Raw genomic sequence first — 60,948 nt, forward strand, 5'->3', positions numbered from 1 at the left:
GGGAGAAGCAGGGTCCGCACTGAGCAGGGAGCCTGATGCGGGGCTGGATCCCAGGACCCTGAGATCATGACCTGAGGCTTAACCCACCAAGCCACCCAGGCACCGCAATAATGCTTACTCTTGATGTGCCCTGAGAAAACTTAGTAAAAATCAACCTAAACTCTAAGTAACATCTCCAACGTGTTAAAACAAAATTCAACTATTTTTTTAAAGAAGACAACAAAATCCAGGAACTCAACCACTCAAGATTACAATGCCAATTGAAATCATGCCAGATATGCCAAGTAGCAGGAAAATGTGACCTATAACCAGAATACAAGTCAATCAGTAAAAACAGTGCCCCAAGATGGCAGTGATAATATAATTAGCATGTAAGGACATATTCAGTTACTGATGCTGCCTGCCTAGGCTGTGTAGGCCTGATCAGCCACATCGTTTCACTGAATCTTATCTCAGTATGGACTTTTCCAAAGAATGTTCATATGAGATATAAGAATGTCCTATCTGGCTTCACCAAAGGCTTTCCAGAGCCCACAGCCTCATAGAGATAAGTCTTTGATATACCCAGTCAGTCTTCACTCAGGTACCCAGATAGTTATGCTGCTGGTCATGGCTCAAGAGTCAATAAAAATAAAACACACGGGCGCCTGGGTGGCTCAGTGGGTTAAGCCGCTGCCTTCGGCTCAGGTCATGATCTCAGGGTCCTGGGATCAAGTCCCGCATCAGGCTCTCTGCTCAGCAGGAAGCCTGCTTCCTCCTCTCTCTCTCTGCCTGCCTCTCTGCCTACTTGTGATCTCTCTGTCAAATAAATAAATAAAATCTTTAAAAAAAATAAAATAAAACACACCTGGCCCTTAAGAGTATTGTCTATAGCAACAAAGGGTGCTTTCAAGTTAGGCCATTGTGCTGACCTGACCTTATCACATTCAGTGTTCCATAATCGTCTTTGGTCTAGCCAGTTGCTGCCACCCCCCAGTAGGACCATTAGCTTTTCATTTGTCTCAACCCTCAGAAAACCAACTGCTCTTTGCCAGAGGCTCAAATCAGCATTATTATCAGTACTGGTACCTCTACTGCAAGGACATCCTGGGGTTCATGAGCCCCAAGAGTAGGGCTGCTGAAACAGCCTATTATTCTGCTTCTTTTTCTGCTGCTGCTCAAATCTCCAGCTAAATTTAGCATATTTTCATGTTGTCTTATCTATTGGGATGAACAAAATGCCTAAACAAGGCAACATTTTCTCCAACCCAAATAATCAAATAAGGAACTGGACTCCATTTTGGTAGTGGGGGCCAGAGGGTAGATAACCTTTTCTTTACTCTCTCAGAAGTCACAATTTGAGCCTCATAGCACATTGCTCCCAAGAATTTGGCTGTTTTCTGTGTTTTATCAAAATTAACTCCTGTGCTCTCGTGTGAGTTAGTATATGCTCTAAGGTCATTGCCACCTGTTCTTTATGAGGTCTGTGGTTTGCTAACTCTAAGAAGGCCTCCAACAAACCCTGCCTCCTGGCATTCATGCCTTTGTATGATCCAGCTTTTCAGTAACTTGCTCCTAAATCAATAGAATACCTCAGGATTGAGGGGTTGCCACTTTGTAATTAAATTATGTAAACTTATGTGATGTCCACCTTTCTAGCATCAATACGAAGTATACATTTCCCATGAAAACAACAATAGCAGTGCTTAACAGTGATTTCAGCAGCCCAATCCAGATGACTACAGTTCTCTTCCACATTTCACTCCTTTTTTTCAAATCTGGTCAATTGAATATGTGGCTCTCACTGCTCCAAAGAACCTGGTAAAAGGTTAGCTTCTACCATGGCATACACTGGCCAGGGCCAAAAAGTACAGAACTTGATGGTACAGCTCATCAACCTCATCTTCAGATACTTACAAAATAAATCTCAGATTCAGGTGTGGCTTTATGAGCAAGTGAACATGCAAATAGAGGGCTGTATCACTGGTTTTGGTGAGTACATGAACCTTGTATTAGATGATGCAGAAGAGGTTCATTCTAAAACAATGTCAAGAAAACAACTGGGTCGGATCATGCCAGAAGGAGATAATATTATCCGGCTCCAAATTGTCTCCAACTAGAAATGATCAATGAAGTGAGAAGTTCTTGAGAAGGCCATGTAGTTTGTTTGTTTTTAGATGTCCTTTGTTGGAAGTGTAGTTCTAAAACATTTGTTCATATTGTTTTGATTACCTTTATGTTATTACCAGAGGACAGTAAATGCTGCGGGATTGTTTCCATTAAAAAAAAAAACAAAAAGCTTGATAAGATAATCATGTGAACAATGGTAGCCAAAAAAACCCTTAAAAGTTTGCGCCCCCAACCCTTCCAACCCATGCCATTGTACCCTCAATGGAGTGTAAGATCTTTAGTTCTTTCTAGGGTCAGAGAGTTTCTTCTAGGTCCAGTTCCTTTTTGGTCCCACCCTTAATCTGTCTTTTCCTTACAGGCTGTAAATCTGGACATAAGAATATAAGGTTAGAAATCTCCCTGATATAGATTAACAGGGGTTTCCCAAGAAGAGATGGATGGAGTGAGCACTGGAGAAATCTGGTTTATAATCAACTGGGGACGGTGAGATCCAAGAGGCAGCTGTCCACCCAGGTAAAACAGAAAGTGCCTCTTTAGAACTAGATTCCTCTATGGTGATCAACCTCCAGCTACCAGAGGACATCTCTGGTAGTGCTCACTCAATCCATCTCTTCTTTGGGAAACCCCAGTTAATCTATATCAAAATGGCCTTGTTGCTGGGTTCCTTTGAAGGGGTATCATTTTTATTCCCATTTTTCGTTTTGTTTCAGACTGCGGAGACATCGCTTATTTTGGGGGGACAGGAAGGTATCTACTCTGGGCAATCATCACAGACTCCTGCACAGGGCCTCCAGGTACCAACAACAAAATTCATAGAGTTCCCCACTTTGAAGGTCAGATTTTAAGAACTCATCAGTCATTTTCTGGGTATGGGACTCATTTTGGGGCTTGCCATTTTTTCCATTGTTCTAAGCAGTTTGAAGAAGCTACACCCTCACGCTTTGGATAGCTTATCCCATGGTATTGCTTGCAACTTTTTATCATGCTGGAAAAATTCTCCATGGGTTGGCCATGTTACAACCATTGAAACAGAAATCCAAAGACTTTCTATAGAGCATGATTCCTGACACACCTGCCAAGTCTCTAAGAGTCTCTGCTGGAAATGTCTCCTTTAGATTCTGCTCAAAAATTCAATAATTTCTTCTCCAGTTCATCTCTATCTATGGATACTTTTTCATATATAGCTGAAAGAAAACCACTGATACTTTTTTAACACTGCATGGCAATCCCTTAGCCAAACTGTGTTAAAAGTATGACTCTGTTATTTACCAGCTGTGTGATATTGGGAAAAGATCTCCTCTAGTTTGAATTTCCTCACCTTGGTAATAGGGATATCAATGCCATCCTTGCAAAGTTGCTGTGCGGCTATAGAGCGCAAATCTCTGGCCATAGATCCATCAGATATATTTGCTATTTTCCATTCTATCAACTTTCTGCCAAGCTTTTGGTCATGGGTAACACAGGTCATCTTTTCTCCAACCTTCAATGACAATTTCTACTCCATCCTTCCAGGCCTCACTTATAGTCTCCTTGAGTCCCTTCCAGCTTCTACCCACCCCAAAGCCAAAGCCAAACCCATATGTTGCAAATTTTGTGATAGATCTCTCATGAGGTTATAATCAGAAGGGGATGAGACTGAATCTTTTGAAGCTTCCCTCAGACACTGGCATGGATCCATCTTTCTCTTCATGTAGTGTCATGTGGTCTCTCCAATAGGGCAGCCAGATTTTTTATATGGCCAATCAGGGCTCCCAAAAATGTAAAACCAGAAGCTTCTAGACCTTGTTAAGGCTTACACCCACTTAGGTAAGTGTCACTTAACACTGTCTTTTGTTGGTTAAATAGTCACAGGGTAGGGAAGATCCTTAGGAGATATAAAGTCTACCTCCCAATCAGAGGCATGATAAAGAAACTGTGGCCATTTGTTATGACTTTAATAACTTATTTAGGCTTGTTGGAGACATATTTTAAGAAGTATTTCCTCCCAGGTATACATATAACTTGGCATATAACTTGGTTATACATATAACTTGGTGGTAAAGGTTCTAGCTGTGGTCATCTGTGATAATCATCTGACCTCTTTGCTCAGCTCTAGACTCTTGGTAGAACCATGCATTTCATTAAGAACAGCTTTTGCTACAGCTATTTGATGAGGACATATTTTTCACTGACTCATTTCCTGGGATTACATTCTTAGCTATCAAGAAGAATAGATCTTTAATTTATTCTTGGTTGGGGGAGGGGGAGGTTTAAAGCAGAGATTAAAAACAGAAGACAAAAAAAAAAAAAGACAGTTCCAAACAATTAAATATAAAAGAATAAAAATATTAGGAAAGTTTAAAATAGATACATATCTAATGTTGAAATAGGGGTGGAATTTCAAAACACGGAAGCAGTGGAAGTAGTCACAAAGGAAAAAATTAAAACACTTCATCAAATTAAAAAGGAAAAGAGAGGATAAAATAACACATCTCTCGCTGCTGATAAAAAAACAAAGTGTCAAAAGAGATGGAAAGTTAAAACCAAGAACACTTCCAGCTTTTGTTGTTGGAAGGAGGAGACAGGCTGCACTGAATTTTTATAGGGTTTATTTCTGACTTGCATTTTGCTCACCTGGATGTATCACCTTCTCACATTAATGCAGTACCAACTTCCAGAAGCACCTTCTAAACAAGTGAACTCTGCCAGTAGCATTTATATCTTTATGGAACAATCAAGTTGATAAGATTTTTGCCATATCTACATGCTTCTCAAGAAGCAGAAGAAAATGTTTGATTATACCTCATTAAACAAAATGACATAAAATTAGGTGCCTGGGAATATTATCAGAGTTGGGCACAAATCATGGATTAATTCATTCATTCAAAATTTTGTGTTGCCAAGACTCTGCTACGGGATAAATACTGCTCATGATTTCAGAATAAAATATAAGAGAAAGCAATATGGGAGAAGTGACTTTAAAAAGGGAGAGCTCATAAGAGGGAGGAACACTGTTAAAATTATAAACCACCCACTATCTCTGATGCAGGCTATTGATGTCCTCAGGAACAGATAAAAACTCATCCAATCAGCAGTATAGAAAATACCTATGCAGTTGGTTTGAGAGTGCCAAGTCTTCACTGTGAATTTTCCATAACTGTGTTTGTCCTAATATGGTGCGTTGGGGTCATCATTAGACTCACCTTCTAGGGAAGTCATTAGAGGACCACTGGAAACATGTCAGCCTTTGGTATGAGTCATAATCAAGACTGTTCATTCAAACTGTTAGCTGAGAGTATAGCTTGAAGTGAATGAGACATAATTCAGGTACAATTTGATACAAAGGTCTAGAGAATGATATCATACCACAGAAGAAAAACCTAGTGTATAATGCATTACTGCATTTCTTCAACAAAGTATCAAGGCTATAAGAATAGGGAAAACAATCTTCATCCTCAGAAAAAACACCTATTGGGACACCTGGGTGGCTCAGTTGGTTAAGCCGCTGCCTTTGGCTCAGGTCACCCCAGGGTTCAGGGGTCGAGTCCCACATCAGCCTCCTTGCTCAGTGGGGAGCCTGCTTCTCTCTCTGCCTCTGCCTGCCACTCTGCCTGCTTGTGCTCTTTCTCTCTCTCTCTCTGACAAATAAATAAATAAAATCTTAAGAACAAAAAACACCTATTACCTCTTGTCGACCATCTCCATCTCCCTGTCATCATGCTCTTGCATAAGTTTACCTGCCCCAATAACTATCTTGCAATATGGTGTCAATGTTCCCAGTCTTTCAGTGAAGAAACTCAGGCTAAAGGAGGTTCAATATCTTGCCCAATATAATATCATTTTTCCCCAGATATGCCTGACATCAAAGTCTCTGCTGGTTCTACCCCATAAAGCAGTCCCAAGGAGAGAAGAGGACTACTGGAACACCATCTAAATCAGACCAAGGAGTTACAAAAGGTTTCAGGGTAACACTGATGCTGGGATTCGATCTTGGGAGATAATAGATTTATTTATTTAAATTTAAATTATTTTATTTATTATAAGCTCTAAGCTCTGTATATCTAAAGATGTAAGACAAAGAGCAAGATCTCTCCTCTTTCTGCCCTCATACCCAGCAAGTCCAGCACCATAGTTCAGAATTAGCCATTGTTAGGAATGTCTTGCGTGTATTTCTGGAACTTAATCTATAAAATCCCTCAAACAATTGCTTTACATTTAAATTATGTGTAAAAATTCTATGTAAATCTTCTATTTCAATTATGTGTTCGATTTTAAAACTCATGATACAGATCACTCAAATCATATGTGACATGAGTTTTTTAATTTAAAATACACCAACGTCTCTCCACATAAGCATTCGAGGCTGTAGACTGCTTCGTTGTAAGGAATTCCACAGTTTATTTTTGAGACAAATGGACTTGTTTCCATTTCTTAATTATTTGCTATCACAAATAATACTACAAGGAGCATCCCTACATCCCCACATATTTCATGCCCAGAGGGAGAAAATCCTAGAAGAAGAATTCAAAGATTATGGGCTTGGAGTGGGAGGGTACACTGAGGCTGAGGATCCACTTAGGAGGCACCAGGACAGTCGTTCGTGTCGGAAAGCCAAAGCATCAAGAGCAGAAGTAGATCATAAACACAGATGTGACCTAAAGAAGATTGTGAGAAAGCCGAAGCAAACTTTTTGCCCACCCATTTCACCCCCATCCACCACATACTACACACATGCGTGAACGCACAAAGCAACCCTAGTCCCAGGTGTCACGGTCCTCCATTCTAATGAGAGTTTTTCATCCAGTGCTGTAAATTTTAACCCTTCCACGTCTCCTATGCCATCCCATATAACTGAAGCCAGGCAGAGCGATAGGGATCATACAAGCAATCCCTGGAAAGACTTTTGAAACCCAACAGAGGCCCCAGGAAGTCAGACAAAAACACCGTGTGGGACAACGACCTTCAAATCAGCTGACCTTCACGACCCAGATTCATAGTAAGCAGACTCGTTTCTAAAACTGCCACCATAAAATTATCATTATTTTATAGCTCAACCACTTTTATAGAAATTCTAGGCATGGTAAGGGCGAGCCATAGAAATAAAAAAGCTTCATTTTTTTGCAATCCCCCAAACTGCATATACATCCTTCGATATGATAAAAGTTTTCTTGCATATTTCTATTGAGATGAGAAAGCCTTAAGTCAAAATATTATAGTTTAAAGAAAAACAAAAAAACCTCAACCAGGGCAATGGGAAAGTGTAATCAAACCTCAATAGCTCCCTCTGCTGTCATTTTGGATAATTCCAAAAATATTTTTATCTTTGTTTTATTTTGTAATTATTCACTTTGGAACCCCTTTAAACTGGGTAGGCTCAGAGTCAGTCGATAAAATCCTTACCACTTTGTCTACAGTTGAAACCATCCCTCCTGTGCCATGAATAATGATCATTGCATGACCCAACCTCTTCTAAATGGTAGAGGGGTTAGTGTCACCAAAAGAAGTGTTTACATTTCTGAAGTGAAAAGCGATATATATGCTTCCATAACACGGAAACACCCATCTCTAAAAATCAGACTAATTTTTAACAATGCAATGTTTAATGTTTCACTTGGGCGGGCAATTTTTGGTCAAGTGGAAGCTGAAGAGGCTTTGAAGAAGATCTACAGCTGGATGCAAAGAAGGAAAGAGACAGTAACCGAATTAGGAGAAGAACATGATCTTCCACATGTGGGCAGGCAGGACCGCAGGAGGGAGAAGGAGGAGGGAAGAGGAAAAGCCTGAAAAGTCGCGGGCTTCAAGATGCCATGCACTGGGCCTCTCCATTTCATTCTCCAACAAATCTGAGTGAGAATATTTCTCATTTTACAAGTAAGAAAATGGACAGCTGAATTTAATTGGTCAGTCAACTAAGTGAACTATGTGAAAGGTTTGGGCCCAGATTTAGAAGTGTTTGGCTTTGAAGTGGAAATGAGAAACTCTGGGCTTGAAGTCCTAGTTGTCTCACTCTCTGGGATCTTAGAAAAATCAGAGCCTTCCAGCCCGTTCCTTCATCTGTAAACTGTGATTGAATCGTCTCCCAGGTCCCTTCCAGCAGTCTGAATGATCTCAGATAAATCACTGGATTCCCACACCTTATCCGACCCAGAGAAAACCCAGTTTAAATTAGAATTGAAAGCAATATTGGATAAAAAGGAAGGAAAGAGGGAAGGGAGGGAGGAAGGGAGGGAGGGAGGAAAGGAAGCAGTTCTCCAAAGCAGTTAGAGAGAATGCTGAAGGTAAATGGGGATATTATCAAGCAGTCAGCTTGCTCCTTGATAAGGAAATGAATGTCACATAGCTTTTTTCCAAGCAGTAATTAACAGCACCAACTTTCTCCTACTCTGTGCATCCCCAGATCGGAGGCTGACTTCCCGGTTCCCAGGCAATGAAGGCCACCACTGCAGCAGTGATGGCGACCAGCGCCTTCCTCAATCTAAGAACAGGCTTGGAGCTGTGAATGACTCATCAGCCAATAGCTCATGAGCACTTTCTGTGCTGGGCAGGGTTTAGGGCTATAAAGAAGACTAAGTCCCTTAACCTTGTGAATGTCACGCTTTACAGAACAAAGACCATACACAGAAAAATTTAGATAAGTTCTAGGAAGAAAATGGGAGGTAAGACAATAGTATAACAGAGTAACTACTTCTGATAGGGCGATGCGGGACTTACTATCTGAAAGTTCTTGCAGCAGAGAAGAGAGCAAATACCCAATACAGGCAGGGAACAGAAGGACTTGAAGGTAGCAATGCATCTTGGGTTTGTGGGGGGACAAAAAGCCAGTGTGGCTGGAGCAGAGTGACAGGGCAGAAAGAAGGCAGGGACCCCAGCGGGGATCCAGGCTGCCTAACAACAGGAATGGAGACACAGCTGAGGAAAGTGGAGACAGCAATCACTGATTACTTAACAATTTCTCTGGCTCTAAATCAGTGAAACGGGGAGCAGAGCAGAGGCCAAGCACAGTGAGAAAATGCTGACTACATGGGAAGGGAGGGTTTAGGACAAACAAGTAAGGAAGACCCCGGATGAAAACAAACATTTCCCTTCAGACACAAGTATCCTCATAAAAACTCCTTATGCATACATATCAATACTAATTTCATGGCAGAAATCAGAACTAATTTTTGGTTAAACCATTCCTATTCTTATTTTCCTAGGCAATAAAGTATCAGATAAGGCAAGGAAATACGATGTTTAAAAAAGTGCAGTGGGGCTACCTGGCTAGCTCAGTTGTTAACCATCTGCCTTGGGCTCAGATCATGATTCCAGGGTCCTAGGATCAAGCCCCACATCGGACTCCCTGCTCAGCGGGAAGCCTGCCTCTCCCTCTCCCACTCCCCCTGCTTGTGTTCCGTCCTTCCCTGTGTCTCTGTCAAATAAATTTTTAAAAAAATGTTTTTTAAGTGCAGCGATGACTAAAAGCTGATGATGCATCAATAGGCCCCTTGTAATGAATCTGCTGAGATGTGTTTTTGACTTTATGTTCATAGATCAAAAAGGAAAAAAACTGGTATGCACCTGCAGGAAGGTAAGGGGCCCTGGGAGTGTGTATAGTGGGGAGTTGCCAAGACAGAACTCAAGAAGTGATTTGACAGATCTTGTTAAGGATACCCATCCACTCAGTGGAGTATGAACACCCCCAGTCCTTCAACAAAGTGTGCCTCAGAGGAGTGGTGTCCCAAGGGTCTGCCCAAATATATTCATAATCACACTAAGACTTTTCCTCTCTCATTCTCTCAGGAGGGAACAAGTCCAGTTTTCCAGATTACATGGGAAGTGATACTTCAAAGACTGAACACAAGAAGTGTTTGGGTTTTAACTTTCAGTATGATGAATATCAAGATACAAGCCACATGAACAAAAGCTCTTTGGATTCCTCAATAATTTGGGTGTAATGGGGTCTTGAGACTAAAGTGTTTTGAGTACTGCTACCCAACCTGTTAATAGATTTGACATTATTAATATTACATATTGTGAATATTGTATATGACAAATGGGACATTTATTGGTGGTAGATTTATTATTAATAAAATTACTGTAGAGTCCAGTAAGTACTGGGAAGTAGATTCACTCTAAGGTAGTAAATAATCTGTGTGTCTACTGTGAGCTTGTGCAAAGTTCCTGAATTGTGTAAAAAAAAAAAAAAAAGATGCACAATAATAAAACATCTGAGATTTTCCTTGAAACTAGCTAAGACCTCACTGTGAATGGAAGGGTTTCCTCAAAGAACTATAAACATGAACTAAAGAAGATGGGTAACTACATGTAAATAAAACTTGGTATTGATGGATCTTTTAAAAATTTGAACCTTTGAGAGAAAGCTGTTCAAATGGTCTTTTGTAAAATCATTTAATCCAGTCAAAAATAAATACTAATGTGAATAGTTTATTTCATTTATATGCTATAGGAAAGCACTCTATCAGTTTTTCGTTTATCAACAAGCAAAATCAAAATGAAAAAAAAAATAAACCTATATGGAAAGCCAAAGCTACATAATTCCAAAATAACTACTTAATGCTGACTTTTTCTTCGTTTTTTTCTTTTTAAAAGGGAGTAATGGGGTGAACCATCAGTTTATATAAGCTCTTAGAAAGGAAACAAGTGCCTTTCTTCCCAAAAGAGAAGTGGTTTACTCAAGGCAACTTCCAAAACTTGACAAGAGTTCTATGGCTGTCAATGTAGATACCAGTAATTGTTACTGGGTGTATGTCTTCTCTCCAGCATTTCAGACTTTAAAAGAATAATTTAGGTTAAAAATCTTAAAAATGAACAGTGTTAAATAATGAAACTGGTGTTAGTTAAGGAATGGATTCATAAGAAAGTGATACAAAAAAACTTGAAGCATTGTAACTTAAAAGAGACATATACTTTAATTCACCAATTATTGGATATATGTCCAAGACTTTTTCTTTGAATAGGAATCTGGTGATGCAAGTTCCCTGATGTCTTTCTTCTATACCATGCCTCTCCAGCATTTCATACAGACAACATTTCTTACACTTTAGGTATTTGAAATAAATATGTAAGTGCTAGCCCATTCCATTTTCTAAGTGATATGAATACTTCTTTCTCTTTATTAAATTTATTTGCAAAGATATCATAACAGCTTATCATTACACATGTACATAAGCAGCCGCATGCAGAAAACGGTTAACCTGTTTAATGCAGAGGCAAAAAAGTTTTCAGACTTTAAAAGAATAATTTAGGTTAAAAATCTTAAAAATGAACAGTGTTAAATAATGAAACTGGTGTTAGTTAAGGAATGGATTCATAAGAAAGTGATACAAAAAAACTTGAAGCATTGTAACTTAAAAGAGACATATACTTTAATTCACCAATTATTGGATATATGTCCAAGACTTTTTCTTTGAATAGGAATCTGGTGATGCAAGTTCCCTGATGTCTTTCTTCTATACCATGCCTCACCTTTAATGCATCACCTAAGATTTCCCATGGGAGTGAGAACTGAAGATACACTTGTACACTGTGTGTAAACTTGCACATTTTTCTGACTTTACTGACAAGTGCTTACAGTTTTCTGATCTACACCTAATTAGACAACTCACCTCTATCAGGTATTTCCAAAGCTGCCAATTTATGTTTTCATAGAAACAACTCATTCAGTCACATTTTATCAGTTTACATATTTAAATTTCACAATAAAATAAACAAGTACAACTGGAATCAGTGAGTTTAGACAAAAGCCCAGATGACCCTTGGGCAGCTTACACACATGGACAAACTACAGAATAGCCATGAGATGCACGAACCGAGTGTGCTCCAGGCACCAGGTGCTTCACAGAGGGGGATGCAAGTCAGTTCATACAGCAAGCCCAAGCACAAATAACACACTTAGTATCTTAGCAGGAGATCATAGCTTCAATATTAGCATGCAATGATATCGTGTTAAAGTTCTACCTGTAAAGTTTTTACCTCAAGATAGCTTTCTTTCACATACATACTAGAAGGGTTAAAACTGCCATCTTGTTTCGTGGATGTCAAACACCTCTTGCTTCTAAATTGCATAGTATAGCTGATGAAACAAGGAGGTAACACATACACATTAGTGTTTTCATTCTAAATTGTTACCATTCATGATGAAGCCCTTACTATTTATTAATGATAGTTGATATGTATTTTGGCACCCACAAAATGGAGGCTGCCCCAGTGGCCAGGCTGTGAGGAAACTGAACCCAAGTCGGCCTGCACTTACACCTGAGACACCTGTCAAGGAAACCACACACACACCAATCACAGTCCTCCAACTCAACCTAGCTAGCTCACCTTACCCTAGAAAAAAGGACCTGCTGACCAGTCATGACCTGTTTCCCTCCTGCTTCTTCCAGCATTCTGTAAAACTGGCACTTGCCCAAAATCCTTCAGGAAGCGCGCTCTGCTGCTTGGGAGGCACTGTACTGCCTAATTCATGGATTATTTTCCCTTGAATAAAAGGCATCAAACTCATTACTACATTGTTTTAGCTTTGTCAATGGATACTAACACACTTAAATGGTATCAATATCAAGGAGTGTCTGTAACAAAGCAAAAAAAAACTTCTTCTTAGGATCTAATTTTCATCTTTGACTTCAGTGTTCTTCTATTGTTTATAGGTTTTCTTATGTTATTCCCCCATATTTGCTTTCCTTTTGGTCTAATTTGCCTTTGGTTCTGCCATCTGCTTTGCTCTAGCCAGATAGAAACTAATTTTATGTTGTTACATTTTACTTATTTAGAAAAAGTATGGCTGACAGTCAGTTAAAACTCTGGAAACCAAAAGTTGGCAAGACAAAGATAAATGGTAATTTAAGCTTTATTCAGGAAGTGACTGTTCTCAGGATCTCAGTAATAGAACATTATGAATTCAAAGTTATCAGTTTTCTACAACGTCTAAACTGCATGTTAGTGAAAGTTTACCCTGAGAAATCTTCAATGGCAATCAATAAATTCTTAATTCTCCTAATTCTCTAAATTCTGAATAAAAAAGAACAGTTAATATTTGAAGATTTGCCACAGGTCCAGGGATTGTGCTAATAAGCACTTTCTGAGTGTTACCGCATTTAATCCTTCTGAAAAAGGGATCTATTTTCATTCTTTTATTTTTAATTTTTTTAATTGATGAGGAAATCTAGGCTCGGATCTAGCTTAATAGACCTAGAATTTAAGGACAAGTCTGTAGGCCTCCAAAGTCCATGCTCTTTGCCAGAATATTATGCAGCAGACTCAGAAGTTATTTCAAAAGAATTCCATCAAAAGACAGATGCCAAGCTATTTAAATCACCCTTTCTTTTTAATGGAAAGAAGCACTGTAACCTAACTATTTAGCTCTGAACTCGGGGCTTTCAACCCAGCCAAATCTGAATTTGTTCAGATTTGACCATCTGTTCTTACTTACACATAAGATCAAGATATTTTGCCTTTATCTAAATCCCCTTTATTAAGATTTATTTAAGGGGCACCTGGGTGGCTCGGTGGGTTAGGCCTCTGCCTTCGGTTCAGGTCACGATCTCAGGGTCCTAGGGATCGAGCCCCACATCGGGCTCTCTGCTCAATGGGGAGCCTGCTTCTCCCTCTCTCTTTGCCTGCCTACTTGTGATCTCTGTCAAATAAACAAAATCTTAAAAAAAAAAAACTATTTAATAGATCTTCAATCCCTTTGTTAAAATCATCATTCTATACACAGATTTAGAACTCAGGGAGTAGGTATGAATTAGAATTTCCTCCATCGTAATTCCTCCAATATACAACTGTTCTACTGAAAAAAGGAGAAAGGGAAAGTTCTAAAATGATACAAGCAAAAAGGAAAATGCATTGACACAGCCTGCTGGGATGAGACTAAGTAGTAATAAAATATATTCTTATATTCTTCTTCAAAAATACGAGGATAAGGGGGAACACAACTGCCCACAGAAGTGTAGACTGATTCTTCAGGAGCACAGTTCAGCAAGGAGAAAGAGTGACTTTACAATGGAGAAACACCACCTCGGCCAGGTGACCAAGGTCAACATCAACGAGCATATGCCGGGGCTATGCATCTTCGCTACGATGTGATGGAAATGGCAATTTCCCTATGGGGTATTCCCCCTCCCAAAATTCATAACCTCAGTCAAATCCTAAGAAAATTGTGAGATAAAATTCCAGAGAGGCATTCTACAAAATATCTGACCAGTACTCAGTACTGTCAAGATCTTCAAAAATAAGTCCGAGAAACCACCATAGCCAAGAGGAACCTAACAAGACATGGCCTACTAAAGGTAATGTGCTAGCCTCGATGGCAACCCAGACTAGAAAATGGACATGAGGTAAAACTTAAAAATCTCAAGCGAAGTATGATAATGTACTATCAAAACTGGTCTAGTAATTGTAACAAACATACCATATTAATGTAAGATGTTAATAAGGAAAGCTGGGTGCAAGGTTTATCGGAGCTCTGTCCTGTCTCCCCTACTTTTTTGTAAAACTATTCTTAAAAAAACTGTACTAAAAAAATCCATAAGGATAATGTAAAATGGCAGTAAAATGAAAACAAAAAACAAAAAACTTTGGATTTTTTGGGAACACATTCCCTTGTCTCTTTTTAGCAATACTATGGAAAAGATGGAGATTTTGTACCACTGAAATTCAAAATTCACTGAAGGGAAGCAGTGGTCATATTCCCATCAAATAAAATGAATAAAATCTAATTTGGGGTCTTCATTACTTATATTCTGAAAATAAAGGAGGACTATTAAAAATTATATTGGTTTCCAAACTTTTCAAGACCTAACATTCAACACTGCTAGAATAAGTCACAGTGTACAAAGCTATTGAAATCATAAATTATAGAGGTGGGTGGGTGGCTCAGGTCATGGTCTCAGGGGTCCCAGGACTGAGCCCCACACCAGGCTCCCTGCTCAGCGGAGAGTCTGCCTCTCCCTCTGCTCTTCCTTGTGCTCTGTCTCAAATAAATAAATAAAATCTTTTTAAAAATCCGAAATTATAAAACTTCAGAACTTGGAGGCATTCTACACTAATCTCTTGGTAAGTGCACTGAAACAAAGGAAATTTGCTCAGTATTGACCCACCAGTTAGAAGTAACTCAAAGTCTGGTCTTTCAACTTTCAATTCTAAGATCTTCAGCTATAGGATAATTCCATTCTGATTACAGACATGTCAGACAGAGCCAATAATGTTTCTAAACAAACTTCAAATATCTACATCCATAAGCGTGTTCTATGTAAGGGGTATTCTTTTGACGTGCAAGTGGGGTGGCAGGAAGGGATGAGGAACCGGTCAGTGTTATGAACTGCACTTATATCTTGCATTCTAAGTTTTACATTCTTGTATTCTAAGTTTTACAAAAATAGTATTTCACTTAGTTCATTACATTTAGTCCCAATGCTGCACAGGCAACTCAAATTAGAGAGCAAATTCTGAACTTAGTGCAGTATTTTAAAAATAAACTGTATCTAAACTGCTACTACCACGTGTAGGTGATACATAGTTCTACTTTTCACTAGTACACCAAAAGGAATGAGAAAAGAGTACACCTCAAGATCATGCAATTACAAGTACTGTAATTTAGAAAGCCTTGAGTTAGCCTGTTAACTTCGGACTACAATAATATTTTAGTTCCTAGACTAGACTTACTAAACCTAGCACCACTAATCAAGATAAAGCCAGGCAGGTAAGAATTAGGGTCCCAACAACAAATGAGTAGCCTTGAATATAAATATGCCGATGAGATACAAACCCTCCCTTTAGGAAATGACCAGTAAAAAGGAGGTTTCTGATGATGCCAGTGTGGGACACCTGGGGTGAATCTGTTAAACTGTGCCCCCATCACATACCATCAGTGTTCTACAAATCTAAGTTGTGACAGCACAGAACTCTTTAGTTTCTTCCCCCATCAGAACAAGTACCTTAGAGCCCAGCCAATAATCAATGCAGCAGCCAGACTCATCACGATCTACATAAGCTCTATCTATCCCAAAGGATAACATACAGACTGTTAGAAAAGCATTCCCTGGTACCAAGAATGGGGGATTAGGGTTATTAGACAGCTGGTACCACCACTTCTTCCTATTACATGAAAACAAATAGGCCTCTTACTCTTTTGCTCTAAGTTTAGTATTAAGAGCATGTAATTGAATAGGCTCACTGGAGCAGATAAAGATTAGGATAAACTGTTATCCCCCTCTCTTTAATTTCCCCAGTTAATTTAAATGGCCAACTAAAACAAGCGATACAATCTATTTGTACTCGAGAGAACCATCAATCAGGAAATCCATAATAGGGCAGGCAATACATATTTTTGAAGATAAAATGGAAAAAACACAGATATGAGTGAACAATTTTTATTGAAACCCTCAAAGATTAAAGAGGACCAAATGGTGAGTTTGGGTACCATAACAGAAAATCTCACCTAACTGTACCATCATTCACAGGAATGAACAAACCCAAACACGACAAAATTCAATTTCTCATGTAATTGCTACAAGTGAATGTAAATGAACTAATCATTTTATCATAACCTTTCTTTAATCATACGAAAAAGAAGGGAATTTACATGGCATAACAAAAGATATGCAAAACTTAATGAAAACACAATTCTCTTAAGTTTTTCAAACTTATTTTTATAGGATGCAGAATGCACTTGAAATGATTAAATGATTTAAGCTGATTCTTTTTTATTGCAAACTGTTTTAACATCAGCTTAACCCCCATGCATGGTATTCAAAAAGAACACAGCTTTTTAATTAGAAAGATCACTCGAGTTAAAATGAGGAATTAAGTACTAAAAATTAGGAAAAGGCTGGGGTTTCTTCTGAAAGGAATCTTCAAGTACCAGTATGTATAGAGAAAGAATACTAATTTTGGTTACATTTTCCCCCTTACTGTTAAATATACAAACTATAATACCTTTCAAAATAAAATACCCACATACGATAACTTTAATTAGAAACAGTCAAACCAGATCTTGGAAAAGTATTAAGCAAGAAATTTGCTGGGCCAGTAATGTCTTAATTTGTGATTATTCCAACATTTGATGATGTGTCTCCTGCTGTAGAGCTCAGGTTCTCTTCCTTTTGGTCCCTACAGTTAAGAAATATTTAGTTAGTTGTGCTATTGAGACAATCTGTAATAATTTCGCTTAGAGAAAAAAACTTTTTTGCCATACACTGACAGACCAAAGAGGAAGAGAAGGCAGGTGCTCTGAAGAAAACTTAAATGAGAAAAAAAAAAATACCAATTTTGAAAAAAGTTTTTTTGTTTTGTTATTTTGTCCCCCCCACCCAAAGGAATGCTGCACCCATTTCACTTAATATTAGAAATCCAGGTAAAAGGCACTGGGATGTATTCCTCACCATGAATAGACTACTCAACTACATCTGACATCAGAGTCTGCTACTGCAATCAGCCTGCTTGCTGAGTGAGTGACACTTCTTACATAGAAACTTAATGTAAATTAAACAAGTTTGAATCCACTTATAATGTAACTAGTTTTATAAAAATATTCAGAGTCACTAATAAAGCACCAAGAAAAAGAGAACCTCAGAGAGAGGACTCAGACCCTTCCTACAAGGTCACCCCTTTACAGTTTTGTCTAATAGGACCTCCAGAGTGACGACAGTCATCTTTGACATGTCCTACCTATATAATCTTAGGGATGTAGACCATTGCTATGGTGACTATACCCAAATGCCAATTTTCATGATAAATAGTTAAGAGACATGTTACAAGATTTCATGGCTTACTCTTAAAAAGGTAAAATAGGTGCAATTTTCCTTTAAGAAAGACTTTATTCTGTAATACACCATTAACATTTTGATGTTCCCTTCAGTAAACACTGATAAAACTACACTGGGACTACCAAAAAACTGTGAAGTAGCTAAAATTATTACAAATACTGTATTTTTTTCCACTTGAATACAGTATTTGTACTTTTTAAGAAAACATTGTACAAAAAAATTATATAAATGAAAGCCTCAAAGAAGTATCTGTCACTAAATTTTTGAAGTGACCAAAGACTATAGTAAATGAAAACATATCTAAACATGATGTAAACATAAATGGAGTAATGCAAAACATCAAGGTATTCATCTACTATATTGCTATTTTCACCCTTAATGTATCTTTCTACATAGTTTTCTCCTTTTGGAACAGTAATATAAGGGGCGGTACATTATCTTCATAACCTTATGCCACCAAATCAGTTAATACAGATGCTTGACACATTTAATTATACAAAATCAATTTGTTTCAAGTTACAAAATTAATGTTGATATGTAATTAATGAAAAAAAATAAGATGTTAAAAAGATAACTATAAGAATACCCAGATATATGCTGTATTCCCATTTATATAGATCTGATCAATAAAACATCAACACATTCACTTAGATACTGATTTAATCCATGAATCAAGGCCATATTTTCAAAGTATTTTAAGGATGCCAGGACACTGCAAAAGCTGGAGAAAAGAGTTGAGGAACAGTATATGCTTGCTAAACAAGAACTATGTTTATTTAGCTAGTGAATACCTAGAGTAATAAATTTTTACTTCATGATAGCAATCAGGCTCGCAAACACCCAGAAATAGGAATTAAGGGTTTTAAATGTAGTTATAAAGGTCATAAAAAGTCTGATTAGACTGAGGTACATTTACTCAAAATTTTGAGATTCATTAAGTGGTAGCAAACAAAATTAATTCCTCAGACAAATGCACATTTTTCAGTATACATATTATTGGGGGAAGGAGGGGAGAAGAATGTGCATTAATTGGTGAAATCCACCAAGCTGCATATCAATATTCTGTTACACCAAACAGTTTGAAGACAAGGGAAATGTTCTAATATAATTTCAGATTATGTTTCATTTGGCTAAAATAGAGCTTAAGGTTGCTTTGCCATATTAAAAGTTTACTACAATAATTTTTCACATAAACATTTAGACTTGAACTCCAGGACTAAATATGGCATGATTATTTTGCTTTTCATCTGTCAAGTAGCTAAAAATTGACAATTTAAAAACTACAACAAAGAAAAAGTTGAAGCAGTGTGACTCTTACATCATTGAACCACTTCTAATGGTTAACTGTTAGTATTTAACAAATTCAAAGAGTTAATGAATCCTTGCATTCATTCAGTCTTCTGTGCCTTAGCTAGGATGCATAATTACAAAAGACAGCAGATACTGGTAAAAGCTTCAGGACAGAAAGTGCTTGACGAAGTTACAGTTCTCAAGTGTGTTTGGTGAGAGTATAAGGGCAGATGCGCTGATGAAAACCATTACAAGAAGAGTCAATTCTGTGTTAGAGTTCAAAGATGTCACCTTAAGCAGAAAAAAAGCTTTAATAATGTCTTCTTTGACTTATTAGGCATTTCCAGAGTCTACATCATTAGTGTTGTAATTCTAACAGGACATCTTCATATGGTTATTGTTTGTTTCTATTTCTCTCCTGAAAGAAAAACACAAAGAATTTTAATAAAATACCACCATTATTTAAAAATTTAAATTATTTGTACTATAATGCAAACCATCTTCATAAAAACTTCTTCAAATACTAATTGGAGTAAGTAAAAATGATTTACCTGCACACAAACATAGAGGGCTGATTACCATGAAACATTTCAAAATTAAGCAATCCAAACAAAAGACCTATTTCAGGAGAGTATGGCCCCCTCCACAACCCTATCTTCCCAAGAAATTTTAAGGAGAGAATATGAAATGTGTTTTTAGGCCTTTCAATGAGTTTTTAATGGTGAGGTATCAAAACAGACAAAAAGGCCTCTGAAACAATATGAAAACTTTTGGCTAGGCAGAGTTAGGAGGAAAGGAAGAGTTGCATTAAACTGCATTCAAGTTGTATTACGTTAAGATTCTAGTAGTAACTAAAAAATACCGTGAATCACAAACTTCCTCTATATCACATTCTCACATTCATCATATTGTAACTTTTCCCTATCAAGAAACATGATTACTTATTATTTCCTTTAAGTGGAAATCCCTTGAACAAAAATTAAACTGAGTGATATTTTCTCAATGTTTATTAACCAAGTATTTGTCTATAGTACTTCTGCCTGTGAAAAAAGGATGACCAGCGTTGTGCATGTCTATCAAGTGAACGCATCATACAGTCTGTTTGTACCATCTTGTTTTATTATTTTTCAAGATTTTATTTATTTGACAGAGAGAGAGTCACAAGCAGGGGGAGAAGGAGGGAGAGGAATAAGCAGGCTCCACACCAAGCAGGAAGCCAGATGTGAAGATGTATCCCAGGACCCTGGGATCATGATCCAGTCAAAGGCAGATGCTTCACCAACTGAGCCATCCAGGTGCCCCTGTAAGTTTTTACTTTAAACAAGTTCACAGGTGATCCAGACACTGCTGGTCCAGAGAACACACTCTGAAAATCATCTGTGTTTAAACAAATTGTAAGACTCACTCTGTTTTCACTACTCCCATTTTATATTTCCAAGAGCATTACATGTTCTATAATAAATATGAATGCACTTTGCAACTGGTCAAAATAAGTTCCCATCCTGTGACAGCATCAGAAAACTGTATTTTGGGGCGCCTGGCTGGCTCAGTGGGTTAAAGCCTCTGCCCTCGGCTCAGGTCATGATCTCAGAGTCCTGGGATGGAGCCCCGCATAGGGCTCTCTGCTCAGCAGGGAGCTTGCTTCCTCTGTTCTCTCTCTCTGCCTGCCTCTCTGCCTACTTGTGATCTCTGTCTGTCAAATAAATAAATAAAATCTTAAAAAAAAAAAAAAAGAAAGAAAACTGTATTTTACATTCCAAAGAGAACTTTTTAAGTTCTTTGTTACTAAATTCCTTTCTTTTTTATTTTAATTTACTCCTAGAACTTGAAGAATAGTACTTTATACAGAAAGCTAATCAAATAAATGCCCTACCACAACAGCTACAAATCATTTTATACACACATTATCAGTGAAAGACTCTGAAATTAAATAAAACAAAATGAAAGCAGACACAAAGCTACCTAATTAATCACATTTCAAAGGGATAAAAAAAATTCAACAACATAAAAAAAAAAAAAAGATAATTTGGTACTGGGGAGCTACAGTTTAATTTTACAAAGGCCCTAAGTGCTTAGAAGAAAACAGCCTAAACATAAAATCCAGTTTTAAATGGAAGGAAACAGATAAATTTGTATGAAAATTTTTGAAACCTGCTTTAATTAGCCAGATATAAAAATCTAGAGAAAATCATCAACTCCATGAAGAGCCCCAAAAGTACAGACAAAAAAAAAAAAAATGGCACTATTTAAGGATATGTAAGACAAAGAGAAATTTAACTCAAGGAAGATGATCAGCTGTATCAATGAGGATCATGTATTACTTAAATAGAAGTTAGAGATGCTATTTCAGTTTGAACAATAATCAACTATGCACTTTAACTGGATCAAATTTAAAATATGTAAAATTACACTTACTATAATAAATCTATGTGTGTAATGCATAACTTCCAACTCAGTGGACAGAAAAAGAGGGAAAAAAAACCAATCCAATAGAACAGATGGGTCGGGGGCGGGGGGCTTGAATGATCTACATTTAATTAGAAAGTACAAAATAAGACAGCAAAAATACACATTTATATCAAGCATCAAAAAAATGTATGTTCATCAATGAAAACAATTCAGACGCTTCAAAAATCCAGTTATACATCATTACAAGAAAATAACCTAAAACATAATGACACAAAGTTAAAAGTAATGAAAAGATCTAAGACAACACAAACCAACTAAAGACTGATAGAATTATATTAATACCAGACAAAACTGATTTAAAGGCAAAAACCATTGATGGGAGATAAAATGGTCACTACATACTAAATAACAGACATTTTAAAAATAAGCTATGACACAATATTAAACTAAAAAAACTTTACATACATTAGAAGTTGTTAGAATTATAAAGAAAATTTTACAGGCTTCTCATTACAGCAGGAGAATTTAACACATTTCTCTGTAATTGGTAAAATGGAAATATTAATAAAAAGGTAGGCTGCATATACATAGACAGAGAACCGAGGCAATTACAGGGTTCACAATGAACCACCACAAACGGTGACTATATGTCAGACTGGAAAGCAAATCTCAATAAATACTGGAGTCCACACCATACAACATCACATTTTCTGACATCAGTTTTAGAAGCAAAACAGGTAAACAACAACAAAACTTACCTTACCAACATTTGGAAATTCTAAAAACATACTCCTAAGTCTCCCCAAAAATCATAATGGAAATTCAAAAATTTTTACATCAGTACAATGAAAATGCTTTGTCTATGGCCCACCAAACACTTAGGGATGTACATGTGCAACACTGAAAAGAATAAAAAAGTGTTCAAAAATAATGAGCTATCATCCAACTCAGTATGTTAGGAAATGAGTAATAAGTCCCCAAAAGTAGAAGGCATGAAATCAGATTGCAGCAGAAAATAATGAAACAGAAAACAAGAATAAATAGAACCAAAGAGAATAAAAATTGGTGTTTGCAGGGAAGAGCTAGTGTCTGGAGAGGGAAAAAAAAACCTAGCAACAGAAAAATCTCTGGAAAGACTGATTTAAAACGAAGATACATTTTAGTATCATGAAGACTGATACAATTAAAAAATAAAAATACTATTCATGCCAATATGAAAAAAACCTTAAAACAACTTCCTAAAAATGAAATTTACCTACATACAATTTACCAAACTAAATTCAAGAATAAACAGAAAACCTGCAGAAGAGACTTCTAATAACTAAAGAACATAAATCAATGATTAAAAACTACCCCACACAAAAACCCATCAGGCTCGTTTTTTGTTTTTTTTTTTAAGATTTTATTTATTTATTTGACAGAGATCACAAGTAGGCAGAGAGGCAGAGAGAGAGGAGGAAGAAGGCTCCCTGCCGAGCAGAGAGCCCGATGCAGGGCTTGATCCCAGGACCCTGAGATCATGACCTGAGCCGAAGGCAGAGGCATTAACCCACTGAGTCACCCAGGTGCCCCCGTGTTTTTATTTGTTATGTACCTATGTAAGTATGTATGCATGCACGTATGTAACCTCTACACCTAACGGTGGGGCTCAAACCCAAGACCCTGAGATCAAGAGCCAGCCAAGAGCCCCCAGATTCACATGGTTTTAGATGTATATCTAATTAATTGTCCTAGAACTGATCATTCTAAACTAACACCAACTATTCCAGAGACTAGATAAAGGGGGAGCATCTCCTGAGTATTTTGAGTGTAGCAATACTTTGATACTAACAGTGTCAAGAGAAGAATGAGAATGTACCAGTTTAGTCTCACTTGTCACAAAACGATCTCTTCTAAGGCTGTTTTGCTGGTAATAGTGTAGAGAAGCAAAGGTGAGAATGGGAAGGCCAGTAAAACTAGCAGTTAATAATCCAGTACAATAATAACAGCCCTTAGATGGTAATGAAAGATGCAGAGCTTGGTTTTGAGATACATTCTGAAAGCAGAATCAACAAGACTGACTTACTGATGTATCAACTGATTAGAGACAGAGTTTATGAAAGAAAGAGTCAAGAATGAGTCCCCTTAACTGGAAGAGCAGTGGTGCCCTGTACATAGAGAAGGTTTGCGGCAGGCAAAGAAAGAGGGGAGTTAGATTTCAGACACTTATTAGGCAGCTGTGAGAAGATATCAAATAGGCTGTTCGACATATCAATCTGGAGACAGGAGGAAAGGCCTGGGGGGGGGGTGCGCAGGAGGCGGTTTATACATATTTGGAAGTCCTTAGCATTATAAATGTCCATCAACAAAACTCAGGTCTTCCTGAATATGGTCAATACCTTGGCTTTAAGACAACAAAACTCATATTTATATTAACAAGATCTAGAACTGAGCCTGACACTGTTAACATTAAATAAGTACTTAAATATAATGAGAGATCTATGGGCATGCTATTGACTACAGACCACTAGAAATATGAGATTAAGCAATATGGAGCTATCAGTGATAACTTCTTGTGCTATTCTAAAATGACATACATATTACACAACTGCCATCATAAATAACATGTACTGGTGTGTTACTGGGAAGTAATACAGGAAGAAAAAAACCTGAATTATACAAAAGGAGCATGGTCCAGTACACCTTAAGAGCTATGTCTTTAGCGATAGTTCAGAAGAAGGCACTTTAAACACACACTCTTTATGACACAAACTTTCCAAAGTGACTCACAGAATTTTCACTTTTAACAATGACTGACAACTCAAAAAACAATTTGCAGAGATCCCTCCTTCTCTCATTTAGCATTAATAATACAGCTAGGCCTCAACAAGTCAGATTTGGAGATTTGAGGGCTTTTCAGTCTCTGGTATAGGGTTTCTTCCCCATTTTGAGCTGAGTAGACACTGGAGACCAATGTATGAACCTAAGGCCCAGAAACAGAACTTGGCCAGTGGAGAAGAGCTCCAGGAGGAAGTTTACTTGCTAACCCATGTCTTTTTGACAGAGCATAATGGATGAGCTAAGACTTCCTACCTAGGAAACAGCTGGAAAACAAAATTTTCTTCAGTGTCCTCCAAAGAGCCAAAAACTTGCCCTTAACATTACAAATAGATAACTTACTTCCTTTTAATCACTGGTAGGTTTATCACTATTAATGATATTTCAGTAACCAGAACTAAGATTACATAAACCACAAAGGAAAAAGCAACTGTGTATCTAAGAAGTCTCACCATTGGAAAAGAAAATGAGAATAAGCACAAGGAATATAAGTACAACGAAAGAGAACTGCGGAAAGAGCCAGTGAATACCTGGTGGCAGGGGGAGAGAGGGTGGAAAAAGAGAGACAGAAAGAGAGAAAGCAGGCAGGCAGTCACTCGAGACCCAAATGCAACAAACACCTTTTGTCTAGCTTGGAAATCTGACTTTCAAATTGAAAATTTCAGTAGATGAATAAAAGGGCTTCAAAATGGTCATTGCCTTATTTAAGGAGTAGAATATTAAGTCCAAAAATTACCTCAAATTACAAAGCAGAAAAAGAGAGCTAGAAATCACAAAGAGAAAAAAAAAAATAAGAGAACCGTAGGTTAGATCTAAGACAAAACGAATATTCTAGAAGTAGGAAAAAGAACAAACACAAGAGCCAAATAAATAACAACTAAGTAACAAAAATTTTCACAAATTCTTTTACTATTCTTTCCTGCATGAGGTAGGGCTTGCTTTTCCTCCTCTAAAGTGTGGGGCTGGACATTCTGACTTGCTTCTAAGAACACAGTATGCAAAGGCAGGAAAAAAATACTTATATTAGAGAAGTCTAACAGATACAACCTAAACCAAGTAATCAAAATTAGTATCACTGAGTATTAAGTTACCTATAATTAGGTTGAGAAAGACACACCAGTTATGCGTATTCTTCCCATAAACTCAGTCTGATTATGAGAAAGCATTAGGTAAACTGACACTGAAAGCCACCTTAAAAAACATGTGCCCTGTAGTCTTCAAAAGTGTTAAAGCCATGAGAGACAAGGAAAAACAAAGAATTGTCTGTCATAGCTTAGGGAAGACTAAGGAGACATAAAAACTAAATATAAAATGGTTTTCCAGATCTTCAACAGAAATAGACATTAGTGGGAAAAGTGGAAAAATCTGGAAAAAAATCTGTAGTTGATAGTACTATACCAATGTTAATTTCTTAGTTTGGATAAACATACTAACATTATGTAACATATCAGTATTAGGAGAAACTAGACATACAGAAACATCCAGTATTATCGCTGTAACATTTCTGTAAATCTAAAAATTATTCAAAATGAAGTTTAAAAAAAGCATAATAAAAAGATAGAAAAATACAAATCCCAAATATATTAAATATCATATTGCCGGGGCGCCTGGGTGGCTCAGTGGGTTAAGCCGCTGCCTTCAGCTCAGGTCTTGATCTCAGGAGCCTGGGATCGAGTCCCACATCGGGCTCTCTGCACCGCAAAGAGCCTGCTTCTTCCTCTCTCTCTCTGCCTACTTGTAATCTCTCTCTGTCAAATAAATAAATAAAATCTTAAAAAAAAAATATCATATTGCCATAGAAATATGAAATGCATAGATGTTCTTCAGGGTATTGTTAATTTAATGGCTTCCCTGCTTCTTTTTATTGTTTATAGGCAAAAGTGTTAAAATTACATCCCAAAGTTAAAACAAGTAAATTATCAGACTTCATTTTTAAATTAAAAAAAAAAAAAAAAAAAAAAAGAGCTGGGGGGGTGGCCGGGGTGGGAGAATAGGCATGTTTCAAGAAAAGACAAAATTATAGACAAAGAATGACTACAGTTAAAATATAACAGATTCAATTCTTCAGGAAAATTAATTACTTACCAGGAATAAAATCTACTCAGATTGGCTTACTGACTGAAAAATTTCACACTAGAGAGCAAAACAAGGGCAGTAACAGATGGATAAAACCCCCAGCTGTTCAAAAGCCTGTACATTTGTCCAGATCCATTAAAGTGTTTTAATACTGAGATAAGCTTCTGACCTGCACTATCCCAAAAACATGATCAATCATTTGGCATTAAGAAAGCAAAAGACAAAGCATATAAAGGAAACAGATCAGTTCTATACTGTAAAATAAATTCAAAATTTAAAAAAAAATCATCAAGGGAAAGGATAATGATTATGCTTTGAAGACTCTGTTTTGGGAAGCCAATTCTTCAATTTTTTTAAACTTACATTTCTATGTAAGTGAGAAGGAACATTCTTGATCCTCTGCATGACCACACTATAATAAAGAAACTGCTTTAAAAGATTCCTGTGCTCAAGTCTGCATTTACACAATAAAGAAGTATTTCAGGTTTGGGTAAGTATATGCAGTCTGGTAATTTATAAACAATTCATCTGTACCAACCAAAGATCAAGTAATCTCAAAGTGTACTATAAAATGGAAGAGTTAAGAGTAAGTTCGAATAGTGAAAAATGGTGGAGAACAGCTACAATATGAGTTAGTTTAGGTTCAAATGAGTAACAACATGATTCTAAGAAGTCCTAGAATTAGGACTAACTCATGTTTAGAGCTGTGATTTAGTTTCAACAAAATAGTATCATTCATCACACTAAATTAACTTTTTTGTGGATGTGTAGGCTTATTTTGGTTTTATAGTTTTCACTTAATTTCACATTCAAGACACACTGTATTAAAAAATAAAATCATATATAAAATGAAACATAAAGGTCAAACTAAATAAAATGGTCTCTATTTACAATGTGACTCCTGGGCAGAACATCCTAAGGATATTCTATTAGAACTAAGAGAACTGATAGGTGAATTTACAAAAGTCACAGGATACAAAATATTTCTACAAACCAGCAATGAAAAACCGAAAAAAATGAAATTATAATTACATTTACAAATATAAAACAGTAAATAAAAATTAAAAATTAAAAAATACATATATAAAATACTTAGAATAAATTCATCAAGAGACATGTGCAGGTCCCCAACAACAACAAATGTAAAATTTCACTGAGAGAAATTAAATGTCTGTCTGTCCAAGCAGATTGAATTCCACAAAGAAAGGGCTCTTTATCATTAGCAGCTCACTGGTAACCTTTAATATTTATCTGTTGACTGAGTAAGGAACCACACTTAAGAACATACAGGATCAAAATATATGGTGATAAAGGCTGACCAGAATACAAGATGTGTGCTAGTTCTCTCATATAAAAAGGATGGTCTGGGGCGCCTGGGTGGCTCGGTGGGTTAAGCCTCTGCCTTCGACTCAGGTCATGATCTCAGGGTCCTGGGATCGAGTCCCGCATCGGGCTCTCTGCTTGGCAGGGAGCCTGCTTCTTCTTCCTCTCTCTCTTCCTGCCTCTCTGCCTACTTGTGATCTCACTCTGTCAAGTAAGTAAATAAAATCTTTAAAAAAAAAAAAAAAAAAAAGGATGGTCTGTGATCCCAGAGTCCTGGGATCGAGCCTCACATCAGGCTCTCTGCTCAGCAGGGAGCCTATTTCCTCCTCCCTCTCTCCCTACTTGTGATCTCTGTCAAATGAATAAATAAAATCTTAAAAAAAAAAAAAAGCGGGGGTGGGGGCACACCTGGGTGGCTCAGTGGGTTAAAAAGGATGGTCTGAGGACCCAAGAACAGAGGCTCTGAGAGCCAAACAAAGGAATTCATATCCAATTCCATTTTGGATCAGATTTTAGTCTACTTAACAATAAAATGAAAGTAATAAAATAATTACATTTCAGACTTTCATTCACAAGTGGAACTGTTCACTAGTAGCTTTTTTATATCTTCGTTCTTTTATTATATATCCTATAATATTTTTTATTCCCTTATGTTACTTCAAATACAAAAAACATCAGTATTCAATGTGTAAGAATTGAAATACCTTTCAATAAATTCAAAGTTTTCTGCCAAGAAACAGTCAAGTCAATTTCACTCAGTAATTATACAGTGCGATATAAGTAAATTTCTAAAGAAACTGCACATCAAAATTTTAAAATAAACTTATTAGAAGTAAACAGGAAAGATAATTCAATAATTTGAGTTACTTCCTGAAACCTAAAAAAGATAACTTAGATATGTTCCTGCAGTTAACTATGTATTTGCTGCTCAAGAAAAATAACTGAAATACCATTAAAATTTAATGACTGTTCATACCATTACAGGTATGAAAGTGGTATCTCCGAAGGATATGTAATTAATCCAGTAAATACCAACAGTTCATTTAACTGAAACTCCGAAAATTCTTTATCAGCACTGGAACAAAATACAGCCACTAACTCTCCTATGGGGTAAAAATATTTATCCAAGAAAAAAACAAATCAGTATTATAAAATGTTAAATCAAAGCACCTCTTTTCTCACCTCTGGCCTACAAAGAATATTTATCAAGTTCAAAACAAGAGTCTACGACAATTAAAACTGTATCATCTTTTTTTTAACTGTATCATCTTGAATACACAACATGTCACTCAATGTTTTATCAGAGAATTTGTCACTTAAATATGCAATATAAAAAAGTTTATGGTATCCGGGCACCTGCTGGTTCAGTCAGTAGAGTACGTGAAATCTTAAGAGTCATGAATTCAAGCCCCATGTTGGATGTGGAGCTTACTTTAGGAAAAAAAAAAAAAAAAGTTTATGGTATCCAGGTGCCAAAATCTACTTTCCAAAGAAATATTCTCCAAATTTTACTGTAAAGATCAAAGGAAAAGCAAGATTTTATGTACTGAATTTGTTACTATTAATCATAATCAACTCACTTCATAAAAAAGAAAGTCCATCCATAAAAAAAAATTTACCAAAAGGTGGTTGAGCACAGACTTCAGCTCATTCTTGATCCTAAGAACTATAATTTGATTAATGGGAAAGCATTAAACCAAGTGTTCTACTTGAGAAAAAGAAATCTAGAACTGTCAGGGAAATGCTTACTGTTATCACAGGAATAATTCTGTTGAAGTGACTTCTGTATATTAACAAAGATTTGGTTACTCTTGAGACAGACTTAACACCTCAGAATCAAAATTATTCCCATCACAAAAAATACTGTATGAGGTACTAAAACTTACTCTAGCCTAAAAATACCTAACAATATAATACAGTATACATGAATAAAATACACAGAAGATTCTAGAAATTCAAACCACTTAATAACAAATTTATTATAATTATGTCTTACTTTATTCTACATAAACTGCAGGTTTTCATCTCTTTCTGTACGAACAGGTAAATGCTGTATTTTGGAAATTCATCTCAAAGTTACAGGCAACTGAAAAGTCTAATTTCTAAATTAAGTTTCCTGGTCAATAAGGATTTATAAGAATGAAAGAAACTAGTAGGATCTAAATGACTCACGGTCAAGTACAACAAAAGTAAAATTTCAATAAAAGGATTATCTAAACAGTCAAAAGTAAATTCTGCTGTGCAGACTACTTGAATTTATTTTATCTGTACAAATACACCCAGAACATTATTGGTTCTTTGTTTTCTTTCATTTTTCTAATTAAACTAGCTTTATTATTAGAAGTAATACATACAAAGAGCAAGTTAAAGTAAAAAGCAAGCTCCTCAATCCACCTCGAACCCTTTCTATTTTAAGTTCCTCCTAATGGGTTGCCACTATTTAAGTAGCATTAGTATATATACTAATATATATTTGTGTGTGTGTGTGTGTATATATATATATTTCTTGTTTTCTCAATGCAGACACTATCCATTCCCACTGAATATAACAGGTAATTTATCAGAGTGGATGGGTATGTTACATTCTCCTTCTCTCCTCCCTCCTTACACTAGAAGCCACACTATTTTTAGTTTTAGTGATTGTCTTTATGACTCTAAATAATATGCCAGGCACAACTGCTTCATATATCATCTTCAAACAATTAATTATGTTACCTTTAGAAAGATGAGAAAAATACTTCATTTATTTACCCTTCTTCAAATCTTTCCTTCCCATTCCATCTTATAACATTTTGCTCTAACTATAATTAAATCTTTTATATGCTAGAGTCCATTTCTACAGATGGAAAAAACAAAAAGCAGCATTCATTATGTAACTTGAATGACCAAGTACATAGTTCCTAAATAAAAAAAGTGCAGCGATTTAAACCAATAAATAAAAATTCATTCAAGCTTTCAAACTTTACAAAAGGAAAAGAGATTCTTCAAAGTATCTACTCAGTTAACAAACAGTTAATCATCTGCTTATTTGCCAATCATTAGGTGCTAGGGATTCACCAGAGAAAAAAGCAAGCCCTGCTCTCACAGAGCTTATGTTCAAATGAGAACATGATTGCCTAGAAATGTTATTTTCTTTTTAGCTTCCTTCACTTCTCCAAGGTCACTGGTTCCCCACTGAGGGCTCATTTCATTTGTCAGGCTTCAAAGACCACAGCGCCAATTTAACAGACTGAGTGGAGATGCACAGAGTCCTGAGTCCTACATACAACGAACACCTATCAGATGCATAGTCCCTGTTGAGAAAGACTTATTCTAGTATAACCAGTTAACAGGTGTTACCTTTCTTGAATTCCTTTTTCTGTTGAAAAATCTCTTCAGTTTACTTTCTCATGAAGCCTATGTGACTACTCCTGCACACCTGGAATTTTCATTTTCCATTTCCCCTTCAATGATTTAATGTGACATCTTTAAGATACATCTTTAAGAACATAATTCTATATACCCTCTTCCCCTCCATTCTGAAATAAGATTTTCTGTACGAGTATCCAGAGTTGTAGATGGAAAAATTCTGATGATAATCTGATTCTCCTTCATCTGCAGTAGGTAATCTGTCTTTTGCTCAGGAAGCTTAAGATTTTCCCTTTATCCTGCCTTTAGTTCTTTCCAATTTGAAAAAAGCCTGAGCCCATTCCTTCTGAAAACATAAATCTTTTGTCTTTGGGCATTTTTCTCCAATCATTCTTCCTTTGGTTTTTTCCTTACTTTTTCAAAACTCCTTTAGAAAGACTGTGGGCCTCTCCCCTCTTTCCCCTCTTTCCATCACTTCTTTCACCTTTTATATGTATTTTTCATCTCTATTACTCCACATTTGGAAATTTCTTTGATTTGAAATTTCAGATCAACTGGACTTAAAACATGAACATTTTATTATCTGCTGCTCACTAACTTTTATTTGCACATTCACGTTTCTCATTTCCAAGAACATTTTCTAGTTTTCTTTTTACATATGAATCCAAACTAACAACAAATTAGTTTTATTTTTTTAAATTATTTTCTGCTCCCTAAATTCTTTTAGTTGAGTTGTCTTGGCTGTTCCTGTCATTAAGCTTGATTTTAATCAAATATATCAAAAATATGTGTTCAAATCTAAGAATAAAGAAGTAGGCAAATACTATGATAACTAGCATGGATTTCTCTTCCAGTTTTAAGTTTCACCAATACCCCTTACTCTAAAAGACAGAGCATGACTTTCTAAGTATTATATAACCTGACAGGACGTCTAGCAAACTCTTCCACTGAGTGCTTTGATGGCAAGGGAACCTGGAGACTTACTCCATTGTCAGAATAACCAGAAGAAAAAAACAAACCAAAAAAGTCAATCAAAGACCCAGTGATGAGAAGATGGAATTAGCTTCTTAAAGTCCTTGTCTTCTACCACAAGTAGGCCTAAGAACTTCATGAAAAACATGAACACACAAGGAGAGAAATGAAAGAAAGTTACAGTAACCACAGACCCAAATCTAAAATTTAAAACTAAAAACTCTATGAAAAACCATAGGAAAAAATCTTCCCAAACCTTTGCCTTTGGAAGGCAAAGATTTGGGGTCAGATTAGTATAAGCCTTCTAAAATTGTTTTTACTATTTAAAACTGTTTGGCTATTCTAGGTACTCTACCTGATCTTAGCCCAGGTCTTACACTAGAAAAAAGGCATAAAGAACACTGTAGATCAACAGATAAGAATACCGTGGTTATCGAAGAGAATATCCTTATCCTTAGGAAATACATACTATACGTTTTGGGGAGGGGGGGTAAAGAACCATGACATATGAAACTTATTCTACAATTGTTAAAAAAATGAACACACACATAAAGCAAACAGGGAAGAATGTTAATAGGTAAATCTGGATAAAAGGCATATGAGTGTTTCAAGTATTATTCTTGTTCTTCCAAATAAATTGAAAATTATTTCCAAACAAACTAATGAAGGAAAAAAGATTCATGTATGTTGTTGCATTCTCAATCTGTACTACTGTACTACTAAGGCACCAATGTATTTTGGCTATTTTTTCCTGCTGATGAGCATTTAGGTTTCTACCAGTCCTTTTACTTCATTCTATTTACTTCATTCTTGTGTGTCTTCTCGGGTATTTGGGAAGTTTCTCTTAGGTATAATCCTTCCTAGGAAAACTGCTGAATTCAAAGGTATATGAAATTTCAGCTTTTATGTAAGAGAATGCAAAACTACTTCCTCACATAGCTATTATCAATGCTCCTCTCTGCAATTGCAGAAGAGATTTTGTTGATCTAGTTTCTCCAGTACCTTTTATCATCAAATTTCTTAATTTTGCCAAAAGAATGGATATAAACTATTTTCTTATTATAGTCCTAATTTGCATTTCCCTAGTTATTAATAAGACTGAATATCTTTTTACATATTTATTAGCCATATCTGTTTCCTCTTTAATGAAATGACTATTCATCTTTTGCCCATTTTTCAATTGGGTTCATCTTTTTCTTAAACTGATTCACAGGAGCTCTTTACATATTCTTGATACTAATTTTTGGTCAGCTACATCCAACATTTCTGCAGTGCCTAACATGTCTTTCCAGTTTCATTAAAGCATCTTTTGGTGAACAGATTTTTTTTTTTCAAGTAAGCTCCACATGCCCAACATCGTGTTGGAACTCACAACACAAGAGTCACATGCTCTACTGACTGAGCCAAGTAAGCGCCCCTTGACGAACAAATTTCAATTTGGTCAAATTTCATCAATCTTTTCTTTTATAATTAGTGCTATTGTGTCTCTTAAGAAATCCTACTTTACCCAAAGACTGAAGAATTATGCACTTGGGAAAATATGACCTCCAAATATCAAGGTTTGAAGAATTTCAGCAAAATACCAGAGGGGTCATACTAAACAATGACTTGCAAATCCTTTTATGTCAAAAAGAAAAAAGGAATAGCAAGTAAAAAAAAAAAAAAAATTCTACCAACACACCACTGATTTATCCTCCTTAGCCAAGGAGGACGGATAACAGACAGGGAACAAACACATCCTTCATAACTGGGATGTCAGGAGTATTTAAAAGCAGTTATGCCAGAAAGCTAAAGTGTAAGCACAAGCTTATCTAAGAGAAAATCTACAAATAAAAGTCTACACATTCTTCCTGGACAAGGGATGACAGCGCCAGAAAGAAAACTGGACAAGGATACATGGTACCACAAATGCTAAACAATTAACAAACAGGGAAAACTGTTACCTTATATGGTAATTTCAAACTTTAAAGCAAAGTTAAATTACACTTACTAGTACTGGTACTGGTTCTCCCTTCTCATTCTCACAGACTGATGAAACACTACACTGATGAAGTCAACAATGAACATCATTCTCTCATCTCCATTATGTGCAGCAGGAAGAGAACATGCAACTAACACTAAGCGTTGAAAAGAAGAAAGAAAAGAACAACCCTGTTTTGGAGCAAATACCTGACCTGAATGAATTTCTTCCAGGTTTAATGATCACAGAAAATAAGTCAAAATGAGTCTTAAAATACCATTTCACAAGAAGTGATACTAATCAAACTATAATGAATCAAACTAAAAAGCTTCTGTATAGTGAAGGAAGCCATCAACAAAATTAAAAGGCAGTCTACTGAATGGGAGAAGATACTTAAAATACAAATGACATATCCAATCAGAGGTTAAAGACCCGGACATTTTTCCAAAGAAGACAGAGGGTCAACAGACACAAGTAAAGATGCTCAACACCACTAACCATTAGGGAATGCAAACACAATGAGTTCTCACCTCACACCTGTCAGAATGGCTAGTATCAAAATGACAAGAGTTAACAAGTATTGGTGAGGATGTGGAGAAAAAGAAACCCTCGTGTAGTGTTTGTCAGAATATAAATTGGTGCAGCCACTGTGGAAAACAGTATGAAGGTACCTCAAAAAATTAAAAATAGAAATAACATACAATCCAGTATGGCACTTCTGGGTATTTATCCAAAGAAAACAACATGATTCTGAAAATATGTATACATCCCTATGTTTATTGCTGCAGTATTTATAAACAGCCAAAATATGCAAGCAACCCAAGTGCCCATCAATAGGTGAATGACTAAAAAAGATGGGGCACACACAAACACACACAACAGAACATTACTTGGCCATTAAAAAAAAAAAAAAAAAAAAATGAAATCTTGCCATATGTAACATGGATGAACCTAGAAGTTATTCTACAGTAAGTGAAATAAGTTGAAGACAATACAATGATTTTGCTCACTTATATGTGGAACCTAAAAAACAACAGAACAGAAACAGACTCATAAATACAGAAAAAGGTACAGAAGTTTGGGGAGGGGGTGAGGATGTGTAAAATAAGTAAAGAGGAGGAAGAGATTAAGAGGTACAAACTTCCAGTAATAAAATGTCAGAGACCAAATGTACAGAACAGGAAATATTCAATACTGTTAATTATTGTAGTTACCTTCGTATGGCGACAGATAGTAATTATACTTATTGTGGTGAAAGTGTTGAATCACTAAGTTGTACACCTGAAACTAACAGTGTCAATTATAAACATATATATATATATATATATATATATATATATTCCAAATCATGGCTGCCAAAGGTGAGACATGGAGGAAGAATACAATACAAAGGGATAGTACAAGACAGTTTTCCAGGGATGATGAAACTATTCTGCATCCTGATTATGGTGGTCGTTACACAAATTTACAAATGTGTTAAAACTCATTTATTGCCCACTCCAATAAAGTGAATTATACTGCATGATTTAAAAAAAAAAAAAAAAAACTTTTAAAAAAGATATGTACATGAATTTATAGGAGCTTCATTCACATTCTCCAAAAACTGGAAGCCACCCAGAAATCCTTCAGAGGCTGGATGGATAAACTGTGGTAAAGTCACACAATGGAATGATGTTTTGTAATTAAAAGTAACAAAGAACTGATATATAAAACAACACTGATACATTGCAAAGATATCATGCTAAGTCAAAGAAGCTAGTCTTAAAAGATTACACACTGTGTAATTGTTTATATGACATTACGGAAAATGCCTTACAGAGACAGAGAACAGATTAATCCAAAGGGGGAAGGAAGCATCTGACTACAAAGAGGCAAAAAAAGGGAATTTACAATTTTACTGTATGTAAATTTAAAAAAAGAAACAAGTTAAAAACCATATGAAAGAGGAAGAAGTTTCAAAAACGATAAATACAGGAAACAGAAATAAGCTTTAGGCAGTCAGCTTTGTGCTCAATGAACAAGATGGACTCTGGATCAAATACAAAAAAGAAAATCAACAGATGTAAGTGGGAACTAGATGTAATATTGTAAGCAAACTAACATGGTCACTGAAGAATTCAAAACTTGACAGATCACAAAACCAACACAAAGCAAACCAAAATAATGACATGGAAATTCAAATTTTAGTCTCCAAATACAGAGAAAAATGATAAAGAACCAATAGCACCCAAGGACAAAGATGCACTATATTTTTTGACATAACCAGAAAAAAGAAAATATAAATTAAAAGGAATAAGGACAAAGGATTAAGGAAAATTATAATAGAGGTCCATATTAAACACATTCCAAATACATGTTCATATTTTAAGAATCTTTTGTAGTACACAGAAATAGCTATTTCCAAAGAAAGAAAATTTAGGCTGGCCTCAGACTTCTGATATAAAACTATAAATAATGTAATATAAATATAAAACTATAAATCTAAGCCTGAATGAAAAACTTGTAGCCTAAGAATTTTATATCCAGGTAAACTGCTGTTCACATATCATGGCCAAAGAAAGACATTTTCTGAATCTAGAAGGATTTAACAAATGTATTATATTTATATTATAGATAATCAACAATTATATATACCAAATTAATTTTCCTAAAAAAAAAATAGTAAGTTACATAAGAGTCAATAAAAAAAAAAAAGATTCAAGATAAACATGTCAAAGGTGGGTCAGACATCATCAAGACTGGCAGTAAACCATGAAACAATTTAAATGTACAATTTTAAAGTTAAAAAATTATTAACTTTAAATCACTGTGTTGACGTAAAACGATATGTAACTGTCATAAACAATTCCTGAGACAATTATATAAATAAAACTAGGACTAAATTTTCAGACTGGGTAGGGAAGAAATGTAGAAGACATACAAGGGTGACCTTCCCTAAGTGGTGGAAGGGAAAAAAAAAGAGTTGAGAAATAATTCCTTGCCGAGCATCTTTTTCCATGAGCAATCTCATCCCACTTTCACAGAAACAACTATTTAAGAACAGAAAGCTCCCAAATCTGACTCCCACATCTAACCGCTTAATCAGAGATTTCACTGTATTTCTCAAAAGCATCTTACAATCAGCACATCCTAAAAGGAAAACCTGCAACCCACTTTTCATATCCCAAATTCATTCTCCTGATCCACTATTTGTAATGGCTGTTCAGTCTGACCATTTACTCAACCGCTAAGCTCAAAAATTCAGGAGATACTTTTGATCCCTTCTTCCTCATTCTCCCACATTTAACTGCAATCACTAGCACCAGAATCACCTAGGTGAGCTTCTTAAAAATGTACACCACGACGTCCCTTACCAAATACAGCTGACCCTTGAACAACATGGGTAAGAATTGTGTAGGCCCACTTATATACAGATTTTTTTCTGTCAAATACTGTAAAATACAGTACTTTCTCTTCCTGGTGATTTTCTTAATACCATTTTTTCTCTAGCTTACTTTATTGTAAGACTACAGTATACAATTCATGTAACATACAGAATATGAGTTAGTCAACTGTGTTATCAGCAAGGCTTCCTGTAAACAGGAGGCTATTAATGGTTAAATTTGGGGAGAGGCAGAAGTTATACACAAATTCCAAACTAGGAATTTGGCACCCCTAACCTGCACATTATTCAAAGACCAACTGTATATCAGATTTTCCTACAGTGGGTCTCAAGAACGTGTATTTCCAAGAAGCATCTCAATAATTTAAGTGCCCTAAGGTTTACAAACAGCTGCTCTAGAATCATTATTTCAATTATTATTCACCAGTGACGAATGTTCACCAAAATAATTTCCTTGTCTGCACAGACCAAGAAGCCGTAAGACATGTAAGTTCATACACAGAAACAAAATTACTGACATTTTATAGAGTTAAGTTTCTGCTTTACCTTAATTTCTACATAAGAGCTCTCGATAGTAACCAACATAATTTATTTAAAAAGCTTCTAACTTTATCCCTGCTGCATTTGAAAAGAAACTTAAATGTACTCTCTATGGAAAAAAGTCTGCTAGTTGTCTACTCCATCCTTCCTTTCTTTTCCTCTTAAAAACAGGACCCCAGTTTTTTTTCATGGTTTGGAACAAAAAAAAATTCCCCAGCATGTGTTGCTCTGAGCGCCCCATGATCAAATTCTGGCCTATATGAATCAAGCAGAAACTGTGTATAACTTCAGGAAAGTCTCCCTTAAGAGTCCCACAAAAGGTCAATAACAGACTAAGAAATCAAACTCTGCTGTCCAAATCTAAAAGCCCATGCCTTCCCAACTCTAAGTTGTCTTCCTAACGTCAAATCCTTACTATACTTTGGACAAGTGCTTTAAGTGTACAAATTACAAAATGGTTCAGAAAAGAATTTCAGGGAAAAAGTCTGTTTTACTTCTCATAAACAGGAAATAAATAATACTAAAACATTTATAAAAGCGGTTTCAAATACCTAACACATTTTTGCATAAAATTAATTTTAGTATTAGTATTAGAGCCCCTCACCAGTTCCTGAATCTGCTTGGTTATAAATGCAGAACTTATGGAACTTTGATGAACACAACTCAATGACTTTTATCACCTGAGTATGAAGAACAAGCAAATTCAGAGTAAGGACGACCCTTGGGAAGAGAAAATGCCCATGTGCCACGAGAGGCCCTGAAGGGAGTTTGCAGGGTTCTGTTTTTTAAGCTAAGTAGTTGGTCTCCTTTAGAGTAAAGCTCCTAAACTCAGAATGTAACATTAAAGAAGACCCATCCATACAACCACCCGAATAAAAAGACCCTACACAAAAAATTACTATACTCTTACCCTACGCATGGCTTCCTCCTCTTCTTGACGCTTTTCATAATGTGCAAAGTCATCAAAGATTGAGGTGGTATGCTTGAAAGTAGCAATTATTTTAAGCACTTGCTTAGCTTTTTCTAGGGGTACCTCTTGAGTGTCCCTTGAATTGGTAACTGGTTTGTTGTCATTATTTTCTAAGCGAATATGCCGTAACTGGTTATTGGGAACATCTTTGACAAAGATCCACTTAACTTCAAATTTGCCCTTCCACTTATCCTGAGACCAGACACCAGCATATGCATTATAGTCCACAACAGACTTCATTTCAGCCACTCCACAAAAATGTCCACTGCCATTCACACTGAAGAGTAAATAGAGTGGGCCTTTCCCATTCAGGGAACGGTAAGCTGCATCCAAACGCTTATTACCATGCTCAGTACTACACCAGATAGAGTACTTAATTGAACGGTGTATGTCATCCTCAGAATAGCTTTTAATTATAAACACACGTCCATTCTTCAGGTTCCAGTCAAAGTCTTTGGGATTATAATTGTTTATGGCCTTTAGCTTCTCCAGCACTGGATGCACTTCTACACTAGAAGGTGAAGCACTGACAGGAACAACACCTAAACCAAAGTTTTCACCGCCCACTCCATTGTTCTGGTTGAATCCAGCTCCCCTATTCCGAGGAGCTACCCAGCGATTCTGCAGCTGCTGCTGTTGGGGCTGCACTTGGTGAGGCTGGGCCTGTGGCTGAGGTCCTTGTTGCTGCTGTGGTTGTGGTGGCTGAGGCTGCTGTTGAGGCAGTTGGCTTTGCACCAATGGTGGTGGTTGAATTAATGGCTGAGGCTGCTGGATTATAGTTTGAGGAGGCAGAACTGGTTGGGTTGGCGGAGCCTTTACCACTGACCCCTTTTCATCCCAAGTTCCAATATTCATGTTGTGTTTTATAGGAGGTGGTGGTACAGCAGAACCCCCAATTCCCACATTGCCCTTGGGTTTAAGTTTCGGTTGAGGTTTGGCAGGCTTTCTGGCAATGGCCGCCCAGGAGGTCGGTTTAGGCGCTGCACTGCTAACTGGGGGCACACTATTGGTTGCAATGCTAGTCATACCACTGCTGCTCAAGGCTGTACCTACAGTTTTTGTCACTGCAGCTGTCAGGTCACCACCAATTTTCAGTCCGGTCATGCCTTGCTCAATACTGCTAATGCCAGGCACCTTACTCAAAGTATCACTGCCAAATCCAGCCTGTCCATCTGTAATAGCTCTCCCAAGAGAACTAGGTGGATAGCCATAACTGCTACTATAAGCAGAACTTTGTGTTGATTGTCCCTGAGATCCACTTGTCCCCCATGTAGAGAAATCAGCATTACCAGGAAAAAAGTTAAATCCATGTTGACCAAGAAATGGAGGGGTATTTCCTAATGCCCCAGGTTGACTAAACACACCATCTGGTATATAATGATGTTCTCCATTACTCATTTGTCCATAGGTTGTCAGATACGGCATAGGTTGGTCTCCAGCCGTGGACCATGCTGCTTCCCCAAGAGAATATGGAAATCCAATGGATGGAGCATAGTAACTAGGCATATATGGATCTGACATTGGTGGATAGCTGTTACTCTGGAAGACAAAAGATCATAATCAGGAGCGAAATATCCTCTGAAGAGCAAGGGAAAAAAAGACTCTGAAAAATTAAAATCAAGTAGTTTTAAATAAATGAAAAAGATGCACCCTATTCCAGATAAAATTAAAAGTTCAAATCCAATTTTATCAAGGCAAAAATTTGCTGGTATTTTAATTTTAAAATATTTGTTATAAAACTGCAGGGGTTTTTTGGGAGGGGCGGAGATGGGTAGGATGGGATAATTTTTAAGAGTCAGATCTTCTGGCACATTTTAAAAATACCATCATTTCTACAAAAATCTGAATTATAAACTCGCAGACACAAATTGATCATTTACAGCCAAATTTATTTTAAGCAGCTGATGTATCCAAAAATTTATATGCAAAGATTAAACAAATCTGGAAGCTATGCCAAACAGAGGAACTATAGTATACCTATCTATATAGTGGAATCCAATTCAGCAATTAAATTTTGTACTTTTATTAAAATTCTCACACTGAGAAGAAAGTAACGATTCAAGATTATACCTATGGCATCATCTAAATTTGCTTGTTTTGTTTTGTCTTGCTCATTTTAAAAAACAACCAAAATCCTTACTATGGTTTTTTAATGGTGGGCTAACAGGTGCCTCTTTTCTTTGTACTCAAATTTCCAAATTTTACCCAATAAAATCACTTTCCTCTTCAGAGTTTTAATTTGGAAACTGTTAGTTCCTGTATTTTCCCCAAAATTACTGCAATTAAATTGTTTGTCCTGAATACAAACTAATCATTCATTTAGTAATCTGCCAAAAATGAAGGCACCAAATTCTACTTAAAGAAGAAAAAAAAAAAAAAAACCTCCAACTTTGTTACTAGCCAATGTAAAAAAACAAGATATTTTAAGGGTATTCTGAAATGGACTTCTTGGACCAAAAACATGTCTGCGTATAGATTTTCACTCTGGTTTAGTTGTAATTTTTAAAACATTGGACAGACCTTTAGAATGTATAAAATTAAGCAAAATTTAAAAATTAAGAAAATATTCAGTCAGGACAACTGGTACTCCCCCTATAAGGGTGGACCATTCTGAAGGCTGATTATTTATTTAATTTATATAGGCATTCTTATTCTAAGTTCCCTGGAGAAAAGTATTTAACTTTTTCTTTTTCCTGTTACTCTCTTAGAACTATGATGCCACTACTTTCCCACCCAAGAAAGTGTATCAATATAAATATGTAACAGTAACATTACAGATACTACCTGGAACTCGTTTGAAATTCCCTTTAAAGGCCTATCCTTGAACACTGAGATATTATCACTACTGTTACTTCGACACACCTCACAACTGTTGAAACTGTCCACTGTCTATGAGAAAGTTAATATTTTGTCCTTTGAAATAATTCTGATATAACTGATATAAAAATGACTTATGAGAATCAAATAAAGGTTACACTTATATTAATAATTCTGACATAGATTTCCTGGGTATTTCCAGCAACACCTGGACTTAAAAATAAAAACAACAATTACTTAGTATTATTTAAAGAAAAGAATGACTTTTTAAATATATTTAATACATTTTACGATATTCAAAATGGGAATAAATGTGTTACTGTTTACTAATTTGACCGAATATATTCTTTAACTGTAATACATAATTACTAACTACATTTAAAAATATATTCAAAGAATGCTCACAATATTAGTATGAAGGAAATTGATGAACATTTTTGGAACCACAATAGTATTGGCATCATCACACAGACCAACACTGGAAATACTAACTATCATATTTAATACAAGAGAAGCCTGAAGAAAGCTCACAATCACCAGCAATGGTTTTCAAAGAAAAAAATCTTGAAGAAATTAGTAATGATTAAACTTTACTACCCATGAAGTTCAAACACACACACACACACACACACACTCACTCTCTCTCACACACGTGTGTAATCTGATCACTAAATTATCTGCTGAAAATAAAAGTACTCATAGGGCTTCAGACTGACAAGGTCTCTGTGATATAAAACTCTTAAAAGACTTAATAAAAATGAATAGGTCAGCCAGTATAACATATATAATAGATTGACATTTTTTTTAAAGATTTTATTCATTTGAGAGAGCGCACGCCAGACAGCACACAGCAGAAGGGGCAGAGGGAGAGAGAGAAGCAGACTCCCCACGGAGCAGAGAAGCTGATGCAGAACTTGATCCCAGGACCCTGACTGAGATCCCGACCCAAGCTGAAGGCAGATGCTTAACCAACTGAGCCACCCAGGTGCTCATGATTAACGTATTTTTTAAATTATCTTTTTCTGGAAGTTGCTAAAAAGATCCTCATATTACTTTATTATTTATATCAAACAAATACTTACTGAATGCCTACATTGTGAAAAATACCGATTCATTCATTCTAAAAGAACACCTACAGTCAGAGACACAAAACAGGGAAGTGAACAGGGGAAGAGCAAGAGAGCTGTGCTGAATAGGGAGGTAATCGGTTTCAAACTTTCAACTTAGAATGCTGGCACTGAAATCTGGACTTCAGTACGTCCTTACCTGGATGTGAGAGTGGAAAATCAGACCAGGCAGAAAGCTTTATTTATTTATTTATTTATCTATCTGAGAGAGAGAGAGACAGACAGAGCACAAGCAAGAGAGGCAGAAGGAAAGTGAGAAGGAGAAGCAGACTCCCCACTAAGCTGGGAGTCTGACATGAGACCTAAATGAGCCACCCAGGCACCCAGAGGTAGAAAGTTTTTAAAGTTCATTCCTCATAATCAAGTTTTTGCAAAAATTACACTCCTAACTTACACTGAATATTCTTATTTCACCATCACAAATGTTGAATTTTGCAGTTACCTTCCAAGTTCCTAATTTATCTACCTCCATAATAATTCACACACTAGCAAACTAAAAGTCAAAGAGTAAATATTTCAATCTTTGCAAGACAAATAATATCTAGTTGCTGTCAGTCTTTTTTTTTTTCTTTTTTCTTTTTTAAACAACCCTTTAAAAAACTTCGAGCTTAGGGTTTTTTTTTTTAAAGAAAACAGGGCACAAACTATGATCCCTGGGCTACAGTTTATCCACCCTGTTTTAACTGATTATCTAATCTGTACTAATTCCTAAAAAAAGAAAGCCCATATTCTCTGGGGAATGGGAAAACAAATTCTGCCAACTCTGTGACCTATAGGGCTGGACCAGGCCCAAACTCTTGGGTATGAGGACTTTTATTAGATATCTTTTCAAATATTTTTTTCAAATTTTTTTTAAATCATAATTTTTACTACTTCACATGTAAATTACTGATTCTTACCAAAATAATTTAAGTTACTTAAAATGTGTTCCATTAGTCACAACTGCTATCAAACAGATAGCTCTGGCTAATAAGCAGATGTACACTGCTGTCCCTGTCTTACTACAGAGCTGTCCAGTGTTACTGCGACCACCTGTATTTCTTGAGTATCCTGGGTAAGTGGCTAGCTTTCTGCAGTTTATCAAACAACACTAACCATTTACTTTTCCAGTTTTTTCAGTAGTTTCAGCTGAATGAGATGTTTTTTTTCTTAGCTCCATCAAAGTACTTAACCAGTTTCTAAAGGCAAGGCTTCATTTTGAGTTCCAGTAAGAACAAAGCTACAGGAAATTTCCAGTTTCAAAGTAAAATATGGTCAACACATTTTGAGTTAGTAGAGCTTCAACTGTAACTGGAAATATTTAAAAATATGTTCTGTTAATTTCTGCTAGCTATGTGGAATATCAATCGGAGGAATCTACCTTGGTAGTGAAGAGGAACAAAAGTTCCACTTACTGATGATGGAAAATAACAACTGAAAACTTACTTTCACTTTTACTTCAAACCTAGTGATAATGAGACATAATCAATGTAACAGTTTATGTTCAAATAACTGCTTTAATAGTTGACTCTTAATTTGGAAACTGGTCAACTATAGTGAAATTTTACTATATTCTTTAAAGATATGCAACCTTTAAACCAAATGATGTGTAATGTTTGATGTTTCCCTCACAGTCAAAGAACTATTTGAAAGGGAAAAAATAACATCAATTTATATAAGTATATAAATTGATTTCAAAAATCACTGAATATAATGAAACATACTTGTAACAACAGATCCACAAACCCTTTACCTACAGCATAAACTTAGAAACACAATCTGGGTAGGGCATTTAACACAAGGTTGAAGTGAAGCCATGAGGTACCTAAACTTCAATTCCATCCCAGGTACTTATCAGCTATATGAAAGCAGCCAAGTAAAAGAAAATAAAGATACACTGCCTAAGATACATTAAATATTCAATCAACAAGTTATATTTAATACAACTTAACTTGCCCCTTTAAAATGTAAATTAATAACCAAACACATGATATAATTTCAGACTTACTCCAGATCTTAATGAGTATAAACTCTCAGTGTGATGTAGTAGTCCAGGATATGGACTCAATACTTTAATCTTTTACTTTCTATGTCAGTGATCTAATCAGATCATGTAATTTCTCTAACCCTGAATCTGTTGGTTAAAATAGGGATAATACCTGCTGGTCTTACCAACTGTAAAGACTTTTAAAAATCTACTGTGCTAACTACAAAGTGCTACATGGAAGTGTAGGAGTAAGGCCTTTTACCTTTAGGGTTTGTTTGTTTTTTTTTTTTTTAAATTTTATTTATTTATTTGTCAGAGAGATAGAGCGAGTGACGGTGTACATGCACAAGCAGGGAGGGTGGCAGACTGAGGGAGAAGCAGACTCCCCGCTGAGCAGGAATTCCTATGTGGAACTCAATCCCAGAACCCTAGGATCGTGACCTGTGCGGTAGGCAGATGTTTAATTAATTGACTGAACCACCCAGGCATCCTTTTTTTTTTTTTTAATTTGAAAATACAGAACAAATAAAAAAAAAAAAGATCTTCCTCAAAATTTTAATATCACTTATAATTATTTCTTAGCCTTATGATATAGATTGTTTCTCTAATATCTCAAAGAAAACTTGAACAAGAAGTTCATGATTACTGCTCTGACTTGAGACATTCTAATACAACTCAACCATAGTTAGTCTTTCACAAAGAAAGTTAAGATCCATTTTTACTTTCTTTCCAAGAAAGGAGACACTATAAATATCCCAGAAGTTCAATTATAAAGGAAAAGGCATAATTCACCAATAAAAGCACTTTTGTACAGAGAAAAATGTTTTCCATTAAGGACATGAAAACTTCAAACTCCAGAACTCACTTCTGAATTAAAGTGAGGTTTAGAATATTTTTAATGCTTATGTGGATTTTCTTCTAAAACTTTAAAAAAAAATTATTGTACTTTTCACAAAGTATACTCAACCCATATCTAATCACAAGGATGTCACCAAAAAATGTATTATACATGGTACCCAGTTAACCTAAATATTTCATCAACTGTAATTCTTTGTTCCCTAATTCTAGCAGATATCCCAATTCATTATTCAATGCTTAATAAATGCCTACTATGTGCCAGATACAGTGCCAGTCACTGGAGACAAAAAGATGAAAAACATGGACTCTGACCTGGAACACTTCCCAGGTCTAGTGGGGAAGACACATATCCCCTACAATTTGATAGGTACTGTAATGGAAGTACAAACAAAGCAAAACAAGCATTCTAGAACAAAAAGCAGGGAAGCAAGTAACTGGAGGAATCTAAAGAGTGTTCATCAAGGGATAGATACAGGAGTCTGTGTGTGTACAGATCATAAATACAAATACAAAAAGTGAGATCATGAAAGAAAAATATTTTCCAAATATTTATATTCCTAGAAAATAGTCCTATTCCCTTACAAATTGGAGAAAGCTGACCAAAGACAAGGCAGGGAGGGAAATGGAGCAATTTTAAGGACCCTCATATAACAAATGTATCCACTCTTGTGAAGTTGTGGGAACTCTTTATAACATGACGGTGGCACAGACTTGGATTTTAAGAAGATTGCTGACAGAACAGAATTACTAGTTAGAAAATCACTCCAACAGGCAGAAAAAAATGAAACCCTTAACTAAGGGCAGTGATGGCCGGGACAATAAATAACAAAAATCAAAATATTTTTCCTTTCTTTGTTCTCTATACCACTTCTCTGACAAACATGACTAGGAATTATTTCCCCATATAGACGACAAACTCAAACTTAATTTTTCCAAGTTGTTGTTCAAATTTATATGCACAAATTACATGGTATCTTTAACAGTACTATTTAAACCTGAACTTTCCAATCAACTTAATTATCTGATTATTCTGAGGAACTTTAGAGAACTAAATTTAAGACCCGAAGGATAAACATTTACTTTTCAAGTGATTACAAAAGTTATCTGCTTTAAGAAACTGAGCACTAGAAAATATAATACACTACCACAGAAGGCCAACAACCTGTTTTAAAGTATCCCTGGATTTGATCTGAATTAGATCTAAGTATACAAAACAATTTGAATCATTAGCTAAAAACTGAAACATTTTTCCAGACAAAAGATTCATTTTTCTTATTCATAATATGAAAATCAGATGGAGTTTAATTTTAAAGACATAATATACATTCAGTTGAAAATTTTTTAATTAAACATTTCAGCTAGATCAGAACAAGGAACTATAAATGCTTGTGTAATTTTAATATGTAAGTCATTACTTGAGATATTTCACCAATAATTTTTAATTTTCACTGACCTGCTTTAAAGGGTCAATTTTTAAAAATTTTCTCTTTTACCTAGGTGTTATTACGGTAACTTAAATTCTCATACAAATCATCTCTAAGATTTCAAGTAATTTTCCATTTTTCTCTCCAATAAACCCAGTTTCCAACAAGCTATAGTGTGAGGACTCTTTCAAAGGTAAGTATGTGCCCTGGTTACAGATATTATTTTTAGTATTACAGAAAGCTAATTGCTAAAAACCTATTCCTTAGTACTGACAAGGAGAGTGAGGACAGAACAGCCGTAGTGGCATCAAATTTTAAAACTTCTCTTTAAATAGCACATGAATATACAAATACTATAAAAAAACAATTAATAGAAATATTAAGATTTTCTTTTTAAACATCACATTAAGACAAATCTTTTACAGATTTTTTTGTCCCAACATAAGGAAACTTTAGTGTGATAATTTAAAAATTGGGTTCACTAAATAAATCTCTTCCACAGTTAAAAAAATAATAGTTTTCTGACACTTTCAAAGTTTTATTTACAAGTGCAATCTTACGCAGAATTCCAATATATAAAACAGATAAAAAGCAGAGGACAGCTCTGATTGCTGCAGAAGTGGGATCAAGAGTACCCTCCCCTAGTTTTCCCTAGGCAGGCCTGAACCACCTCTGTAGAATGCCAAACAACAACAACAACAAAAAATCTTCTAAGCCCCTCTGAAGTATTATATAATACTTGTTACCAAGTAAAACAAAAGGATTCTTACTGGTTACAATTCTCAAACATTTATATTCCATTAAAATTCCCTGAAGACAGGGGTTGAACAAATAAGTCAAGAGGATCTTCACAACTATATCCTTGTCTTTAGAAAATCATCTTACATTCTAACACATAAAGTATGAAATCAAGTAGCAAAAAAACCCAATTACTTAATATTTAAAACAATTTCCCAAACTTATCTGATCATGAAGACCTTTTTGAGACAGTATCTACTACACACTTCATAATATCAGAATTTCTAAACAAAAAGAAACACTGCCATAAGAGATGTTAACTGAGATTACTGTGTGGGCCCAAATAATAGAATACTGAACATTTCTTTTAAAACTTGCACTGCAATTCAAAACAATGATCTTCCTATTTTCTAGTTATACGTTATTTCACAACCTTTAAGTGGAAAGATCATAAAGTTAGATTATGTAAGTATGAAATGAATTTTTTCATTCTTTTATGAGCAGCCAAACATTCATAGATTTTATCACCCATTTTTATTCTTTCTCATTTATTTATTCCCTCCCAACACAAGCTAGGAATGTAGATCAACAGATAAAAGGGGGTGGTTAAGGAGAAATGACCAAGGGGTAGATCAGTTTGAACATAATCATGGCTCTCTACACTCCTAAAAACAATCCTACATACCACAAATTGGGAACTACTTTTCAAACTTTCCCTACAACTCTAAAGGCCTGCAATGATATCTGGTTTCTTGTTCTTTCAGTTTAAAAAATATCTAGAAGGTAAGATTTCATGGTACATTTTTCATATACCTTTTTTTTTTTTTTAAGCAAAAAAACAAAAGCAGTTTTATTATAGAATATTCTTTTCCAAGAAACTGGTTAATGATGAAAGTTTATTTTTTAAATTTATATTAACAAACAAATGAATGCAGAAATGGCATATAGAGACCAAAGAGATCAAAGAATTCTCTTTCGTTTTTCAATGCTTAAATCTAAATTATACCTGTACACAAACTCACACAATTATCTGTGAAAAATCCAAACACAAAAGAACCTCAAAAGTACCAGTTTGATTTGGTGAAATTTTCCAAGCCTACAATACAGAAGGCAAATGTGTTTATAAATCTTCTATTCCCTATGTTAACTTTAATTATCAATGAAATTCAAATTGGAATACTTATAAAAGAGAAAACACTACATTTAACCAAAATTCAAGTTATAACTAGTTCTTTCCCATAAATGCATAGCTAATTAAACCTTATAATTTGCTTTAGCTATGAAAATATGGCAGAAACATTAAACTAAAAGGTTAAATTCTTTCAAAGTTCAAAAAAAGAAGTCCAACCATACCATACACAAATAATGTCCATCTTCAAATCTTTAATTTCACAATCTAATTTCAGCCACCTAGAATTTCTAAAGAATTCTCCTGTACCACAAACCTGCAACTGTTATTCATTAATATGCAGGCACACTAGATTAATACATGTTATGGACAGCCTCATTCAATTAAAGTATCTATCTGAAAAATCGATTAATACTAATGTAAATTTAATTTCCTAAATATGGGACTGTCAGACTTACCTGATTTGTCTGGCTACTTAAGTATGGCTCAAAATCATCATCATTTACAGCATCTTTTTGATGAATCGAACCGTTTTGTACTGAAACTAAAAAATATGTTTATATTAGATGTGTGGTAATTATCTTTATGAAACTGATAGAATAACCTAACATTTTCAGTATTTTTTGACCAACTCAGAAAAAATTATCCTGAGTTGTTCCTTTTGTTTAAAAAAAAAAAATCCTCTTGAAAATTTTAGCTCAATTTAGGTACAAATATTTATGTGCAAACAAAAACTTACAAATCTTGTATATACCCAAGATTACATAAATATAAACTATATACACACTTCCCATTACCAAAAACATAATGTAAATAATCTCAATTTCAACATTGTAGCAAACAGTTAAATTCTTGGAAAGGTTCCCTGATACTATATTTGAATCTAAAATAACCACCTAAAATAGTGTTGTGGATAACTGATTGCTGAACAATGTTCTCTACCTCTGTTAAATCTCTATATAATTTAGTACAAGAAAGGTAAATAAAGGATGAAATAACTTTCCTTGGTAACTTAAGTTAGAGTAAATGTCTTAAATGTTTTCAAATTTTAAAAAGTGGCTAAAATTTATCAAAGCAGTTATCGCAATGAATAAATCATAAATAATCTAAATAAAAAGGCCTTTAGTTCTAAACCAAAATTATGAAAGCTTTCTTGAAAGTACAAAGACACTAAAGATAACCATGATTATTCTTTTAACACATAAGAAAACCAGAGAATAATTCATAATGCTGTATTTGTTCAGAGATCATTTCCAAAAATGCTTTATAAAGTTGTTACTCTCTGAATGGTATTTGAGTGCCTTTGAGTACAGGCTAGAAATCAAGTCTTGTGTTTGAATCCCAAGTCTAACACTGAGAAGCGGGGTATCTCTAGTTAGTGACTTAGCCTCTCTACTCTACTTCTCCGTTCAAGATTATTAACAGTACCCACCTCAGTTCATCTGAGGATTCAAAGACAGTACTCAATAATCTTGACTATTTTATTACATAAAATATTACAAGATCCAAAAAGGACTAAAAATTACTTTAGGACCACATAAACCAAAGTTTTACAAGGCTAGAACCTGATATGCTGACACTGTCTAAATACACTATTCTACTTTTGAAACACATGTGAGATGAAAAAAGCTAAAAGTTCCTTATGGATATTGACTAATCCCTTAAAAACAACAACAAAACCCTTCAGAATCTGAAAATTCACTGCTTAAAAATACAGTGTCACAAAGTTATTAAAAATTAAGGGTGGGGGCAATGGATTTAAGTTGTGTGTTCCTCTACAGTATCATTACATTTTTATTTTCCCTAATTTTCCAAGAGTTTTGATCACCAAAAATGTAGTATTACAAGCTGACAGTGGCATGGGAGCAGAGACAGATAAAATCCCTTCATTCTTTGCCACCCACTGAGTAGCAATGATCAGTCAAAGAAATACCACTCTGTGAAGCCTTCAAAGTAGACCTCTTATGATACTACATTGCCCTCAAATCACAAGAGCAACATGAAGGTCACCTTGATCTTGGCTTCTCTGAGGTGGTTTAACTGTATTTGGTAAGGACTGCAAGAACCAGGGTTGAGCTAAATGTGCTCCCTAGAATTTAAATACGTTAACAGCCACTAGAAACAAAAATAAAGAATGGGGGTACCTTAGGTTATTTCTGGTGGACTAAACATTTCAGTCCAAGAGATTCTAACCCCTTTATCAAAGGCGGTTATGCATGGTCTATTACCACGCGGGGGCGGAGGGGTGGGGTGGGGAAGATTCCTCACTACACCATTGGACTAGGGCACTAGTACATGTTGTTATCTGAAACAGCTACTCATTTCAAAATTACAACTATTTCTTGCATTCATTAATTCTCAGAAATTTAGCCCATGTTGCTAATAAATATATTAAACAAGTACTCACTTAAAATCTACCTAACTCTATATTATGGTGCTATTCTTACTCATTTCCTCTGTTCTATTCTTTCTCTTCTAAGATGCTGAGACTAAGAACAAAATATTCTCATGCTCTAAGTAAATATACAGTCTACAGTCTGTGCATAAATGAGGCATAAATATGTCTAAAAGTTATAAAAGATTATTCAAGGAGTATGTCAATCTAAGGAAAAAATATTTAATTAAAAGTATTTCATGAATACTGACGAGCAATTTGCATTAAATTAGAATCTGAATAAGAAGCTAGCCCTTGAGTTTCAGAAGCATACCTTTCCTTAAGAAATTCAACTGTCTTTAAAGACTGCAGTTTTTGAACATTACTTAATGACAATCTAATGTCTTGGAGACTGAAAGCCATTAAATAGCAAAGATATCCAAGCCAGTTCCATAGTCTGTACAAGTTCTTCAGGGAAAAAAGAACAGATGACTTACATGATTCTTCGCCTGTTTCCTCTGCTCTATGAAGCAGAGTCAAATCAAGATAGAACATGGGCCTTAGGAGCCAGGTGATTCTTTGCTCTGGTCCTGACTACATCAAGTTAGGAAAGTCAACAGATCTGTGCATCATGTTTTCCCACCTACAAAAACAGCGACAATACCATATACCCTCTATCTCCTTATAGGAATGTTTTGAGGATTAATAATAAAATGAAGCCTAAATGACAATAAAGTGCTTTGCAATTATTTCCTGAGGGACTGTGGGGAGAGGATACAAAAGAATACTGCCCAAACACTACATTTTCCACCACTTTTCTGAAACACTAAATACAGCCAAATTCAACCTAATTCTTTTAAACTGCAGTTTTACCAAACAATTCTGTCTCTCTGTTGGGAAGGGATAGGGGAAGAGAGGAGGGAAAAGATAAATTCCTTTCCATGTATTTGTCTATTTATACACTTAAGGCACCAGGAGGAAGCTGGCAGCAAGGCTGCTAGGAGTACAGGATCTGACACTTTTATCTATGGTGCCTGCAGGGAAAGGAGAGGTACCCTTATATTCTGGCAACAAAAATTCTCGTTATTAATAAATAAAAGTGATATAAAATCAGTTTCAAATTATGAACCAATATAAATAAATAAATAAATTACAGACTAATAGTGAGTTATCCTTAAATTTCTACTATCCTTCAGTACTACCCTAGCCAAGGATAATAGAGTTCTAATATTTACCATAAGGAAAATCTATTAACTAAAAAGAACTCAAACTTACAAAAAGTAGACCTAGAATTATTACTTATACTATGATAGCATTTTTGCCTTACAAAGATACAGAATTCCTTTCAAATTTTAGCTCTGTTAGTGCACTTAAATCCTTAAGGATATACAGAAAAAAACTTAGAAAATCAAAGACACTAAGACAGGTGTCGGGCTCACAGTGTCAAATGAAGATAATTCAGAGAAGAAAAACAGCATTTCTAAAATTAAGTCATCTGAAAAGGATTACGGTTTCAGAACTCTGACAACTCCTCAGCAACCTGTATTTTTCATGTTTGAGAAGTTGAATTCGAGTTTAATACTCATATTCTTAGAATACTCATGCTGTAGTTCAAAAAATATAACTTTGCTTTCTGCTTCACAAAAGTAAACAGAGTAACTGTAAAACAATTTTACTAGCTTGAAAACCAAGTCAGCTAAGGCACAGTAGTTTTTCTCAAACACACACATAGCTACTTGTATCAGTTCACTGGAGGTGCTGCCTTCGCCTTGTAATTCTCCCTGCAGGGGCATAAAAATACAAGTGATGTATATGTGTATTTGTGCACTTGCAGCATCTACCATTTTAAAGCATCTTAAATGATTACCAATACTCAGGCCGGTAGAGTTTTTCCCTTCTGCCATGTCTTAGGCAACAGTCTCCCTGCATCTTAAAAATACATGAGGTGAGGAAGGTGAAAATAAATCCACCAAATAAAACGGCAACTAGAGCAATGGACTACTGTAATTGTAATTCCTCATAATATACAATACGATTTACAGCTAGAATTATCACTTTTATTTTGGAGATAGAGAGGAAATTCTGACCAAAAGGTGCAATGTGTTCAAGCTCACTGGGCAAGTCAGTAGCCACAGCAAGTATTAGAACACAGGTCTCCTAGGAATCCCAGGCCAACATTCTACCCCTGGATAAACTATGAATGGAACAATAAGGGTGAAAGAAAGAAAATTTTTTGGAAAAGAGAGCTATCCAAATAAATACTTTGTGTGTGTATAGATACACCTAAAAGAGATTATGCTGATGGATCAAAATTATTTTAACAACCAAAAAATACTTATTTGTAAATGTCAATATGCAATTATTGTCATAGATAATTTATACCAGAGATATCAGTAGGACATACCTAAGTGAAATGACTATATTGCAATCAAACTTATAGTAATTGAGTAATGGCTTACAATGCTATAGATACTTTGTTTTGTCAAACAAGTAAGTACTTCATTGAACTTGCATACTTACCTCAAAGCAGGTAACACAAAACACTTAGTATTTCAAATAGCCTTGCAAAGTGCCACCTCCCCACAGATCTAGGATAAAATAATTTATGCTAGGCAATAATGACCACAGATTTCATATATCTCCAGGTCTATACACTTCCTCATGAGCAGACTAGCAAAAAAAAAAATTAATGGATCATTCTTTTCAAATTTACAAATAAATATTGTAAAACATTTAAAACAAACAATATCAAATTCTGAGGCATATGCTTACAACAGAAAATAATTCTAAAATTAAACTTTTAACTCTGTATACTCCTCCAAAATACATCTTTAATCAAAATAAAGCAGTAAATTTATGCTACATTGATACAGTGCCATTTATCTGGAATGTGCAAATTCTCAAACTGTACTACAACTCAAAGAAAATTAACTGAGTTGAGTTCTCAGAACCTACTCTTTTCAAATTTGCAAAGGCAAATAAAAACCCTAAGAATATAAAGAGCACCAATAAAAACCTTGGACTTACATCTAAAAAGCTATTGCACATCTTATTTTCTAGGTTATACTTTACTAACTGAAATAAAAAAACAGGAAGCATAATTCGATTTGGTCTAATTTCAAGCCCTATTACAAAATGTTATAAATATATAATTCACTGTAATGTTAACTGGCACTATCCCAAGAAAGCAGTTATTGTTCTATACTTACTAATGTCACATGATTAATGTCATGTTTCAGTCAGTTGACTGTATTGTTCCATACTAATAGACACAAAATACACTTATTTTTAAAAAATGCTTCACTTTCAGTGGTTTATGTTTTTTGGTTTTTTTTTTTAAACTGAAGAGTAAATCATACAGCCAGAGCAGAAACCTCACAGATTTTTTCTCTTCCAGCCCTTTCTAAAATACCAGATTGAGTCACACCTTGCAATCAGGGCTACACAGCAAGATGACATGCCTGTTCAGTTTTGATCTCTCTCATATTACTGCCTCATTGTAACTGTCTTCACTAGAACCAGTGGTTAACAGTACAGTTTTTCACTAGTGTGACATAAAATACAACTTGAGTTGCATTTTCTAACATAATATCCACTTATATGTACGCAATTGGAGAAATTTTTGTGGTAGTAGTTACATAATACAGATAAATTGCAAAATTAAAGAAATGTCCCCACATTCATAATACCTCCTTAACTGAAATACAACTAAGAAAACTGTTTTTTGGACCACTGTGGTTTCTATAAAAGTGGCTTCAAAGCAAGGGACTACCGAAGTTTTGGATAGCATTTGACTGCTTTGGCCGTGATGAATATTTCTCTGAACATACATTTCAAAACGAACAACAACAACAACAACAAAAAAAACTGGAGCAAAATCAAACAAAAAGACCCCGGCAAAGTTTAAAAGTGACATCAGACGAACATTAGGAAATAAGATAAAAATATTCAAACTCACCTTTATTTCCTTGCCCTTTAGGTCTCTGCGCAGCAAGACGAAAGGTGTGGTAATGAGAAGGGGAAAAAAAGGGGGGGGGAAAGTGTGTTAATCAAAGACATTATCAAAGACAAGTTATTTTCAACAATCCGCGTAGGAGTAAAACCCACCACATCCTCCGTAGCCTCCAATTTCCCAACCACCCCCAGTCTTCAAACCTCCTACCCGCCACTCGAAAACCGTCTCCCAGAGCTCGCCTGGTCTCAGCCCCACGTCTGCCGCCCTCAGATGTGCCCTAAGGCCCCTAGGAGCGGTCGTTCCCCCACCCACCGCAGCTCCGCGGCCTCCCGTCTCGGCCGCAGGCTCCGGGGCAGGGCGCACGCCCCGACCCGGGCGGCAGGACCGCAGCAACTTGCGCCCAAGGCACCGTTATGGGGCCGGCAGCGGCGGCGACGGGGAGGAGCCGAAGCCCCACGCGAGGGTGGAGCTCCAGGGCTCGGGCCTTCACCGAGCCTGAGGCCTCTGCTCCCTCACCTGATCCACGCTAGTGGCTGACATTCTTCACCGCAACCCGAGAGCTGCTGCCGCTGCCGCCGCCGCCGCCGCCGCTTGGGCCTCTCCCCGTGCACTCACAGCAGTTGGCTGCCGCCCTCCGCCGAGTGACTGATCCAGCCGCCGCCGCTGCCGCCGCTCGCTCAGAAGCCAGAAAGAGGGCCTCGCGCTCGGGGGTCCGTGGAAAGGGCCCTTCTTTTCGGCGTGCAGGCGCCTCTTCCCCCTCTCGCTCTTCGCTCCTCGGGTCCACAATGGCGGACAGACTCCCTAGTCTCACTTCCGCTCCGAGCCTCCCTGACCTTCCGCTCTCCACTCTGACGTCCCTGCTCACCTCGCTCTTCCTCCCCCACCCGCGCGCCCGCCAGCTACCGACCTTGGCTCCGCCTGCGCATCGCCACGTCACCGGAGACGGGGACCGCGAGGCGGCCCCTGGACGCATGCGCCGGGGAGGGAGTGCGCCTGTGCGGCGGCGAGCGCCACCTTCCAGGGACGCCTCAGTGGCTTCCTTCTGTGCGGCTCGCGGGCTACAGGACGCGCGGCGGGCGGAGGCAGCGGGAAACGGGCCCGAGCGGGATGCCCTCGCGCTTTGGGCAGGAAGTAGGCCTGGGCGGGAGGCGGCGGCTGCCTGGGACTAGAGCGGGGCTGAAGACGCAGTGCCAGCGGTGCCCTCTTGCTGGCGGAGCGCACCTTGGTGGGTTGCAGCGTCGCATCCCCAGACCAACCCGCCCCGGGTGGGCGAGCAACAGTGGCCCGGCCTCCGCCAGAGCCTCCTGAGGCCACCCAAAGCCACGTGGGCGGCTGGGTGAGTCAACCGCCCTCGGGACGGAGACGCTGGGCCTTCCGCACGAGCCAGCACGTGCAGCCAAAGTGGCTGGGTTAGAGCTCTGGGCATCAGAGCAGAGACGAGGTTCGCCAGCGAGTGTTCGTTCTCACCAAACCCAGGCACGTGCCCGGAATAACTCATTAATCCATAACCTCTGGAGTCGAATTTACCACCCAATTCCTGCGCTTGTGTTCCCGTCCCCTAATGTTACAAAGTAATCTCGGGAAAGATACAGATGGTTGCAGGAAGTTTTTCAGTCATAAAAGTTAGTTTCAAAAGAAACTGGTTCAGTTACTTTTCAGCTACTTTTTTTGCAAACTGGCAAAACCAAAGCAGCCGATTTGCAACAGTTTGAGAGTTTGGTTGAAATAACATCTTTGCAATAAAGGCGGATTCCTTGCCTAACAGGTATGACGTGGACTCTAAAGAAATAATTTGGAGGCTAAATCCTTTCTTTATCAAAGCCATCGGATAAGTGATTGTTGAGAAAGTATAAAATTGTTGAAATATAGGGTTCATTTTGTGTTTCACGATGCAACAGCATTTTAGAAGCACTGAGAGATACAAATGAAACTTATCTTGAGAGTCCACTGCTCCATATAAATCACCAAGAGACATTTTTCAGATCTGGTCAACTTCCCATGCTCCCTCATTTTGCCAGGGCCTCAGCCAGATTTTCAGCTCAGGCTGATCATTGTTGCCACTGCCCAAGACTTCTCCCACGCTTCCATTTCTTGTTCTCAGTCTCTCCAGTCTACCCATCCTCCACTCCTTATAGTGTGAAAAAGTTTGCTGCTACATTCTATGACTGGGGAAAGAGGATACAAGAGGAAGCTTGCGAAATCTTGCAGGCCTTGTCCTTAATTATCTTTGTTAAAAACCATAGCTTTGGAATCCAATCTGAATTTGAATTCTGGCTCGGCTAGAATTAGTTGCATAACCTTGGGAAAGTTACTGAATTTTTCTAAGCCTTAGTTTCCTGATAACTAAAGTAAAGTAAGGTCATATGTACAATTCCTGGCAGGGGGGAAGGAAAAAACAACCAAGCATAGCTAGTTTCAGGTTTCTTTGCTAAATAATTACCAGAATGGTGCTAATATCTTATGTTTATTGAGTGTTTTATTATGTTTGTTATGTTTATTGAGTGGTCATTATGTGTCAGGCACTATAATAATTATTTTAAGTCCTCACACCATCCTTTTGTGTTAGTTCTGTTACAAAAAACTGGCACACAGTAAAGTCAAGAAACATGCCCAAATACAGCTAGTCACAGAGAGCGGAATTTAAACTCAGGCAGTCTGGCTCCAGAGCTTGTACTCTAGCCACCATAAAATACCACCTAATGACATGTTTGATGAGCTTGTTCTCTTTCATTCCTGCCCCTCAGCAGTCTCCTTCCTTGGTCATTGCCCTTCTTAGCACTGAGGTCTGAACTTGCAGAATGGAGTGGTAACTATCATGAAATACAAGCCCATTTAATTTAGTATTAAATGATTTCTTTTTTTTTTTTAAGATTTTATTTATTTATTTGACAGAGATCACAAGTAGGCAGAGAGGCAGGCTGGGGGGGGCAGGCACCCTGCTGAGCAGAGAGCCGGATGCAGGACTCAATCCCAGGACCCTGAGATCATGACCTGAGCCAAAGGCAGAGGTTTAAGCCACTGAGCCACCCAGGCACCCCTTAAATACAATTTCTTAAGATTTTATTTATCTGACACAGAAAGAGAGAGAGAGCACACACAGCAGGGGGAGTGGAAGAGGGAGAAGCAGCCTCCCTGCTGAGCAAGGAGCCCAATGTGGGGCTCTATCCCAGAACCCTGAGATCATGACCTGAGCCAAAGGCAGTCGCTTAACCCACTGAGACTCCCAAGCATCCCTAAGTAAGATTTTTTTGAAGTACATCAATGGAGACTACCTAAAATCATTTCCAATGGCTCCAGGAGTACGCAGATGAAATTTTGAAAAATGCTTCTCTAGAGTTTTGATTCTAGACAAACTTTTTAACTTTTCTATGGGGCCACTGGTATATCACGTTCTTTTTTTTTTTTTTTTAAAGATTTTATTTATTTGAGAGAGAAACAGTGAGAGAGAGCATGAGCAAGGAGAAGGTCGGAGAGCGAAGCAGACTCCCCATGGAGCTGGGAGCCCTATGTGGGACTCGATCCCGGGACTCCAGGATCATGACCTGAGCCAAAGGCAGTCGTCCAACCAACTGAGCCAGCCAGGCGTCCCGGTATATCACGTTCTTGATAAACAAAACATGGCTGTAAGCTTGGAAAGGAGTGAGTAGGTTAGGTTTCAACCCTATTTACCCACCACCCATGTTGATGCCTTATCTAGTAGACTTCTGCTCTGTTGCCTAAGCAACAGCCCTGTGCTTCCACGTGACTTTTTCTATCAGTTTAAAGTAGGTTCAGCTGCAGGTGACTTCAAGTTCAAAATAACAGAAACTTAAGCTAGAGGTCTGTCTTTCTCTCATATGAAAGAAGTCTGGAGGTTGTCAGTCCAGGGCTTGTGCTATTGTCACAGTGTTAGCTATCCAGCCTCCTACCCAGTTGTTCCACCATCCTCATGATAACACTTCCGCCTGTGATCCAAGATGGCTGCTCAATGTCGTAATCACATTCCTACCAACAGAAAGCAAGGTGAAGAAAGGCATGTCTCTTTCCTTCATGGACATTTCGAGAAATTGTATTTCCTACTTCTACCTATCTCCAACTAACTAGAATACAGTCCTATGAAAATACCTGGTTGAAGGAAACTTGGAAACTATTCTGGGTGGCCACATGTCAGAAAGCTTACTAAGAAGGAAGAAAGGGATGATAGTTCATGAGAGATAGCTAGTTAGTAGTAAACTGTGTATGCATAATTACACAGATTCACTTCCTTACTTAGCACTAGAGTATTGATTGTAGAGTTACAAATAAATTTTAACTGAGTAGGCATTTGCAAATACAGGATCCAGGAATAATAGGAATCAACTGTATTTTAAGTGACAAGAATAGGGATTGACACAATGTAAGTAATAAATAAGTTCTTTAAAAAAAAAGATTTTATGTATTTATTTGACAGATAGAGAGAGATCACAAGTAGGCAGAGAGGCAGACACAGGGAGAGAGGAGGAAGCAGGTTCCCTGCGAAGCAGAGAGCCCAATGCAGGGCTCACCCCAGGACCCCAAGATCATGACCTGAGCTGAAGGCAGAGGCTTAACCCACTGAGCCACCCAGGGACCCCATAAATAAGAGTTCCTTTCTCCTTTTATAGGTGCATACTATGATACTGAGTTATTAAGCAAAATTCTTTATGAATACTGTGATTCTCTGTGTAAAATATATTAGAAAGCAATGTGTAGATTAAACAAATATGTCATTTGTAATTGATTAAAAGTGGTGGTTAAGTCATAGAATGTCAGATATAGCCTTCTAGCCCATTCGAAAATCAGATTTAGCTTGATTTTTTTTAAGTTACAACATTTTTCTCAAAAAAAAACAATCCAATAAAATATGGCCAGAGGACCTGAATACACATTTTTCCAAAGGCAATAAACAGATGTCCAACAGACACATGAAAAGATGCTCAACATCACTCATCAGGGAATGCAAATCAAAACCAGTATGAGCTATCACCTTACTCCTATCAGAATGGCTAAAATCGAAAAGAGAAGAAATAACAGTTGGCAAAGATGTGGAGAAAAAGGAGCCCTCATACACTGTCGGTAAGAATATAAATTGGTGCATCCATTCACTGTAGAAAACAGTACGGAGGGTCCTCAAAAATTAAAAATAGAAGTACTGTATGATCCACTACTGGGCATTTATCCCACCCAAAAATAAAAACACTAATTCAAAAAGATATACACACCCTCATATTTATTTCAGCATTATTTACAACAACCAAGATATGAAACTGACCTAAGCGTCCATTGGTAGATGAATGAATAAGGAAGATGTAATGTACATACACACACATACACACACAGAAATACTACATGGTTATAAAAAAGGATGAAATCATGCCATTTGCAACAACATGGGAAGGATCTAGAAGGTATTTTGCTAATAAGTCAGACTGAGAAAGACAAATATGACTTCACTTGGAATCTGGGGAAAAAAAAAGGATAAGCAAAAAGCAGAATCAGACCTATAGAGGCGAAGGGACGGAGGAATGGGAAAAAATGGGTGAAGGGGAGTGGGAGATCCAGGCTTCGAGTTATGAAATGAATAAGTCACAAATAAAAGGTACAGCATAAGGAATATAGTC

General features: G+C 36.5%; 2 protein-coding genes across 4 annotated transcripts; one reads left to right on the forward strand and one right to left on the reverse strand.

Annotated features, from left to right (window-relative positions):
- The first annotated feature begins 1,820 nt into the window (after window positions 1-1,820).
- On the forward strand, window positions 1,821-2,099 carry LOC122903954 (small nuclear ribonucleoprotein E-like). Its single transcript, XM_044244478.1, has one exon. It carries the CDS (start codon window positions 1,821-1,823, stop codon window positions 2,097-2,099), a length of 279 nt encoding a protein of 92 aa, XP_044100413.1.
- Window positions 2,100-16,446: 14,347 nt separating this feature from the next.
- On the reverse strand, window positions 16,447-56,127 carry YTHDF3 (YTH N6-methyladenosine RNA binding protein 3). 3 transcript variants are annotated; one of them, XM_044245533.1, is made up of 6 exons: window positions 55,847-56,036; window positions 55,334-55,358; window positions 51,873-52,018; window positions 49,460-49,545; window positions 38,883-40,481; window positions 16,447-19,563 (listed from the first exon to the last, which is right to left on the reverse strand). In XM_044245533.1, exons 3-6 carry the CDS (start codon window positions 51,928-51,930, stop codon window positions 19,540-19,542), a joined length of 1,767 nt encoding a protein of 588 aa, XP_044101468.1. In that variant the 5' UTR covers window positions 51,931-52,018; window positions 55,334-55,358; window positions 55,847-56,036; the 3' UTR covers window positions 16,447-19,539. The 3 variants fall into 3 exon arrangements, with proteins under 3 accessions (XP_044101468.1, XP_044101470.1, XP_044101469.1); XM_044245535.1 differs by lacking the exon at window positions 51,873-52,018 and having other exon boundaries at window positions 55,946-56,127; XM_044245534.1 differs by lacking the exon at window positions 51,873-52,018.
- Window positions 56,128-60,948: the final 4,821 nt, after the last annotated feature.

This window comes from Neovison vison, chromosome 4 (assembly GCF_020171115.1).
Source record: "Neovison vison isolate M4711 chromosome 4, ASM_NN_V1, whole genome shotgun sequence".
Lineage (NCBI taxonomy): Eukaryota > Metazoa > Chordata > Mammalia > Carnivora > Mustelidae > Neogale > Neogale vison.

Coding starts and splice junctions, on each gene's coding strand:
- LOC122903954 (XM_044244478.1), top strand. CDS start 1,821: ATGGCATACACTGGCCAGGGCCAAAAAGTACAGAACTTGATGGTACAG.
- YTHDF3 (XM_044245533.1), bottom strand. CDS start 51,930: ATGTTCTATCTTGATTTGACTCTGCTTCATAGAGCAGAGGAAACAGGC. Junction 49,546..51,872: donor GGAAACAGGCGAAGAATCAT/GTAAGTCATCTG, acceptor CATATTTTTTAG/TTTCAGTACAAAACGGTTCG. Junction 19,564..38,882: donor AGGAGGAAGCCATGCGTAGG/GTAAGAGTATAG, acceptor TTTTTCTTTCAG/GAGAGAAATAGAAACAAACA.